A 60948-nucleotide genomic window follows, 5' to 3' on the forward strand; every position below is an offset into this window, starting at 1 on the left:
AAAGCTGTAATGTTAGCAGATAGTAAGAAATGATCCTTGTAAAAAAATATCTGATGTCGGGTAGGACCATGCAGCAAGTTATTAGAATTGTTTTGTAAGGGTGCACCTTTTTTGTTGTTAAAAATTGCTATAAAGTCTTGCAAGGACTATAGAGTTATTCGAAGCTACAATATACCCTGTGTCTTGATTTGAACATAAGGGTGTTATGTAGCACCATTGTGTGTGTGTGTGTGTGTGTGTGTGTGTGTGTGTGTGTGTGTGTGTGTGAAAAGGAGTTACTGAGTTATGTTTGGAGATAACTGGTTGCAGACCAGATGGGGTGTGTAACAGTATCTGTTGCGTTAGTAGTGTCCAAGGATGTGATCTATTAAAGTATTTCCAATGAGCAGTGTTTATGTTTACCTTAGATTTCCAGTTCAATGACGATAGTTTTCTTGGTGACAGTTATGGGCCATGTAAGTCCCATACATGGCCCATAGTAAGCATACTAATGGAATTAGGGATGTTAGGCCCAGGAAACGTCACAGTGATTGAATGATTTCTTTCGAAAATGATGAGCTGGTTGTGTGCAGAATGTAAGGTTGATTTTGTGTGCACTGACACTGTGAACAGATGTGAATCCTGACTTTTCAGCACTTAGTCTGTGGACCACCAACGGGTCCAAATGGACCCTTATAGGTCTGCAACTATGAGTGTACAAATGGCAATATTTGTAAGCTTTGGGACCCCAAGCTACACTGTACAATACTACAATTATCAGTGTTAAATTAATTGAATGACCTTATAGGCATATAAGGCCTGTATATAGGCATAATGGCTTATCGGTTATTTTCTGTATTTTTGAGTGATACCTTTGTGTGACAGACTATAAAGTAAGGCTTAAGTGGTTGATCAGACGATTTAGTTGAAATAAAAATCACGTCAATCACTTTTCAGTTGTTCGATTAATCGATAATCGCTAAGAAAATGAAAATAATATATAGTTGCAGTCTTGCAGACATAAAAACATTGTATGATTAAATTAGTAGTCTTAGGTTTAATTACGTTGTGGACAATTGCAAGCACAAGCAGACTGACAAACAGTTTTCTCTCAAGACACTGCCCCCGCTGTCACCTTAGATCTCCATAAGGGTGATCATATATGATATGGAGCCGACCTGTTCTGACATTACATATGTTGATCTGACCTCATCGCACCCTGTACTCTCAAGACACGCTCCATATAATTATGGCCAGTGCACGCCCTTCTCACCCTCAGGCGTCTGGTTATGTATGTACTGTTTTTATTTCTTTGTACTATGGAGCACCCCAACTTAAGTTTTTCACATAGTGCATGTACTTTTACATCCTTGTGACAATAAACATCTTAAAATCTTAACTTTACAGCTCTTGCTGACGTTAGATATCAAATGACTCACCTGCACACCTACTCCTGTCTGTAAATTACCCAAAGAGGATTGTGACCTTTAAAGTGTATATACCTCGTTCTTCTGGCCCAGATCTCTGGTCCAACACGACAGTAATGAGGAAGAGTGTCACAAACTCTCCATCTGTCAGACTGACCTACTAACAGGTGATTTGGGTGATAGGTGAGGGCACACCAAATCCGTTGACGTATCTAAAACGTATTGGACCCCCTTTAAAACAGGGAGTGTAATGCAGTGACATCATGGCGTGTTCTGCGGTATAACATCTTCTCATGGTAGTCTACTACTCGTTATAACTTTGTCTTTAGTGCCAGCCAGGAAGGCTTATATCGCACGTGCGTTACAGAGGCAAGATTAACACTATTGGAAAGTGTCAAAGCTTCGTGAGGTAAGTTTGATCATTATTTTTATATATAAATTATATTTATATATAAATATAACAGAAGGCTGTGTTGAAAAGGGAGAATGGGTTTGCACATTTTGAACAAAAATAAGCACAATCAGTAGCCTAATAACAATAAAAGTTGTGCAAAACTTCTGTTACTTGCTATTCATCCCATATATAAATGTAATATAAACATAGGAGCCTACTTATAATGCACTATAATTAGAACTCATAAAGACAAATAATGCTTTATAACAATAATCACTCACAACATATTATAAAGCCTATAGTGATGGAGTCTCCTGTCGATCCGATGGATGAGTAGACAAGCAGTTATTTCCTTTTAGCATGGCTCCTAATGTGGGAGCTAGCACTATCCCTGGGGGACAGTCTTCCACACTGTTACAATGCATTCTAGTGTGGTTATAATTGAAACCAAAGCGTTGGGCATTTTACTTAATAAGGATCAGGATGACATGACAATGACATGTGATGGAATGATCACTCCGTGTGCATGCATTACCATGTGCAGACAGTAGGTGCTGCTGTTGTTCTTTAAATGAAAAGCAAGCTAAAACAATGGTGGGGAAAACTTGCATGGCGTGGGTGGGTGTAAACTAAATGCTTATGCATATGTTTTCAAACATCAGCTGCTTCTTTCTGCAATAAATAACAAATACTGATACCAGATATTATGTTCACATTCACATACATTATAGGCCTACACAATCACATAACACCGTGAGGTGCACATTCTGTGTTTATTCGTGCGGTAGTCCAAATAAACTGTTAATCGAAATAGCCAAAACCATACCGGCAGGTGGTAGGCTATGCTCCTTCAAAACGGGGTTGGGGATGGGATGGATGGGGGTTGGTTACGCTGGCGGACAGGCGGAGAGGAGGAGGCGGGGGTGGTGGTGGCAGCGCAATTTAGTCTGTCGTCGTCTCATTGAGAACATTTGAGATTTCATTTTATGGGGGGCTGTTGGCTGCTCGCCATTCTGTGATGGAGAGCTCCCTCTGTGGGCTGTTCCCTTTTGCACCGTATGCTCTGGGGACTGGGCACTGGGGAGTAGCAAAGCCGGCTCTGGGGAGAAGGAGGCTGGAAGGGAGGGGGCGGGGGAAACGAATAAGTGAGAAAGGGATTTTTTTGTTTAAAAAAAAGAAATTTGAGAACGGGAGTGTGCGCCGCATTATGCACACACCCCATGATCCATGTCACAGTTTTATATAGGATCAGGATCACATATAGTAGGACAAGCCCCCCCCCCTCCTCCTAATTCTTTGCCGAGTGCTGACAAAGTCATAGGCCTATACTCACTCACAACCTGCCTGACATCTGTGTTGTTGATAATTAACTAATGACTAGGCTAGGCTCCAATGGTGACCATAAAGATCAGGCATTTACATGGAATTGGATAAGCAAAGTAGGCCTGCCGCCTATTCATATAAAAAAGGTAAAAATCATGAAAAATAAATCGTTTGATATAGTGGCTAGTAGCATCATAAAGATAACGAGATTATTATGAGATTAAATGATTTTACATATAGGCTATAGGCCTATAGCTAATATATATAATCGTCATGAGAACATAAATGTAAAGTTTAAACAAATGAAAGAGCAAATAAGAACAATGGTCCTCCAGGTTCGGAAGAGAGAAAACACATATTGCTAAATTACATCACCACGAGACTGGGCTCAGTGGGCTGAGACCAGCTGAGACATGTAGAGAGAGGCGAGGGGAAGGAGAACGGAACAGCGAGGGGAGGGGCTGTAGGTGTGGCTGTCTATGAATTAGGTCGAGCTGTGTAACGCTAACGCACCCATTCGCACACTAAATACATTTCCATAGCTGGGCCTGGGCATAGTCCATGACAAACAGCTGTGCTCCCTTCCAAACTACCCCAGGGACCCTTGTTAGCGTTTAGCAGCCAGCACCAAGGACAGCTCCCCTCCGGCAGCAAGCGCCGAACACCGGCAGCCATTTGGAAATTGCGTCCGCGAGATTCGTCGTGAGAGGTTTCGGGTGGGCTGATCTGGAGACTGGGATCCTTAATGCGTAACTGTGTTTGTGATCTTAATGGTTGTTCTTTTTTTAAATTAGTTTATTGTTAGTATTATTTGATGCGCGTCAGCCGAACAGATGCAGGCACTGGGCCAAACTGGGAGTGTGTTGCTGACTCAGCCTCGACTGCTGCATTAATTTATCTGCACTGCAGTGCTCCACCACCCAACCCCTCTTCTCTCTCCCCACCTCACTGAAACCCCTCGCACAGCCGGTCCGAACTATAAGTAAAGGCAGGGAGAAGGCAGATAGAACGTAGGCCGCCTATAATGGACCAGTCTTGTTTGAATGAACGGATAGAAGAAAAACATTCCATATGAAAACCCTGAGGGAGGGAGGAGGGTGAGAAGAGGTGTGTGTGTGTGTGTGTGTGTGTGTGCGCGCGCGCGTGTGCGTGCGCGTGCGTTGGGGGGATGACAAAAGTATGGGAAGGGAGGAGCCTCAGATATACAATTCAGTCCCAGAATATATATCTTCTCTGTGTGTGTGTGTGTGTGTGTGTGTGTGTGTGTGTGTGTGTGTGTGTGTGTGTGTGTGTGTGTGAGCTCTATCCATCATTTCCATACAATGTCATCACCTCTAAAAAAAGGTTTTTTTCTCCCCTCCTTTCCCCCGTTTCTTCTAGCCTAATATGGGATAGGGGAGAAAACGCTCGCACACACACACACACACACACACACACACACACACACACACACACACACACACACAGATCAATATCCAGTCAGTATGACTACTGTAGCTCAGCCCTATTCACATGACACTGGGGTTATGAGGTGATGATTCTGATGTCATATGATCATACCCCTGGGGGTTGTTTCAAATGAGGCACGAAAAAAGTCACAACATCGCAGTACAGAAGGACTGCATAGCACAATGGGATTACGGTATATGCCTTCTGCCTGTGGGGCAATGTTAACATGGGGCATTTAACAAATTCAATATGTCCATTAAGTTTGAAAGGCTTCCCTTTTTTCAATGAAACCCTTTGGTCAGCTCCATCTTACACGCGCCACTTGCATCTATCTATTCTACACACAATACACGACAAAATGAGCAAACAAACAAAATGTGACAAATTGGAACATTTCTGCTGTTATTATGTAAAAGCGAGGCAGAAAAACGAAATCCACAAGCACTGATATCCGTCGTAAATTAAGACCAACAATGGTCCTATCTAAATATGGTCAGAATTTCATAAAGGATCCAACACGCAAGTTGTAACTGGAAGGCTGCTTTATTGGTAATAAAAAGGTTCGTGCTCGAAATGAAGACAATCTTTCATAAGTTCTTACTAAGAGTCAAAGTGGTTGTGCAGCACACCATTATATTGTATTGTATATCCTCTTTTATCACGGTGTCAAATGATAACAATTGTTTGAAAAGCACTTTTAAAACTTTCAGCAAAAATAAAACAAAAGTGGCAATAATAAACCATGCTAAAGAAAAAAAAAAGTCCTATTATCTAACATTTATAGAAAAATAAATTCCAGATGGAAAGAACAGAAATATAGAAGGCAAGCTGCTTTTTCACAAGCCAAGTGGGTGACACATATAGCACAAAGAACAGGACATTTTGCTTTGATTTTTTTTTCTTAACATCACTACACTGTTGAATATCAAGATGAAGTGGGGTGTCTGAATAATCCTCCGGCAGTATATTTGATCTCCTGTCATTTTGACATCCCTGATTAATGCTGTGCTCCATATTATCACCACATACCATCCCCTCACCCTCCACCATTTTTGTGTTTTTTTACCTTTTTTTTTGTGTGTGGCAACATCGTCCGAATTCACAGAAAAAGCAGAAAAAGGCACATGCCATTGAGTGGAACGACACTAGAAACAAAACAATTCAACAAAAATAAATGTGACGATGAGAAGCAAGAACTACTGTGTGAATGTTATGTTGAACCGTTTCACTGTGTGTGTGCGTGCGTGCGTGTGGGGGTGCCCGCGCGTGTGAACTGTGTATACTCAGTGGCAGGTAAGAGATATGACAGTGAGAAATGTGCTGGTAACTTTATCCTTTCATCATGATCAGGCTACAATCCATGGCGAGCAGTTCCAGGAACATTGCACTTGAGCCGTTTCCCAAAACAGAAAGGAGTGCTGGACCAACCAGTGTTAGACATCCACAGAACTTGTTGCACATAAATCAAATGTGACAAACAGTGTTCCTCTGTTTAATGTATATACATATAGACAAATATGTATACATGTATATATCTTTTGTGTTATATAATATCTATATTTCATTCAATTTCCGTCAACAAAGTGAAAAGTGTCTCAAAAAATCCAAAAGGTAACAAATGTGACAAAGGGCATAGCTTGAAGCCATTCTATATTATTGATATTATTTTTTTATTTTGATTATTAGTAGTAACCTTTTAAAACTCCATATTTACAAAAAACACAACAAAGCATGCCGGTAAAATAAAAGAATATAATACAGTATTTATAATTTCTCTCAAAAAGTTCATTCTTTTTCAGCGATTGTGCCATTTACATCATAGACTGCACTGTACATAATTGTTTTTATTTATTTTTCTCATTTTTCCAAGTGTGGAATGTGTCATTCTAAAATATTACATCCAAGATGAGCATGAGTAAATTAGATGGCAGTTATTTGCTCCTCCTGTGGTTCTCGTTTGGGAATGTATTTGGTTTCAGTGTGCGGCAGCCCAACTGATTCGGAGACCTCATAATTGTAAACAGAACTCGGGTATTGTTACAGACAGGGGATGCTCGTACAGGCAGTGTTTAACACACCAAATGGCATTAGTGGTGTGATTCTCAATGGCAGGTGTACGTGTATCCAGCCACACGTTTGTAAATAGGACCATCACTCAGGTGTAGAAAAAAATGGCAGTAATACCTAGCGAGGCCTTTGTGTCTTGGTCTATCACTTGACGAAGCCTCTTTGTTCATGTAAAATACCCACAAAAAATATTACACAATGTAGCTGCATTGATGTGAAGAGGCCTCACCGATACTCTTGTCTTTGACAAGTGTGGTGTTTCTACCTCCATCTTAGGCAGACTTCTGAAGCGGGTGGACAGCGTTTAAAAAAATCCTGCTGCTCATGTGAAAAGATGTTGCCAGCCTGGGTCCGACACCAGGGTTACTTTTAACAGTGTTTACAGTAAATAGGTCCCACAAAAGCACAATGATACACTGACAAACATGGGACTTTCTGCACTCTAAAGCCTAATTTATATTTTGTTGCACGGTGCAGTGCTCGGAAATTAACACATTTTCAAGCTACTATCGTGATGCGTTGCATTGTTAGCATGAAAATTATATTCGGCAATACCGTTGTGCGACAAAGTATAAATTGGGCTTAACTAAGACCAAAGCACTATTCTCTCCCACTGCTCTTGTCTCTCTCCCTGGTCTTTCAATCTAAAAACCCTTGAGGGAGTGGCTTTTCTCTACTGGTCCACATACAATACTGTATTATCCATCCATCCATCCATTCACCTCCCTGAAGCATCAAAGAATATCCATTTTGTTCAGCAATCTAAATCACAGGCTCCTCATGGCTATCCGCCAACCATCATACATTATACAGTAGCCTACATACATGCTGGGCGTGACAGAGCATGTCCTTGTGATAGTCCCTGCAAAGTTTGGTGTTTCAGGTGGTCAACGCCACACTGTCACGCAGCTCATAGCCTCGCCTGAGAATGACTGCATCACAAGGACATCATAGAAGACATCATCGTCTGGAAAAAAGACATGACTGAAACGCTCAATGGGGACAATTGAATTGACAGAGGACAAAAGAGGAACCGTTTTGTTTTAAAAGCATCTTCCGATAAGTGGACTTTAATCAGCAGTTTCAGTACTCTAAATTATTAAAAACTTCCCTCACCCATCACACTCACTGCTGTCTGCTCACTGTCCAATAATAATGAAAGCATCAGAACAACATCAGATCAACATTTAAGCACAATACAGACTCACTGCTAGAACGGGGACCACAGGGAAGGGGAACGGCTGTTGTATACATGTGCGTTAAAGAGATGCAAGTCCCAGATTTAAATAGCTCTCTAAATCTGTGCATCCCCAGTGCGGGGATGTTCCAATACACCTTTTTATACACTTTGTATTCAGAGCAGCAAAAACACACACTTTCAATATGCTCCAACAGAGCAAGCCCTCTCAGTGCTTACATCCTCCATTCGCCTACAATATAGGCTGCCAGTATCATTCCCCAAATATGCTATATACTACATATATACTGTATGTATCATAACCCTAACCCTAACCCCATTTTCCATATTCATCCTTTTCCATGTATAGTTCTCTTAATTTCTCCCAGCCAGATGCAGCCTCAAACTTATATGGTCAAGCCACTGCAGTGGTTTGAGAATTAGTGTCTTGTGGACTATGATTACTCATGCATGGTTCCTGATCAAAACATGCCTTCATGCAAGTCATTTCTATGCACTGAACGAGCACAATAATTATTATTTATCTGGAACTCGGTCTGAACGGTCTGAAAGCCCAAATCAGAACAATGAGTAATGACTTCTACCCAGTCAGTGTGAAAGTCCATGTAGAAAATGTCAGTATAACAAAGAGGAGATGAAGGGACGAGTGACATGGGCTAAATGTAATCTTTTTTTGCTGCTTAAATAACATAAAGAACTATACTCGGCACAAACAAACAAAAAATAAACTCTTGTCGACTGTTCTGGGCTCCCCCTCCTCCCTCTCTTTCTCTCTCTCTCTCTCTCTCTCTCTCTCTCTCTCTCTCTCTCTCTCTCTCTCTCTCTCTCTCTCTCTCTCTCTCTCTCTCTCTCTCTCTCTCTCTCTCTCTCTCTCCACGTTTCCATTCTGGCTAACCTTGCTTGGTTGACTATTGTGTTTTCTCCTTGATAAGCACAGTAAACTCAAACGTTACAGAGCCTCCATCAGACTGCTAAAACAGTTCTAGTGACATCTGTCAAGCCACGATCCCATCCCGTAGAGGTGGGCCGTTGATTCAAGGGTCCACACTTGGTGGTGGCAGAGATTTAGCATTTTTCCAATTGTCTAGCAGAGATTTCTGTCCCTTGGCAGTTGGTCCCCAAAAATGTGTGTGTCATTGGCCAGCACACGTTTAAGTCATTTGTTTCTTGTGGTTGTTCACGATGGTCACGATGCAGTTAACTTCCATGGTAAACTGATTGTGTTTGATTTGGTTGTCTTTGACGACATAAGAAACCATGTTTCCTCAGACGTGTGTGAGTCTGTAAACATTTTATTTCGTGTTTTTTTTTTTTTTTTGAGAAATGTGGAATTTGTTTTTACATTTATTGGGGCTTGGGCTCAGTTTTCTCACTATTGTCTTTATTGGAATTAAGTCACTGAACCCACTAACACTTGGATTCCCGCTCATCTTTTTGGTTTCTATCCTTCTCTTTCCTCGCCGCCTTCTCCTCGTTCTCCTCTTGTTTCTCTTTGTCAGGTTTGGTAACACTGTCATAAGAAGGGAGAGAGGCTGTGGACGGTGTGCTCTCTTTCTTCTCCTGGTTGGTCCTGCCATTTTCAAGCTTATTGTTGGAGAAGGGGAACCGTCTGAATATGATTCCACGTCGGATAAGGTGGATGCGGTAGGCGGACTGGATGATCCTGGCAGAGACGTCCTCCTGTTTGCGGCGCAGCGTCGTGGTTATAGGCTCATAAGATACTTTAGACGGGTTGGCTTGCACAAAACGCTCTTCCATCTGCGCCCGCAACATGTCCAGCTCGCCGCTGTCACCCAGCACACGCTTGGTGAAGGCAAACAAGATGTCCAGGCAGTGAATGCGATCGCCGCTCACCATGGGCATGTCCATGGCGATCAGTTCAATGGTGTTGGGTTTGGGCACGCGCAATGGGTGCTCTAGAGTGTCTGCAAAATCACCCAACTTGGCAAAGGTGATGAACTGGGAGGCAGTAGGGTCGAACTTCTCCCAGATCTCGTAGAAGGTCTCGAAGTCGTCCTCACTTAGCGGATCTGTGCTCTCCTCTGTGGCAACACTGAAGTTCTCTAAGATAATGGCGATGTACATGTTGACCACAATGAGGAAAGAGATGATGATGTACATGACGAAGAAGAAGATGCCCACTGACGGGTTGCCACAATCACCTTTTACGTTGGTGCCAGGGTTCTCCAGTTTGGGGTCACAGTCTGGGTCGTAGTTGAGGATGGGCAGCAGCAGGCCGTCCCAGCCAGCCGATGTGGTGATCATGAACAGGCAAATCATACTGTTGCCAAAGGTCTCAAAGTTGTACATGTCGTCGATGCCCGCTTCATGTTTAACATAGCCAAAGTTAGACATGCCAAAGATGGAGAAGATAAACATGACAAGGAAGAGTAGGAGGCCAATGTTAAAAAGGGCTGGCAGTGACATCATCAGGGCAAAGAGTAAAGTTCGGATACCCTTGGCTCCTTTAATTAGGCGCAGGATACGGCCGATTCGAGCCAACCTGATCACCCTGAACAGGGTTGGTGACACAAAGTACTTCTCAATAATATCAGCCAGGAACATACCTGAGGGAGAAGAGAAGAGAAGAGTAAAGAAAGTTAGAAATGTATGCTTTTGAACAGTGTGAACATAATCTACAATACATTATGTAAAAGAGGAACATCAGTCAAACTCCCCCAACTAATCCAAAACCTCCTCCTGCCTCACTCACCAACGATGGACAGGATGACCACAACCACATCAAAGACGTTCCATCCGTTGGTAAAGTAGTAGTGCCGTAGTGCACAGAGCTTCAACAAAAACTCCATGGTGAAGACCACGATGAAGATGAAGTTGACCCAGTATAGGACATTCTCCGTCTCATCCGACTGGTCGTCTGTCTCCACCATCATGGTAACCATATTAAGGCAGATCAGGATCATGATGGAGATGTCAAACACCTGCTGTGTCACAAAGTCAAACACCATGCCCTGGATGGGGTTCTGGGGGAGGGGAAGACAAAACGGTATGTCACACAACTCATCATTCCATAACATTTGATAGTTTCAAACAAAAAACACCATCTATTGAATGAACCAATTTCAATTTCGATAGTACCTGTGGCCGAGGAATAGGCTTTTGGGGCTTTTTGGAACCCAGTTTCTTCATGGCGTTGTAGTACTTCTTCTGTTCTTCCGTCATGAAGATATCCTGACCCCCAAAGTATAGGGACACACAAACATTTGGTTACAACCATATTTTGACATGGTCAAATTGCCACTACTGTATATCGAACTTGAGGACACCATTCAAAGTGATAGGGCGACAGAAAAGAACATGGCGACCGAGAAGTGACGACATATTCTATTCGGTTCCTTGAGCAATATAGAAGCATGCAGTAAAGAGTCAGAAAGGAGCCATATCTTTTTCTTCTGTTGGTTAAAGTTGTCAATGATCACACCAATGAAGAGGTTGAGGGTGAAAAAGGACCCGAAAATGATGAAGATGACGAAGTAGATGTACATGTAGATGTTATCTTCATAGATGGGCTGGTCCCCCACCTGGAAGACAACATGGTGTTAGAAGTGTGATTTATACATTTAATCAGTAAAGACTAAATTAAGACTTATCACACATTGTCACTTAAATTTGTATTAATGTTTTGAACAAAATCCAAAGAAAACAATAACAAAAGAAAGAAAAACACATACAGTACAAACAAACATATCACACCTTACTTTTAATGAATGTACAGTAGGCAAGCACCTGAAATATATTGAAATATAAGTATTCTGATCATTATTGAAGGACATGTACCTTTCTGGAATCCACTGCAGCATACATAATGTCCATCCAGCCTTTGAATGTGGCCTTTGAAAACAGAGAGACGACTAAGTGCACCTTTCTAAGTTACACTCAACATACCAAAGTTAATATATTTGACTAAATTACAGTTATTTTAGGTAATATGTTTTAAATTGTAAAATAAAACTCAAACTCAGAATGGCACTGATGTGTTACCTGTGGAGGAGCGTGTGCATGAAAACAAACTCAGAAATGAGGTGAAGAGAAACGCAATCATAGAAAGTACATAGAAAGGCTGTAAAACTTAAACCGTGAAAGCAAATGGACGGAAAATCAAGAATAATGCATTTGTGACGCACAACATGTTTTGGGTGATGCACAACAAGCTAATAACTGAGAACGTTATGTAAAAAAAAAGAGAGAGAGAGAGAGAGAGAGAGAGGATTGAGGGACACTCTCACCACTTGCAGCAAAGCCAGGTAGCCGGCGCCCACATTGTCAAAGTTGATCTTGACATTCCTCCACCTGACCTCCGTAAAGTTTTGAGCTATGAGTTCGAGACACTGGGACTTGTTGTTCACCACGTCCGCTTTAAAGTACTCCTCGGACGTGTCGTTGAAACAAAAGTAGTACTTGCCCGCAAACATGTTGACCCCCATGATACTGAAAATCAGCCAAAAGATGAGGCACACCAGCAACACATTCATAATTGAAGGGATGGCACCCACCAAGGCGTTGACTACCACCTAGACCAAGGAAGACAGGATATGACACGTGTGAAAACCAGTAAACAAATGCAGTGCAGCTCCCCATCCCCCCAGCAGCTCCCCATCAACAAACACTGCATACTGCTATGGCATTACACTTAGTACAAACACATGGTAATCCCATGTAGTTTTGCTCATGCCATTTCCGCGATGGTGAAATTCACCAGTATGATTGTTTGCTACAGCCATATTGAGTAGAAAAAACAAGTACTGCACACCACTGGGCCGAAGGCCGTGCATATACAAACACAAGTGTTCATTTAAAGGTGCGTTAAGTTATTTTTGTTCAAATAAGTGTTAAATAGCTCTATATTCATGTAATGGACCCGTACATTTATAACCTTTCAGAGTTAAATGAACACTGTGTACTGAAGTGTGTTACTTAGATTAGGAGGTGGAAGAGCCGTATCAGTCCCATTCCAATTAGAGCAGCACTGATGTGACTCTGAGACGCTCTTTGATCTGACAATGCATGCGCATAGGATGGCTTGAGGGATGCTCAAACACACGTTCACTCCTTCCCAGACGCATATGTGCTCGCGCGCACACACACACACACACACACACACACACACACACCATTATCCTGTAAGGTACAGTATATATACGGCACAACTTACAATGTCATGAAGTCATTCAAATTTGAGTGTTTGCCATAGCAGAATGCAGTGTTCACTCAAGCCACCCCACTTCCCTCACAATCAAAATCCTCCCAGTCTTACAGCCCCTTATATAAACTAACCTAAATCAAACATTGAGCAGTCCATCGCACACCCCCCCCCCCCCCCCCCCCCCCCCCCCGCTAGCCCTCCCATCAAACCTCCCATAAACTCAAAATAGCAACAGTAATAAGCTGAGCACATATTGGACGGCTCACTAAGGCTGACCAGCAGCTCTCAGGCATACAGCTGGGCATGCATGTCTTTTGCACACTCATTTGTGGAGCCATATTCCCTCCTCATTACAGACAGATGGACAGACAGGGCGGAGTGCTACAGCAGGGATTCTCTCAGCGTGTCAAAGGCGTTTCGCCAAAAAAAGAAAGTATAACAAAAATAAAATACTGGTACTGTACATGTAAAATGCTTCTAATGAAGTAGAGTGATTACACTCCAAATGGGCACCACACTAGTAAACAGTATTGTTATCACACGGCAGCATCGCACAAAGTGAATAGCATACCTACAAGCTCTCAACACGTCGCATTCACGATGTGCTGTGAGCTTGTAGGTCTGCTATTTCTGTGCCTGACGCCATCGTGCAACGAAGTATGAATGGGGCTTCTAGCTGAACCTCCCACTTCACTGTCAGAAAATCCTCTGCACATGCTGAGAGAATGGCTGCTTGCTCTAGCTGAGGTAACTGAATTGAATTGCTCATAGTGTTTGAAAAAAAGAATTGGGCCATGATTTGTAGAATGCATTCTCAGAAAGAGGGAAAATGGCTTCCAAAAGTGCATGTGCATCGGCAATTAGATCGTACATGCGTGTTACATGGCATTGTTGTGCAATCTCAGGAACTGCTCAAATCAATAAATTAATACATAGAGAATGTATGGATAGAGAGACATAAAGAGATACTGGCTGAAAATATATTTGCTTGTGTGTCTGGAAAAGTGAATCTTACGTTATGTTTATGGGTTCAGTATCTGATACATATCTCAGGTATTAGTGTTATTGTAGCTCTTGTATTGTAACTGTATGTAGTGTACAGTATTGGTTTAGATAGGATAATGGAGCTCAGAATAGATATCCAAAGGCCATATAAATACTAATCTCTTGAATGGCAATGGTGGTTTTAAAGAAAAAGCATTTCTCATTTTTTTTCATCTCAGTTTGGGTGCAAATAAAAACAAGCTGGTTTAAAACAGGCACAAGGATGCTAGATAGTGTCTTTTTTTTTTTTACAATGCATTATTCAAAATGTAGGAAAGAAGCAGCATAAGAGGAAGAGAGAGCAAAGAACATTGTCAGAGGGGTGCCTGATGACTCAGCCAATTAGTGCACAGACCATGTGCTGTGACAGCGAGGACCGGAGTTTGAATCCGACTCCCAGTCTTGTCTCGCATTGTCTCTCCTCTCTCTGCTCTTAGATTTACTGTCTCTCTAAACTCTCCTGTCTACTATAAGCAATCAAAATGCCCCCGAAAAATAACATCGTCAGAACAGGCCGCGATCATTGCATGTTAAGCAGTGCAATGTGTTCAACTGAAGCTGCACAGCTCGCCGGTAGAGTTGCATCGGCTTCTGCATTCCACTGTGCAAGACAAGGGATGCAAAGGGTTCTCACCATTCTATCTCTCCAGAATCTCTTTCATGTGGTGTCATCTCTCCATTCAGGTAGTTCCCTATGCATTTATTTATTGCTTTGACCTCAAATTCCACTTTCAGTTCACACAAAATGACAAATCATTCGATGGACATATAGTTGTAACATTGTAGTAAGAAATTAATACGGGAGAATTCAATTAATGCTTCTATCACTTGAATTACTGGGCCACCCTCAGCTCTCATACCATATACACCCAATGAACACCGTCATTCATAGGGCCATACCATATACACCCAATGAACACCGTCATTCAGAGGGTCACTATCACATTCTGTTAAAACAAATGTTCCGTGATTTACCAACCCCAAAAATGACAGTGCGTGCGTGCGTCCGTCCGTGCGTGCATGCGTGCATGCTTTTTAACTCTTAGATAAAAAGAATGAGTGAAATAAAGGGTGCATGCAAACCAAATCATCATTCATTCAAATATTACTAACTATAGAATGTTGGTGACACATTCATGAGAACATCCATAAAGCCTATCCAGGGCCTAAAAAGCTGATGTCTGCTCAAATGCAACGGCATCACATTTTAGCTGCTGGATATCTACTATAGGATGAATACGATTTGACTGTGAATGGATGAACAATTGACCCTCTGGGTAACAGGCGTTTGGCACCTGTCACCCGTTACATGCTGGTCTGTCATTTTTGGGACATGTATATAGGGAGACATTCTAACTGCCTATTAAAGACAGAAAGTGTTCTCCGAACACTGCAGTTGCTAGTCAACATATGGAACAATGCCTACCCAGACCCAATGCACTAAGACAGAGCTCCACTGTGCCCAATGTTGCCTCCCAGTTTCACTTGGAATAGAAGGCAACAGAAAGCTGTATGCTCCGTGTGGTGCCATGACATGAGAGCAATAATGGCTTGTTGTGTGAAATGGCAGACTAGAATATTTCCTAAGCTTCTGCCTTAAGGCTATGAAAGAAAATGGAAAAGATATTCTAAATGACATATCTGGACTGTGTTCAAATAGGGACAGATTCCAACGCCACAGTACTTTTGTGTCAGATAAAATTGACATTGGCTGACTGGGCATAGCTCTAGCTAGAATGGGGCCGTTAGTGGATCATCCAGTGAACCAAAGTGCTCACTCTGGCAGAAGCTTAACAAATATTTTCATCCCAAACCCACAACAGCATACAGTACGTATGTGGATTCTGTCTCAGTCCCTGATGCAAATCCTGGACAAAGCAGGACAGAGTGTGTGGGTGGTGACACTCCAGTGGTCCGGCCCAGCGGAACTGGGTCGAGACGGAGTGAGCAGTGGAGGAGGAGTATGAGGGGGGGTGGGGTGGGGTGGGGTTGTACAATATGTTGCACATAAGGGTCTGAAGAGGAGGTGAGGGGGGACGGTCAGAGGTGACGGGAAGCTTAAACTAGAAGACAAAGCAACCAGTCCAAGGAGAGCGAAAGTGAGAGAGAAAGGAGAGAGAGAGAGAGAGAGAGAGAGAGAGAGAGAGAGAAAGAAAGGAGAGACAACAACCAGGTGCAACCTATCACTACCACCAGTCACAGAGAGGGCCAATCAGAGGTCTGCATATTAAAACTAGATGGTTAAAATGAAAGAAATTTCTGCAAACCACAGAATCTATAAAATGCAGATTCCTTCTAAAAGCTTTGGTGTGACTGGTGGGGGGGCAGAGGTATCGGCATGCTCCTGTTACTTGGTTCCTACTGGTTGTTCTCTGTGTGCCAAATGCATTGAGGGATGCTGTGAGCTGAGGAGGGGAGTGGAGTTAGGGGGGGCATGTGGAGGTAAAGTGGGAGAGGGGGGGGGAGGGGGTTCAATTTAAAAGCAGTGGTTGAGAATCAGGCCAAATGAGCAGCCAATTTTTGGTTCAAATGCTCATGTGAAATGGCATGTGTGACTTGGTTAGCATTGACCAATTTTGCATTTACCATACTTACAGCCACGAAACAAATAAATCCAGAAGATGATGTAAGTTTGACTTTTAAGTGATCTGTTATGTGATGAGGCAGCTTTGTGAAATATCCTATATTTCGTGGTTTGATTTTGGTCATGAAACAAATCAATTCATACTTAGATGTTCGATTTCAATTGAAACATATCACATAGGTTGTTGAGAGGAATTAGAACTGTTATTAACTCAAATCTCTCAGCTGCATCATGACTTGTTCTTTATTTCTAACAAAAGGAATGGAACAGGATTGTGCATAGATCTGAATTGTAGTTTTTTTCCCCACCTTTTTGTTTTTGTTTCATAAATCCCCCAATATATGATTTTGGAATTTCTGTTCTCTCAGATTGGTTATTTTGTTCTTTTTCCTGGTTCAGTTCTAGCATGCTTTATAAACTGTTGAATGGGCATGCGGAAGGATCAGCTGCTTAGCTTTGGATCTTACCCTCATCCCTTCAAAACGCGACAAGGCCCTGAGGGGTCTCAAGGCCCTTAGTGTCCTGAGTGATTTAATGGGCCCTAGATCGGAGTAGCCCAGCGCATTAGCTACAAGGCTGACTATAGACACCTACACAAAAACAGAGAAGCAAAAGAGGTTCCAAACTGTTAGAAGTGAGAAAGTTCACTAGGGAGAGAGAGATGGCCCTGGCATTGGCGGAGAGTTGCTTAACATACACACATAAATCTATGCATGTATATACATGCATAACATTGAATTTATACATGTGTATACACTGAGAGAGAAGGTCAAATGTTTAGTATAGGTTTTATGTGCGTAGTGTTTTAGTAGCAATAGGCCAGAGGGATTGTTTGTCTGTTATTTTAGGGCAGCTGATGAGATGTGAAAAGTCCTTTGCACCTGCGAAGAAACATGTGGTTTAGAGAGAGAGAAGGAAAGAGAGGAGAGAGAGACATAAGACTCAAACAGAGGATAAAATTGGCACAAAATGTCCTTCAAGATTTAGTACAGATACACGCAAAGGGACTGGGTGGTTTGCAGGGTGAAGAAGGTAAAGAAGAAGGGGAGGGAGAGGGGAAAGAGGTTATCCTGTAGAAGTTAATAAAAAACCCAACAGACTTGAGAGCCTTACCCTTGCCCCTCTAACACTGTCTCTCCATGTCGCTCTTGGGCTGAGGCATAAAATCCCATACAATTTAAGACAGACAAACTAATGGAACCTAAGAGAAAGAATACAGGTAAAAATGTACAAGTGTGTCATTGTCTTTTACACATAATTTAGAATCAAATAGGAAAGCCACAGTCACATGTACCACACAATACATACATAGGATGGATATTAAGGGCAGATCAGCTATTGTTATTAGCACCGGACGAACTGCACTGGAAGGACAGAAATACACAGCGAGTACAGTAGAGTTACACACAGTACAGTCAATGGTTAACAATAACACCACACAATAACACTACACAACCTTAAAGGAACAGGTGCAAACCCCTTCCCACTTTCTTTCACCAAGGTGGTGGGCGGCAAGGACCTCCAAATATGGTCCAGGGACCCCAGAGGGCTTTGAGGGGGTACCGGGGGGGGGGGGGGGGGGGAGCAGCAAAATGAGGATCAGTTTAAACACAGAAATAGCTGATATACAAGCTCACAACACGTAGCATTGCACTGTGAGATTGTAGATCTGCTATCTGTGTTGACAAATCCTTTATGCGGGTCCCTCACTGGCACAAAAAAAGGTTTCAACGATCAAATCAAGTCATTTCAGGATTGTTGATGTTGAAAGCTGCATTTACCTGAATTGACCAACATCTCTAATGAAATGTCAAGGTGCAGAACAATTATTGGATAAAGCAATATGAATTCAGGGTAAATGGCATCAGCTCTTGTCATGATGGTAAATGGCATCAGCTCTTGTCATGATGATCACCTTGAGAAATCTAAATGTAGACTTTTAAAGATGGCCTACTAGTATAGGAGTGAGTAGGCTCACAACAATTACAAGTTTCAGATCAATTATATGAGCTCACAATTTTGATGATAAGTGCAACATGACAGAAACCCGAATCTGATGCCCCTGGCCTAGACAGACCTTTCTTATTTTTTCTGCAACTTCTGTTTACTGACTGGAGACGGCAGGGCAGAGGCAGGGGGAGCACCAGTTCCTTAAGAAGAAGGTAAATATCAACAGTGCACACATGTGAAAGCACCTCCAACTAGCCACCGACACCAACCGCTCAAAACTCACTGGAGGAAGTACACAACATCGAAGACTTACCGGAGTCACGTGGGAGGATTCTAACAGGCAAAATCTTCATTTTGACTGATGCCATCTTCAACATTTAAAATAACACAGCAGCTTTCACTTATTTAATGATGGAGCCAGCAGATCTGACCATAGGTAATGACAGCAGCAAAGGTGTTTCCTTTGAATTTGGGCTAATAACTGCTTACTGTAACTCTCAACGTTGTTGTTTTTTACTCTATATATTTAATCACTTATTGGGACATTTTCCATTGGGAAAACAATAAGAAGCTGTCATGAACAAATTGGCAGCAAGCTGGACTATACTTAACCTTCCAGGGAGAAAGTAAAATAAAGATTTTGCCTTTAAATAACTACAGTACAAGTAGTCTGGGGGGTCTGGGGTAGTTTTCACCTTTAGCCTGACCCTCCCCATAGGGGTGGCTGTGGTAGTGGTCTCAGTGTCTCAGCATCCGCCTCACAGAGCTCTGCAAGGCAAGGCCAGTGACATCTGGGGCTGTGATCCCAGGACGATGACGGCACAAACCAAACAGAAACTGAATGGAACTGAAAACCAAAAGGGAAAAGAAAAGAAAAAAACACACACAAAAAAAATAATGACAGAAATCTAGTGAAAATGAAAGATGGAGGATGGTTGCCATCAGCCTCACTCCACTCTCACATGGCTGTGGTGATCGACGTGCCAGTAAGCGAGTATAGAATTACTTAACCGTTTTCTTTATGTTGATATTTAATCAGATAACTAATAATAAAGAGTAACTACAGTAATATAAACATATTACATGAATATTATTTTGATGGGTCAAAGCCTGATTCATTACTATAATAATAGCAAGAATTGCGTTCAACTTATTTCATTCGGTTTCATTACTATTGCTAGTACAGTAGTACACACTAATGCGTTTTTCTGCCAAATGTTAATAATTTATACGAAAAACATGTTTAATTCAACACTTTCTATTTAGTCTGTGTTTATAAAACACTAAGGAAGACCAATTGACCAATTCAGAACCGAGTGCCAGTTTCAATGTGCTCCAGAGAAGCATGCAGGAGTATGACCACTATAGAAAAATGACTGCATGGGTTCATGAAATCTCAACCCACCGTTTCCTTCACTATACTGCGTTATGCTTTCTACCAAACAATACTCCAGCTGACCAGCTCTAGGACATTGTAACAGTAACAGAGCTCAGCAGCAGTAAGAAACTTACACTACAAGGCGTGGCCTTGTAGTGTTTCATAAACACAGGCTTCGTAGAAAAAAACATTGCTATGAATGGGATATCAGATAGAAACGAAACTAAGTAATGAACAACATAAGAATAAAGATGTCTAAAACAGAAATTCAAAAGAGCATGGGCATGTTCACAAGCAAAACAAACATGGCACATACAGTACACAACCACGCTGAGCGGGCAGAAAACACAGGCGGGTGTAATAATGATGGTGTCTGTCCCCCCTTCTGAGCCCATGAACATGGTGTCACCCCACAGCACAACACAGCATCACACAACCCAGACTCATAGAGCAGAGCACAACGGCTTCTTTCAAAGGGGGGGGCGGGGGCGCTGGTTGTGGACCAAACTTACCGCCAGGCACCTGTCCCTCCACCATCATCATTACTGTCTGAACATCTCAGCACAACATCACTACATTCCTGAGGTTACACTTTCAACAAAGGGCTGAAACCAGGGTTGGGGGGAGGAGGAGGGGGAATACTGTATTGACAGCTTGGGAAAACGCTGTCATACGACTCATACGGCACTTGTCCCAAGTGTTTGGTTTCACAACACAGACTTACAGTACTGTGCCTTAAACGTGGGGTGGGGGGGGGGGGGTCAAGGGGTGAAAGGGATCGCATTCTTCTCAATTAAATTGGGTCATGGTCAAACAATCAATAATCTTAACCCTAACGCATGTCTATACGTTAGGGTTAAGCTAAACTCTCAAGACAGATTTTCCACTTTTTCAATGAAAATTTGTCAGCAGGATCGCTTGTTGAGGGCAGGTCTTTGTGCAACCCTATCAGTGTTGTTCAGGGCGGGTCTTTGTGCAACCCTATCAACCCTATCAGTGTTTCTGAATGACGCTTTAGCTGTCCTAAAGCGTCATTTAGCTTCCTGCTCTCCTAGCAGGAAGGCCCTTGAGCAGGAACTTGGAAGCAAGCAAATTAGCATAAATGGGCACGGCCAACCCTGATTCAGGGCAGGCATTGAATTGAGCTAGCCCCAGAGTTAAAATTTAAATAAAATAAAGGAAAAAAAATTGAATGGGTTCCTAGATTGTATATAGTATACCGGCAAAACTGAAAACAGTTTAGCATTGACTCATTCTAGTTTTCAAAGGCATGTTGTAAATGTGAGAGAGATTAGATCTGGTCACAGTTACGAGCACATTATCCTTAACACATAATAAGAGCACGGTTATCATATTCAATGATTATAATAATAATGCAATACACACCAGTCAAAGCATGACATTCTTGCAATCTACATAAATGTATGAATGTTAATATCCATGCAGTGAGAAGTATTTGCATTATCCATTCGGTGCAATGTGGTTAAGATTACTTTGCCATATCACTTTGGCAGGATCTCATAGTGTTATCAATACATAACCTTCTAGATCAGTGGGGGTCCATTCACAGGTATTGGCTTGAGGTGTTGGATACTGCAGAGAGGTGGTAAGTTCATGGGGAAGGCCAGAACACGGGGACATTTTTCTTCTTTCCAATCCCCTGCTCATGAACTATTTATTTAAAATTTTATCCCACGATTTTGCAACCCATTTTTTTCCACCAAGTGTCAATTATCAAATGTAATCCCAGGCGCTACACTTCCTCTTGCCAACCTGGGGGGGGGGGGGGGCAGCGGACTGACCTCATGCTTCCTTCTATGCATGAGGAGTCCAAGCTGCATCTTTTCACCTGACAGGGGAGAGTTTCCCCAGCCGTACATTTCAATAAACACATTTCGTTGTCCATATGCAGTATATGGTAATCTCTCTGAAAGTCACATCAAATGAAAGATAGTCTTGTTGATAATGATATAACAATGTAATGTTATCCCTTTTAGCAGTTTGAACCATATTATAGGTACGTTCATAAGTCATAACTGCTGAAATACAGATGGAATAATATCCCCCGATCTGGCCTTCCAAACTTATTTGACACAAGGAGAAGAGCATTACAAAAAGGGAGAGAGGACAAAGGCACATATCAAACATTAGGTCAGAGACACAGCAAGAGGACATATTTAGACATCAACACATCTTTGACACCATCCAGTCCCACTGGACTGAGTATGACTTGAATATGTGTGTAATAAATCAATAAACATAGTTAATGGTTATTGATTAGCTGATTCTAATTTGTGCTGGCATCCATGCCTGCCTGAGTAGAAGGTTTTCCAAATTGGAATCAACTGTCCTATGTAAACCATTAGGAACTGGTTCCTATTGGCACACAATATGAAAACAGACTACACAATTCCCTGCTTGTGGCACACCAGACACTCCGTGTCCATATTCACAAAAAGAGTATTGTCCTTCATATTCAAGCACCTCAGACTGATAAGAAATCAAGTAGAAAGGGGTGGGGGGGCAAGGTTTTCTTTGCTTGATGGGTCTGCAAAGGTGACATGGATATGTGCACAGAGCAAACAGACAGGCTAGTGGTGGAGTCTTGTAGAATCCAGTTTATAAAATAATTAAGCAAGGTCCAGCATTTTGTTGCTTGCTGTGCACAGTATGTCCTGTCACCTTTTGCAAGCCTTGAAGCAGTTGTTCATTTTTCTAACCTGTGTGACCACTCAAGTCTAACCACACCCAATGGACAACAGTAGGTTATGGATGTATGGAACTGCATAGAACATGCAAATTGTTACATAAATAATATAATATTCTTTATAATTGAATAAATGCTAAGAATAATTGACACAAAAGGTTTGTGTACGGTATTCATAGTATCACATATTGTACCAGGGTGTGGTTAAATAGAGCACGCCTAAACTACCCCACACACGCACGCACGCGCACACACACACACACACACACACACACACACACACACACACACACACACACACACACACACACACACACACACGCACACACACGCGCGCGCGCACATACATACACTAGAGGACACAGGAGTAGGACTTACATCCACGATGAAGAAGTCGAGCCAGCACCAGGCGTTGGTGAAGTACTTGACAAAACCGTAGGCCACCCATTTCAGCAACATCTCCAGAATGAAGATGTAGGTGAACACACTGTCTGCATACTGCAGAATGACACGGATGGTCTTCCTCTGCTCAATGTACACATCCTCGAAGGCCTATGATGGGGAGACGGGAAGGAAGCTTATGTCAGCTCGAACAAGGAGAGAGAAAGAAATACGACAAGCTGCTCACTAACCATGATTTATTGCATTATAAAACACCACCCCGTACTTAGAATATTTCAAATATCTCCCCCATGTTAACGTGGCTACAGAATGTGCAGGTCCAGGTTCTTGTTTTAGAAGGATTTGACATGCTTGAGAACATAGCCCTCCTGGCACCAGAAATAGATTCCCCTTATGATAGATGGTACGGTCCATTAATCACAAGGTGCTGCACGGATTATACTGGCCCCCCCTGCCCAGAGCCATCTAATAGAAGAGTTACGATATTGAGGGGGCAGAAACCGAATGCTCGAGCGCTGTTCATGCAGCCTGGAGAGGGACAAGCTGGAGTTTGAAATACATTGTTTTCAACGAGGGCGGCGCAAATAAGAGCAATTTTAGGCATGTGTGCAACATGCCAACTGTTTAAAAGTATTGTACAGTAACAACTAAACTTAAGTCTCTGTAATGTTTATGTTTTACGATTACTACAAAACAATCTAAAATAAAGGGATTTAAGATCATTAAAGCTGGGCTGTTGCCTGGGTCCAATGCATTTCTGCCTACTTACAGTACAGGTCCCTATTTGTTGTCCCCATTCTCAATAGACGTCTATGTAAGAGAGCCGCCATTGGACTGGCCCCATGAAGTGAACAGAGTTTGCGTAACTCTGTCTTACTCTATGGCTCTGTCCCTGCCTGCCTGCTTGTGGTTGCTTAGAGCAGTGGTTCTCAAAGTGGGGTCCGGGGACCCCCAGGGGTCCTTGAGGGGATTCCAGGGGGTTCCCGGCAAAATTAAGGACAGTTTAACCATTTGAGCACTATTTAAAAAGATGGTGTTCAAATGAAATGGCATAATGCACAAAATAGGCTTTAGGGACCGTGCAGCCCAACTGACAACATTTCAGACCAGCTTCTATCATTTTCTACAAAATTACAGACACATAAGTACAGTACATATGTATTAGGGGTGTGCTGAAATATCGATATTGCGATATATAGCGATACGTCCTCCTGCAATAAATAATCGATATCTATCGATATAGAATTTTTGTTATTATTATTTTTCTTTTTATAAAATAATGTTGTTCATAATGAAGTGATGAACAACATGTTTAGAAAAGGAGGAAATGACAGCTAAAATAAAGCAAATCCCACTCTCACATTCCACAGCAACCAGAAGTACTGAATTACTGGATGGTGATTTGTCCAAACAGCTTTGTGGGAATACAAAATGCAGAATGCATTTCCCCAGCAGTGGACAAGTCCACTGACACCAGTGATAATAGTCAGTTGGTGGTGTTTGTGAGTTATTATGATGACACCAGTGGCAGTGATAATGGTCAGTTGGTAGTGTTTGTGAGGTATTATGATGAGGGTATGAGTCAAAGGGGGAGTTTATTGAGTATTAATTTAGTGTTTCAGAGGTGCAACCACTCCTATAGACAGCTATGTGTGTGTCCCTCCCTGTGTCCGAGCACGAAAATAGCGTTTTTTCAGTTCCAAGTATTTTGTAGTTGCAGATATCGTGATATATCATTGATGAAATTTCATACAATATATCGATATATCGCAATATATCGAATATCGTGATATCATCGTTATCGAGGGCATAATATCGCGATATATATCGTATCGTGAGGTACCCATATCGTCCCACTCCCACCCCTAATATGTATATGTGTTCCAAAATCTGACATAAGATTATCACTAGACACTATTCTAGACAATACAGTGAAGTGAGACAGGAAGTGGAGATGACAGGCGCGGGATTCTAATCCACAATGTAGCCATGAGGCCTGTGAAAACATTACAATGGTTATTAAGAGATTTATCAATACTAATCATAAAAGTAGTAATAATGCATTCTGTATTTAACAGTAATCTAAATCTTTTACCACTGAAACTACCGGTATATGTTTCTAACAGAGCTGGTATAGACCAATGCCGCCTCCACCTCCTCTCCTCCACCATCTCTCCTTTTTAAGTCTCCCTATAATCTCTCTCATCTGCTATTTGTCTCATTAATGAAAGCACAAGAGAGCAGACTTCATTAAAATAAGTTTCTATACAGTATGGGAGGGGAATATTATATTAGTTTAGTATGTATTATGTATAGTACATATATACTGTACACTGATTATACACTGCTTATATGCATACTGCTACTGCTACTCTTGAGTCTTACTTTGACCTCTGATTTCTAAATTATTTTCTATATTTGTCTCTTGTACTCATTTCAATTTTTGCTGCTGAGGCTTGCTGTTGACTTTCCATTGGAGGATTAGGTACATGTCCTCACAGTGGAGCAACAGGACTTGGGTAAAAAGATTGGTGAAGTCACCTTTCAGCGTTTCAACAGAGCAGTAACGAAGGCCTTCTTAGTTCTTACCAGGGCACCGCTACTGAGAAGAATCATGAAGATGATGCATGTCTCAAACCAGTTGTGCTCCACGATCAGGTAGCTGGTCTTCCTCAGCCACCACCAGTACTTCCCCCAGCCGAATGTAATGGGAACGTCACAGCACTTGTACTTGGCCACGCAACCTGAAAACGCACAGAAAGACATTCAATGTGTTTCCATGATTAGGTACTGTACCGATTAAAAACTGTACTGTAAAAGCCAAAGCTACTCAAATTTAACTGGCACATTTTTGTTTGTGAATATATATTTTTCTAAAGATTTGTTTTAGGCTTTTCTGCCTTTATTGATAGTTTCAAGTGAAGATTGACAGGAAAGAGGGAGAGAAAGAAGGGGAGACACGCTGCAGCAAAGGTCATCAATAGGGGTAGGAGTAAATACGTTTTTACTTCTTCCTAATCCTTTTTGAACTTCAGGTGCGTGCAAGATCAATGATCACATTGTTGTCATTATATTTTTCTTATTTCATTCAAAAAAGAAATATACATGCATTGTGGTTATATATATTGTTTGTTTTTTTAAATTATTATCTTATTTTACTGTTTTACCCTAAGGTTTCAAAATAAAGATAATCAAATCAAAATAAAAAAATCATGAACGGGACTCGAACACGCTGTCAGGCCAGAGCCTATATGAGGCATGCGCCTGGACCACTAGGCCACCAGGCACCCCTTTGTCTGTGATTATTGTGTTACTGGGAGATGTACAGTATACCATAGAAACAAGAATGACAACTATGGACATATCCTATATTGTGTATTCCTAATGTACTGCATCTTAATACAAAATACCAGTAATTCCCATAGCATGTACTGTACTCTGTACCACAAATACAGTATAAATTGCCCGTCACCCGGCAACCATTATGACTTCCTGCTGGGCCCTTGGGGAAAACAGTATAGCGATATGGAGTGTGGGAGGCGATAGGATCAGTGGTCTCACCATCTGTCCAACAGGCTTCTGGGTCCAAGTACTCCTCCACCGTCTCCACAACCACCTCTTCAGCAACATCTGGCTTGATGTCTATGGTGCTGCCCTCTGACGAGCTGGTTTCATCCATCTGGAGAGACACATATATGCACAACACATACGGATCGAGATCAAATGGCAGACCGTCTGCTCTGAGAGAGTCTTAAATGCATTTAGTAAAACACACTGGTCAGCGGATATGAGTATGGAATGGAATGGAATGGAAACAAGCTGCTCTGAGAGAGTCTTAAATGCATTTAGTAAAAGACACTGGTCAGCGGATACGAGTATGGAATGGACTGGAAACAAGCCACAAGGCTTTCTTGGATTCATCCTTTTAGCAGACCGTGTATTGTATTTCACTTCCTAATGCTTGTCTATGCAAACTGTTAATAAAGTATACAATAAATCAATCAATACCAGTAAGACGCCTGAGGGCGAGAAGCGACCTCGCCCTAAAGGGCGCACTGGCCATATATGGAGCATGTCTTGAGTGTACAGTGTTTGATGAGGTAAGATCAACATAATGGAATGTCAGAACAGGTCAGCTCCATATATGGAGATCTAGGGGAGATCTAAGGTTTTCACCAGCTGCTGGGCGTGGCTAACCAGACTCTGGGAAACTGACGTGAAATGCACGATTCCATAGTTAACTGCGACTTTGGTCGCAAACATCGTCTATTGAATAATGGGCGAGGGTTCATTTTTGTGCCACAACCATGGTATTACTGGTCAGGGACAAGCAACACCGGACTTGGACGGTAATACAACAACAATAAAACATGGACTTAATCCTGTATTAATGCCTATGCATTTGCAACGATACCTCGATTTAGGCTACATACAAAATTCAAAGAGCTAGGCTGTGCTAATGTCCTGTAAAAAACTAGGGTTTGTTTCATCCCAGTGCATACAAAGCACATTATATTTTTCTATTTCCTTCCATTCATTATCCATCGTGCAATCCAACACAGTGTTCATTTAAATTATATAAAGCAACAATGGGCCCAATTCCACGCCTTCACACTGACCTCTTTACTCATTTCGCACTCCGACTCGCTGCTGAAGTCTTCTGTGTTGAGGTTCTCAAAGTCAGACTCCCCCACGGCTATGGGCACGCACACAGTCAGATTGGGGTTGTGGATGAAGGACATGTGGTCTTCATCGATCATGTAGCGGCCCGCGCTGCTGCCAATGCCAGTGCCGTTCTTGATATAGTCCAGGTCTCTGTTGATGTCCAGGCCAGAGTGATTGGGGATGCACATGAGCTTCTTGTCGTACATGTCGTCCAGGGGCTTCTGCTCGTCCCCTGGCTTCTTACCCACAGTGGCCATGGTAGCCTTGAACCAAGCGATGCCCTTCTTGATGCGCATGACCGAGATCTGAAGGTTATTGGGCTCGCCATCGTCATCTGTTGCTGCCAGGTTGTCAGCACTGAATGAGCTCAGCAGCAAGGCAAGGAATAGGTTCAACACCTTTTAGGGGGAAGATGGCACAAAAAGCAGAGAAAACAAATAAGTGCAGCCTGACGAAACCACGATCTGTGATTGTTTGTACCATGGAATCCTTTTTCTGCCCATAGCTTTTGAAAGGATTCAGTTTTCCCACTTTGTCCATTATGAATAGTTCCCTCACCACTCGTTCAGTACCAGTCATTTCAAGTCCAATCTGAAACTTTCAGTTCTTAGCAATGTTAGGTTCATTTCTAAACTCCCATTAGTCTCCAAATGTTTAAAAATAGTTCTGTATAAACAGCTTAGTGACTACTTGAACACCAATCAGGTTTTTGGATATGCCACAGCAGAGAAACAACCCTACTGAAATTACACTAATGGTCATCATTTAGCAGCTGATGGGGGACATTTTAATCCTACTTGATCTTAGTGCTACATTTGACACAGTTAATCATCAGTCAGTCCAGACTGAATACTCACCACCAGGTTACCGATGACCATGACCATCATGAAGACTGTGAGACACATGCCTTGGCCTGCCACCTCCATGCAGTCCCACATGGTTTCTATCCACTCTCCACACAGCACACGGAACACAATCAGGAACGCGTGGAAGAAGTCGTTCATGTGCCAGCGGGGAAGCTCGCAGTCTAAGGCGATCTTGCACACGCAGTCCTTGTAGCTCTTGCCGAAGAGCTGCATGCCCACCACGGCGAAGATGAAGACGATGATGGCCAGCACCAGGGTCAAGTTCCCCAAGGCTCCGACAGAGTTGCCGATAATCTTGATCAGCATGTTGAGGGTGGGCCATGACTTGGCCAGCTTGAACACTCTCAGCTGAGGTTCAGGTGACAGTGAGAGAGCGGAGCAGGGTATAAAGTGGATAGGAGGGAAATGATTCAGTAAAGGATTCTATTCAAATCAAGATACTGTATATCTTAACATGAAGATATTTCTTTAAAAAAAGATTATGCACCTTGCGAGAAGAAATATGTTTAGAAATATATATACACAGTTTATTTAAAAGATTAGATTAGTGGCAAAATGAAGAAAAAGGAGGGCCAATCATTTAGCAAGGCTCAGTATCAGCTATAATAGGTAGCCGCTCAATTTGTAGGAGGCGTTGTTTGCTTTATCTATGATTTATGTCATAAAACAACAGTATAACAATGTTCTGCCGTGCCGTGCACTTTGTAAATTGTAACTGGCTGTTTTCCAATTGTCTGCCTTTGCACAAGGCATTCTTGTACTTCTGTTAATGTGGACCTAAATAAACATTTCAAATGTGTTTTCTCCCCATTCTGACTACTGGACTCTCTCACTCTTTCCGTTTAACAAGGTTGTGGGAACCAGAGGGAGTGTTTACCAATCGGAACGAGCGCAGCACCGACAGGCCCTCTACGTCAGCCAGAGCCAGCTCCACTAAACTCAGCGTCACAATGAACCCGTCAAAACAGTTCCAGCCTTCCTGGAAGTAGTAGTACGGATCCATGGCAACCAGCTTGGCAAACATCTCCACTGCAAAGATCCCAGTGAACACCTGGATGGGAGTGAAAAAACAACAAACTATTAGAGCGAAATAGCACTGGATTAATAACTTCCTTCACGGGGGAAGTTGAAAGTTCGATTAAAGCAGGCTGCATGGTATCCCAACTGTGCATTAGAGATGTTTAAGAATAATCCATCTACTTTTATACTTCACATATTTCCGAGACCCATTTAGGAGTACTACAGGAATGATGCAGGGAGACATAAAAAAGTGAAGACAACTTGTAAGGTATTATGGTTGAAATGGATTACATGTATTGTAGAAAGCCATAACAGAGACAGGCTTCTTAATTAGCTTAATGTGTGTGTAATGCGTGCGTGTGTGCGTGCGTGCGTGTGTGTGCACAGCCGCACACGTGTGTGTCCTGCACGTGTGCAGTAGTCCCGACTCCCAAGGATAGTATGGACCATCTGTTGTGTCATGATATCTGTTACGCTTTGCTGAAGGTCATTCATAATCACTGTCTGAGCTTACATACATGTGTGTCTGTATACTGCCCTACACAGCCTCAGTGCAGTAACTACGGCAAGAATTAAACTGTGTTTCGACTGGCATATAGATTATGTGATGCAGTGCACTAATTGTTTCTCTAATTTTGCAACAGGGTCACATTTACTACACGTGTCCAACTAGACAAGGAAGAAGGCAATTTGCATACGTAATCTAGGGGCTATTGCCAGAGACACTGGACAGAAAGTGGAAGATCTGGCCAAAGCAAGTGTGACGTGCACTAATTGTTCATGTATGTATATATATATATATATATATATATATATATATATATAGGTAATGCTTTATCCTCCATCCTCCAAAACATGATGATTTGACTTTGAGGCAAATAAATAACTCGGCTTTGTAGGGCAGTGTATATCGACTGTGTATGTGTGTGTGTGTGTGTGTGTGTGTGTGTGTGTGTGTGTGTGCGCGTGCGCGTGACTGTGTGTGTGACTTTGTGTGAGACTGTGTGTGTGTGTGTGTGTGTGTGTGTGTGTGTGTGTGTGACTGTGTGTCTGCGTGCGTGTGTGGATCCCCATTCTAAGATGATGACTCATCGCATGAAGGTGACCTCGAAATGTCCAGGAAATAAATGATGCACAGCTTGTGGCAACACCCACACGTTTCAAGGGAGAGCACCTTATCTAAAATGTTTTTCTGTACAGATTACTCCAATATTCCTCCAGCTGCCTGTGACTTCTCGTCTTATTTACATTTGCAAACCATTGGCTCCAACAGGGAGCCGATTCTGAATTTGATTCTTATTTACCACACTAATCCAGGCCTTGCCGTTAGCTTTAGCATCTAGACACCCATTTAGGCACATATTTAGGTTGACTCTGTTTGAGTGACAATGCTAATTTGGATAATATGGCCAGGTCGAGTAGTGGCCCATGCCGGCACCATTTTAGAGTAGCTCATCGATCAGGCTCCATGAAATATTAATACAGGCCTCCCACCATGCAGTCAGCCAACCAATCAGCACAGAGACAGCTCCTCTCCACCAGAGGACACCCAGAGAGAGAGAGAGAGAGAGAGAGAGAGAGAGAGAGGACAAGAGAGAGGACACCAGAGGACACACTGAGAGAGAGAAAGAGAGAGAGAGATATAGGGAGAGGAGGAGAGGAGAGAAGAGGAGAGGAAAAAGTAGAGAGAGGGATAAAGAAAGAAAACAGATTTGATGGAGAGAGAGAGAGAAATATGTGTATGCTATGTATGCGCACAGCCGCGCACACATGGCCGCATGTGTGTGTACTGTATGTGATGGGGTTGATGTTGGTATACTAGACATGACAAACGGTTTGTGTGCGTGCGCTTGTGCACGCGTGCGTGCGTGTGTATGGGAGGCTGTTGGAGGACGGATGGAAGAACAAACAGCTGTAGGGGGAGGAAGGGGAGGTCTGGGAATGTTTTCATTTACCTTTGAATGTACAATGAAAGAACTGCCAATTACACCATGATGCCCCAAAAACATCACGTCTCAACAGCGGAGGAGATGTTCTAATAATATAATAATCTCTCATATCTCAATGTCTCATTGTCAACCCACTCTCAATAGATCATTTTTCTTGTGACCACCGCGCTCTGACTTATGGTGAGTTACCCGTTGAAATAGATCAACATGTATGTGACAGCCTTCATCAGTGTGATGAACGCTGTCACAATGATGAAGGCTGGATAGTCGAAACGTCTGTCATTCTAGTGTATTGTGTTGCGTGCGTGTGTGTGTGTGTGTGTGTGTGTGTGTGTGTGTGTGTGTGTGAGAAAGTACCAGCAAGAATGAAAGGGATGGTGTACGAGACTGTAGTGAGACCAGCTATGTTGTATGGTTTAGAGACAGTCTCACACTGAGGAAAAGACAGGAAGCAGAGCTGGAGGTAGACTAAAATGTTGAGGTTCTCTCTGGGAGTAGTGAGGAGGGATAGGATCAGGAAGGAGTACATCAGAGGGACAGTGCATGTCAGATGTTTCGGAGATAAAGCCAGAGAGGCCAGACTGAGATGGTTTAGACATGTACTGTAGGCAGAGGAGGGATAGTGAGTATATCGATAGAAGGCTGTTGAGGTTGGAACTGCCAGGCAGGACGGCTAGAGAAAGAACAACGAAGATTTATGGATGTAGTGAAAGAGGACATGAATTAGTTGGTGTGAGAGGAGGCAGAGGACAGGGGTGAGATGGAAGCAGATGATTTTCTGTGTCGACCCCTGAAGGGAAAAGCTGAAAGGAAAATAAGTTTAATACACCCCAGCTGTATGATAGTTTGGAAGCAAATGGACCCATAAGGGTCCATTTGGTTCCAAGTTAAAATTAAACATTGATTTTACAATATAAATTGAGGGTCTCAGAGATAGAAATGCCATTAAATGGGGTAAATTAAATGCATTAGACTAATGCCTGTCAATCTGAGGGTCCTTGAAATTAAACGGGTTGAGAATCATTGCTAGAGCCGTAAAAATAATCTCTTATGGGGGTCCCTGGCATACCTTTTCAAATGGGTTGTCCGCGGGCTAATTAGTGTCAATTTGGGGGTCCTTGACAAGCAAAAGTGTGGGAACCACTGCACTACATACGACTGTACTGCATACACAAAACCACTCACCAGGTTTCCCACCGACAACACCCCGTTAAATTCATCCGTCATGGGGTAGTGCTCCATGGCCATGAAGAGAGTGTTGAGGACGATGCAGATGGTGATGGCGAGGTCCACGAAGGGGTCCATGACTATGAGGTTTACTATCTCCTTGGTCTTCAGCCACATAGGACAGCACTCCCAGATGAGGAATGTGTTAGAAAATTTATACCAGCACGGCGGACACTTGCGCTGAGACTCCTCCAGCTCTGAAGACATATAGCGGCACCACCACAACATCAACAAAGCAAAAAAACAAAAACAAAACGCACAGGCGAGGCTTTAGGCATTCATCGTACCGCATGCAAATGGTATATCAAAAATGAATAGAGAAATAAAACTGTATGCATTCATTGTATGTATCCGGTATTGTTGGATATGCAAAGCAAGTAAGCAGGAAATAAGGCTACAGCTCAATCTAAATCAACCAATGAGTGGAGACCTAGTCAAGCATGATTTATACTTGGTCGTATACAACGGTGCCGCGCGCCGAAAGTAGCAGAGCTACAAGCTTTCTTTCTTTATATATTATATACATATTTTTTTGTTTAAACTTTGGGCGAGCGACACCATTGTATGACGGGGTAAAAATGCAGCTTTAGATTAAGATGAGACAGCAGGTTAAATAGCAGGGTAAAGTGGCAGTACCCTCCACTAGTGTGTTGGTAATGACGCTCATGACACTGTTGGCCCGCTCTTTCCGCCCAAAGGAGGTATTGAGCTGGTCCACTGACACCATCAGGGAGCCCGACATTTTCTTCTTCACCTCAACCTCTGTAGTCGGCTGTCGGAGGAAGAGGAAGAATCAAGCACCCATTGGAGAGGACATGAACACCATCCCACAGCACCACCGCTGGCCGGCGGAGGGAAGTGCACAACAGCATTGCGCAGAGTAGAGGATTTTCTTTTTTTGTTTTGTTTTTAGTTGTTTCTTTTTAGGTGGGTGGGTGGACAGGGCAGGGTATGTTTGATTTGATACTTGTCTATGTCAATGCTGGCTTCATGGAATAATAATTGTGTGCTGTATAATCATGCAGGACTCAGCCAAAGTGGGAGCAGTGGTGTAGGGCTACTTGACCTAATTGTGTTCAAATGTAATTAGCTCATCCCATTTAACTAATAAATGGGTATTGAGATAATGTGGGAGGAAACCCATTTCTGCATGAATGCATTGTCAGTCCTCTCATGCAATAATGGAGTCTTTATTAACCTTGCAATATAGCCATTAGGTCACCACTACTTTATCAAAATGTAAGCCAATTTGGCTGTCTTGCATCTTTTTTCCCAATTTAAACTACCCTCCCCATTTGAAACCATATAACATATATTGCAACTGGCAAGTCTGTCCAAGAGATTTGTATGGGGCAAAGTATTTCAGGTCCATTCCATTGGCATGCATGTGCATGCACCAAGTCAAAGAGAAGGAGAGGCATTTATAGACATCATAGCCATTATTGTAATTCACTACTACATGCTTGCATATATATATTTTTATGTTCTAGCATCTAATTCTACCAAGCTAACTAGCATGACGACACAACTAGTTAACCAAGGTTGAGTTAGGGAAGAGTTCGGGAAACAGAGACGGATAGAGACAGACAAGGACAGCAGCCCTAAGTTGTGAAGCTCTGTCATACAGTATTTTCAGGGACTTTAGTTACTGTATGTATAGTGTATGTATCGGGGAAGCACAGGAGGATGTGCATGACTCTACACGGCTAGTTTAGCCTGTTTCTTCCTCCTGTGAGTGTGATTCTAGATCATTCTACCCACACAGGCTAACAGAGGTCCTGACCGACTGGAGGAGGAACAGGCTGGAGGATGATATTACATCACTGTACGCAGTTTATAAAACAGTAAGTAGAGGTGTCAAGTCTATCAGTATGCAAAACAAGACTCTGCCTAGTGCCTATAAAAAGGGAATCATTAAAGAACCAGAACCTATTATAGGTTTTATATAATACGTATAATACGTTAATTATTGTTGTTTGAAGTCGACACGATGCAACGTCTTCTACAAAAACTCACGTCAGTCTTAGCAATGAAAGCCTGAAAGAGATTAACTGTAGAATTCTCTGTAATCTGTGCTGATCATTTTGATATTTTAATATCTCTCTTTTGTTTGTTGTAGCATGAATGAAGGCACCTACATAAACAGATTATCATGATGTCACCTGATACTGTGTCTGGAGTAGAATAGACCATGTGGAAAGAGCAGAAAAATAACCATGTATGTACCTTGGTGTAACTATTACACAGGAGTAATTAATTCATATACTATAACCTTTTCACTGTAGCATATTCTCTACAGAAAGTATTCGTTTCTCCGTCCTTTGCCTAGTGCTAGAGGGCAGCATACACTAAGGGGGTCAGGGGTGGGTGGGGCAAGGGGAGGGGAGGCACGAGCGCTTAGCCAAGAGATACATACGATATGGACTTGCAAAGATGACAGAATTAGAAGACATGCCTAGACGGGGAGATCTAACTAATGACTCAATCCTTACACTGTCGTCAGAAGCTGCCTTATCTATTTTCACCTCAGGCAGTAGGCGTCCCCCGGGCCCGGGGCCGATCAGCGACACCACGCCATTGCAGTCCACCGTGCTGTTCCTCTTGCCGATTAAGCCTGTGTAGCTGTTACGACGGTACGGGCTGAACAGGGAGCCCCGGCGCTCATCGCATTCCTCCACAGTGCTGTGCTCGTCGTCGGCAAACTCGTTCTCCGAGTCCTTGCCGCGGCCCTTGAAACTGAATATGCTGCTCTTGCTGTTGTGGCGGGACAGGTACGGTGAACCGGGGATGCTCAGGAGGGACTGCAGAAAGTGGAGAGGAGAGGTGAGGAGACGATATGGAAATAGGGAGGAAAGATGACAGGAGAAAAGAGATGATGACTAAGATTGATGTGCCCTGGGGAGTTCATGAGTTAGCATTGATTACGCTGTAATTTCCACGCTCTTTGTCATCATTTCCAGAGGTCAGGATCAAGGGCAACAGCTGTGGGATATGGAAAGGTTTTACCCCAAGGGAGTGGTTCACGTGACTTTATAATATGAATGCATAATTAGGTCAGTGATATCCTACACCAGCAAGGTCGCAATCACAGGAGCGAGGCTACATCACGGAAAGGAATACAGGTCACGGAAACATCAATCTAGACCACTGGCTCCCAAACACTGGGTTCGGGCCCATTTGTGTTCATTTAAAAATATATAAGAATTTTATGAATTTTAAAACAAACAAACAAATCTAAGAAATGTAATAAATAACAAAGAATTATATTAATTAAGAAGTAGTGAAAAATATCTGACCTACAAGCTAGCAGTGTATGAAGCGATGCGTTGTGTGCTAGTAGATCGTCTATTTTTACTAGTTTGGGTCCCAGGCAAACGTCTAATCTCTCGTTTGGGTCTCGACCTGAAAGGTTTGTGAACCACTGACCACCACTGGTATTCATCCTGACACCATTACACAACCACGTAGAACATGCTAACTATACCATTACACAACCACGTAGAACATGCTAACTATACCATTACACAACCACGTAGAACATACTAACTCAACTGAATTGTCCGACATATTTTGAACCACAAAGCGGTGACTGTGCACTTGATGAGTCAGACTGTGACATAATGTTCTGTTGCCCTAAAATATTGTCTGAAAAGAAACGGTGAAAGCAATGATGATTTCACTTTGCAGGACCATTTTTGAGTGGTGCAACCAATCCCTTACATAGCTGTGTGTGTGTGTGTGTGTGTGTGTAGCTGGCTGGGTGCATCTGAGCACGAAAACAGCATTGTTGTTTTTCACCACCTGTGCGCAACCTAACACACACACAAACACACACGCACATATTAACTGTATATATGGATATTTCGGGTGTGCCAGTACAGTACAGTACAGTACAGTACAGTACAGTACAGTACAGTACAGTACAGTACAGTACAGTAACAGACAACAAACCAAACCATCCGTCATGGTTTGGTTTGTTGTCTGAGTGTTATGTAACCTTGTGTGAGCCTCGCTCTCTTGTAGTACTCTTTGGAACGGCATGATTTGAGTGCCAGCACAGCCAGAGTTAGCAGTGATTATCAAAGCTGTAGGACTTCTCCCGCTGAAACATTCATATATAACATTAATCAATGTGAATAATTCAGAGCCTGCTGTATCTTTGAGCAGAACACACCCTGTAGTGTGTGAGCTTATGCAACGCTGTTCTGTTGCAACATACATCTGAAATGCTCACTCATTTGATCGAATTCACTGTCTAATATGCAACCTTCATTGATATCTGTGTTCTAATCTACACAGTATATACATGTAAGTCTATTCCCATTTTATATTTTGGTCTCAATAGATGTGGCACATAATGGCGTGGTTAATTCCTATGGTCCGTTTAGCAACCTAAATATTTCAACTTTCAAAGTAAATTAAAGAAAACCCTGAAAAATCATGCAAATTTCCATTCACCCACCCTCACACTCCATTACATTCTGCCCAAAGACGACCTCTCTCTCTCACTCTCTCTCTCTCTCTCTCTCTCTCTCTCCCAACCTGATTTATAATGGAAGACTTTCGACCCAGGCGGTTGTCGGGGAAACGGAAGCGGCTCCTCTTGCTGCCGCCATCGTCCGACTCAGACTTCACAAACTTCTCGCTGTCGCCTTTCTCCTTGTCCTGCTCCTTCTGCCTCCACTTCTTCTTGCGGTTGCGTCGCTCCTTGGCGCTCTTGGAGCTCAGCTTGGACATCTCCGAGGAGCTGCAGGACAGGTGGCCGTCACCACCCTCATCCTCCACCGCATCCTCTGACTGTGTGCCCGCAGAGGTCGCCATGGCAGCCGTCTGCCGCGGAACACAAGAGTCACAACGATGGCGCCACTATGACTCAGTAAAACAATGGTTGAGAATGAGATGATGTATGATGATAAGAGCGCCCCTCACTTCACACGGGTGTGATTTTTATAATAGTGCTCAGTGTGAACAGCCCTTAAGTATGGAAGTAGCCTATACTAAACCTATTTCTATTTACATGGGTAAGTACTAAACCTATTTGTATTTAAATGGATAACTAAACCTATGTATACTTACTTGAATACATACAGTAAGTAAAACAATTTCTACTTACATGGGTGATGGAGGATTATAAGTAACCATGCAGGTAAATAACCAAGCCTATTTCTACGTGCAGATCTGTGCCGAGCTTCCACCTTTACTATGTGATCAAAATGAAAGATACGCTTGTCTCCTGAACAACAGGCGAAATGGCAGAAAGTCAAACCTGGGCGTCTTCCTGTTGTCTCTTCAGCTGCTCCAGCATGATCTGGAACTCTGCCAGCTTCTGCGCCGCCTCCTCCATGGTGGCCTGGTTCTGCTCCTCGTAGGCCATGGCCACCACGGCCAGGATCAGGTTGACCAGGTAGAAGGAGCCCACGAAGATCACCAGCACAAAGAAGATCATGTAGGTCTTCCCGGCCGCCCTCAGCGTCTGTGGGGAGGAGGTGGTATAGAGCAGCGGTTCTCAATGTTTTTGGCTGGGGACCCCCGGAAATGTCTCGTGACCCCCTCCCCGCCCCCCCTTCCCCACCACCAATACAAATTGGTTTCAGTATTCATTTATGATATATTTTCTCTATTATTAAGGTTATTTTTGCAGTCAGATATAATCATTAAGAAAAGTTTATGCATGCTGCTGCAAACTCTTCATTTCCATTTTCCAGCCATTCAGCTGCAAAACAATAAATAGGGAAATAATTTAAGGAACCCCCAAAATAATTTGGCGACCCCCCCGAGGGGTCGCGAGTCGCGACCCACGGGAGCAAGGGTGGGTAACTTTGACGATGGAAAGGGCCACTATAGTTCCTCATTCACTCCAGAGGGCCACATTGCATATTACTGTCGTAGCAATGTCGTTGCGATTTCCACAATTCAAAGAAATGCCAGTAATGTCTGCCCTGGTCGCTGCCCTGTGCACTTTCTTATTACGAAACCTAAAAGGAAAACGGAATTGCAATTTCTATTTTCTAATTCATAATGTTCATAATGCCAAAAACTAAATTGTTAATCGCAAATTATTTGTGTGACGGCCCGGGCATAGCGGTCACCTAGGCTGCTAAACCCGATCCCGACGACCTTTGCTGCGTGTCCCCCCCCCCCCCCCCCATATCTCTCCCCGTTTCCTGTCAAACTACTATGACTATCAGGGCAAAAATCACATGTCACATTGGTGACATGTGAGCCGTGACCTCTGACCCTATCGCATTGTCAGTATTGACCTTTCAGTCAGTTCCTCCCTCTTAATGATGAGTCATATTATGACTCGTCAGAATGTCCGCCAGCCCAGAACCACTTTTGGATGGCTAAATGAACAGGCAATGCATTGTGGGTAGAATGACTAGGTTGTACTGAAGACAGAAATAGCGAGCGAGCCGGTTTAATTCCCGCTTCTGAATGGTTGGTTCCAATGGGAGAATGAACGTGAACACAGCTTCTGAACCAATGGGAGAATGTGAACACAGCTTCTGAACCAATGGGAGAATGAACGTGAACACAGCTTCTGAACCAATGGGAGAACGTGAACACAGCTTCTGAACCAATGGGAGAATGAACGTGAACTTCTGAACCATTTTTAGCTCCATGGTAATGGATGTGGTGAAGATGTTCATACTAAAATGGCTTTTTTTATGCGAGACAAATCAGGGGGAAAATCGAATTTGTTATCCATTTCCCAGCAATACACTCTCGTGAGGTTTGGGAACATATCTGAAGTGTCTCTCTGTCCATCTGCAGTCTGACGGACGAGGGTCGGACACAACGCCTCTCAGCCATTATAAAATAAATATACCCGGTAACCTGAGACCTCTTGTGGCTTATTGCTTTATTAACGTGAAGTGAATGGACAAAGTAAAATTGTGTTCCATTTTTAACCATTTCTTGCAAAAATATCATTTTTGGGGGCATAAATCCCCCTGAATTACTTACATTAAACAGGATCACTAAGATGACTAAGCATGATTAAGAAATTGCTGGGAGGGTCCTATATTGGGGATTGAGGCAACCACACTCTAATTTTCTAGTTTATATTACTCCTCCAGATTCTGTCCAAATATCCCACAAATCGTTACACAGTATTTCTACAGTCATGTGCTCAAGACAGATCGGTCCGATATTTCATATTCTATCCTAATTGGCTAACATTGGCTTTCAAAGTTTGCAGGATTGGCCCGTTTTGAACAAAAAGCCTCAAATGATCACTTGAACCTCTCAGCATCCACATTCTGGGGGAATTAACAGCTTGTAGGTTGGCCATTTTGGGGGTGAAGAGATTTGGTGTAGACAGAAAAAGCGGTTAAAGTACAGTCCAGTTCTCCAAGACTAAAGGGTGTTAACTAAGTGGTTACAAATGTTCCCTTCTCCACAGCTATGACTTGGAAGAGGGACTGTTGTCTGCAGGGAGTAGAGCCAGGAAAAAAATGACTTCCTAGGATACAGCAGGGCAATTCCCTTGTCCACAATCAATTATGAATGCAGTTTACATGCAGCGCAGGGAAACGCAATGGAACACACCATGACACTCCACTACTAGCATAGGGAACAGAAACTGTCATGATGAGTCAAATATATTTCCCGCCCCACATGTAGCCAAATATCATGCATCTAAATAAAAACACAAAGAAATTTGCCCTCAGCATCTGTGATTATTCGCCTACATGCCATGGCATAAAGTGCTACATCAAAACTCCAGATTTCTATGGACGTAGGCAGCTAAGATACTGGGAAGAGGGGGGTCAACTATGAAAAATAATATCTAATTTGCTCGTGCTCTGCCATACACAATTTCAGCCAATTTCATACAAAATGATATTAGTACCCATGAAAAAAGGTTTACAGCGAACCTAAACATGCTGGCTGCATTCGTCACTCCAAACATACATAATAGCATTACAGAGCCTCTGTATGCACCAGAAATAGCAGTAGGAGCTGGGATGCACCCATCAGCTCTCATCTCCCTCACTGGTTGGTGGCCATACTGTAATCCTGGCCCGTTAATATTTAATACTTCCTTCCCACTGTTCTGGCTCCATGTATGCTGAATTCTGAGTGTCTCTCCACCCCATTACAAGAGTATAGCTTGCTTTCTGCTGAGACAGACATGGCAGCCACGGTCCGGCCACAGGATGCAGATGTGGCCTTAAATTCAATAAGTGGTATTGCGTTAGGGGTTATCTTTTGACAGGAAGTCAAAGTCTTATCTATATAGGGATACCCATGTTTGTACAGGCTCTCTACTACATAATGCTCTACTGTAGTTAGTGCATGTGTCCTGCCTATAATGGACAATAATGATTATTTTTTAAGGGTGAGTGGGCACCCCCCCACTCCTCTTACTGTTCCCCTTTCATTTAGAGAAGTGGAATGATTGTAAGAGTGAGATAGTGAAGAGGGGGGGGTTACTGTACATGACAGCTACGGCCTCTCTGCCTTTGACAGGAATAAGGGTATAACCATTTAACACACTTAAAGTAATGGATCACATGTAATGTAATGTGGGGGGGGGGGGGGGGGGGGGGGCTAGGGGGAAAATGACAGATGCCAGACTTGTGAATGCAGAAGTCTTACCAGCATGTAGAGGTTTTCCCAGAAGTCCTGTGTCATGAGCCGAAAGAGAGCCAAGAAGGCCCAGCCAAAGCTGTCGAAGCTGGTGTAGCCGTAGTTCGGATTCCGCCCAGCTTTCATACATGTGTAGCCCTCCGGACAGCGCCTAACAGGGGGTGGGGGGGGTTTAGTTTCATACATGTGTAGCCCAGGGGGTGATGAGTCATCGCAGGTTTGCATATGCTAGTCTGGCGTCAGGCAGACTGCTGACGGTAGCTCTTGGTGGCATCAGTGGCAGAAGAAGAGGGGGAGGGCAAAGGCTACTCACCCAGAGTCAGAGCTGTTCCCACAGAGCAGAGCATCCAGTTGGCCAGGCAAGACATAGAAATTGGCTGAGGAGAGCACAGACACAGAGCCAATATGAGTCATTTGTCCTTTGGCATCTACAGTGGTTCATTCATTTTCCTGCGACGTCTATTCAATATGTTCAATTTCAAAACTCAACTTCCGTCTGCCCATGCATTTAATTTAATAATAATAATAATAATTTCAGGTTTTGTCCAAGAATGTATCATATAAGACATTTTATTTCTAGATTCAGTATATGGGATTGTAGTGAAGTTATGTCTGACGATTCTCAACAACAGAACGCATTGAAATGAAGCAAGATGAAATTACATAAAACTGATTTTGTTGTATCTGTCAATATGTGAGTTTACAACACGTCATGTGGCTGTACAGCATCTACTCACTATCGTTATTGATGTACTCTTTCCAGTCAAACCCCTTGCTCCCATTGGCCAGGTAGTTCACGGTGGAGTTGATTGGCCAGATCACACACTTCTGCCGCAGGTTGCCCATGAAGAGCTGGAGGCCGATAAGCGCAAAGACACTCAGGCAGAACACCGTCAGAATCATCACGTCCGATAGCTTCTTCACAGACTGGATCAAGGCGCCCACAATGGTCTTCAGACCTAGACGTAAGCCACGCACACAAATCCAGGACATGATGCGGACGCTGCTAATGCCGGCCGTGCCTACCTACCTATCTAATGTCCATCTAATGTCTCCCTAATTCAGTTGGAGGTACGGTAATGCAATGCTATTGCATGTACACTACAGTAGTAATGCTGAAGACACTAATCCTTTCTGGGGAAGTTTAGATTAGATTTAGGAAATAAGGGTCAGGGTAATAATAGGTCTCTCTGAAATGCTAGGCTGAATACCTGCATAAAAACTATCTAGACTCTACTTCTAAAGCAATAAATAATGCAGAAACATTTTAATATTTGCAAAAATAAAATGGTATTATGATTATATATTAAGTAAAGGTGCAGAACACATGTGTGTGTTTACCTGCCCCGGTAGTGGGGGAGGCTCACAGGATTGCTGTACTGAATATATGCAACTACATACACGGTACTGTATAGGTAGGTACTAGGTATAGTCATATATTTTGGACAAAATCGACAAGACTAGACATACATAACATAATTTCTACAAACAAAACAAACAGTTAGTACTTGAGAGCATTCCCTTTCTTTTCTTTTTCAGAGCCATTATCTTCGCAGCATCCAAACTTGGCAGAGTATCCAATTACACGAACAGGCTTTTATACTGGAGAGTCACTACACACAGAGTCTCCTCTCAGCTAAAGAGGGGACGAGACTTCCAGAGAGCTGCACTGCCAATGATGGATGAAGAAAGACTCTGAAGAAGAGTGAGAGGAAATCCCATAGGAAAGAGAGCAGAGCGGCACGACAAGGGCAAAGGGGCCATGAGAGAGGGACGGTCAGAGGCACAGGCAGGGGACGGGGGCTAGAAACGGCATGCAAGTCATTTAAACTCCAAGGCTGAAAAGGAACAATTCAATGCCAGTGCCAATTGCACTTTCTTGAACTGCCTTGTTTGTGTGTGTATATATTTATACAGTACCTATACATATGGGTATCCTTTGGGAAAAGCACTGACTCCCCTTACCCGAACCATGTATCCTATCCCATCCGCATCTTTTGCAAGAGACAAAATCGATTTACCTTCCAGACAGGCCTCCTCTGGCAGCATTCACTTGGGTCCAGCAAAAAACTCAAACAACATGGAACCAGGTTGGCCATCAGCCCCTGGCTGTTTGGTCTCTACAGATAGGCTTCATAAAGTGTACAAATACATATTCTTAAAAAGTGTGGTCAAAATTTTGGCTTGTATAAATATTTGTATATTCCCAGTAAAAAAGGAACCTAATAAAGATAACTTCTTCTTTTTTTAACTCCAGAGATTTACTCGACCCATGTATCAGGTCAATTGTCAATTTTGGACAAGCTAACATAATTAAGTCAATTGTCAATTTTGGATAAGCTAACAGCATTAGCTGAAATATTACATTACAATAATATGCCCAATTGCTCTGGAGATACTATTCTCAATTCAGGCCTTACATTTCCAAAGTGCATAAATTGTCATCTGGGTAAAAGTTGAATATCAATCTACAACTATTGATTTAAAAAGATGAATAGATTTTCTAAATAACACCATTCCCCCATTATCCTTAATCTTCTGCCTGGCCCAACATACAGCCTGGTGACTTACGTTATGAGATGTAGTATACTTCACTAGATATTGTTATGCTTTATTTTTAATCTGTTAGTTTAATGTAATAAGACTGACTATACTATTACTCATATTACTATTGAGCTGTAAAATGCTGATGCAGGATTTTCAAGATAAATAAATAACTTCAACCATATTATCGGTACTTTAGTTGACTGGTGTTCCCCAGGGCTCTATACTAGGCCCCCTTCCTGATTTCGCTCTACAATCAAATAGCCAATCTACAAGCTCACAACATGTCCCAATTTGAAGATCTGCTATTTTTGCCACAAGGTGCACCCAATTACCACTAATGAAGTGCATGTGATGATTAGTCACTGCTGACCCTGCCTTTCTTTACTTTGAATATAATGATGTTGGTTCCATTCATCAGCATTACACATGCCTGACATGAAGTCAATGTCCTTGACTGAACCTTTATCTATTAAATCCTTTCTGAACAAGTGAAGACTAAAGATGTCCCGATTCCTTAAGGAATACATATCTACTCAACCAATGCTCCTGTCACAAAGATTTTATTCAGGTGTACAAGAGCCTTTTGAATGAGCCAATACAATTGTTGTTTTGATCAACATCTTCTGTCAGGTGATAGACAGATGTATGCAGGTCATTCAATCAATCCATCAGTATCCCTAAAAACGTCTACAATGCTGTTTCTTGTTCCACGTGATATCATTCAAGTAAGTTGTAAAAAAGTTGTAAAAAAATAAAAAGGCAAATCAAACTTCCAATGCCATTTGTCAGCCAAGCTCTTAGTAGTCTTATATTATAAAGCAAGTGACTCAAAAGCATCATGCAGCATAAGAGAAATGTTCACAAACTAGGCTTGGCAGTCTTCATACATAAATAAATAATGGGTATATTCTGTGGGATCTCTCTAAGAGCTATGCCATTTCTCATCTGAACATCGACACAAGATTTCTCTTAAGTTTGAGGAGGAAGATTATTCTCCAATTAAATTGGTATAACCACAAAGATATATATTATTTGTATTTTAAAATTAAACACTTTAAGTGAGTTTATCACGTTTCCAATCCAAATATATCTTAATGATCCTCTTGTAACTGATAAGTACTCTTGTACTATAAGGATCTTGCTTTATAAATGTGTTGTTGGTGGTAATGTTCACAAATAATGTAAAAATAATTAAATACAATTCAATATTTGGCTGAATGCCATGGTACCTTTAGGGTAGTGTTAAAAATAATACTTTATATTCTATCAAATTTACTAGGACATGGATTGGACATAGTCTATTCCAAAAGCTAGTAAGCTAGTGAACAGAGCCATTTTCTGAGGAAAACCACAGCTGCCTTTGGAAAGAAGCCTCAGAATGAGAGTGCTACAGGGGCAAAAGAGAGTGCAGACACTTTGGTGGAGGCCCTAGAATAGACTGCAAAGCCTATCAAAAATGTATTAGTACCATTTTTGATAATTTTCAGAGGGGAAAATAAATAAAAAATGGGTTGCCTCCAATTAGTATTTTTAATTGTTTTGGTCACTGTCAATAAAACATAATCGTAATCATAATAGTGAGTAGAAAAAGAAAAGGGTGAGAGGGTCAGCCTTAGTGTTTAAACTGAGTCTCACCTGGAATGACAGAGATAGTTTTCAATGCTCGGAGAACTCTGAACGTTCTCAGCGCAGATACATTGCCCAGGTCCACAAACTCTGTTACATATCTGGAATAGGGGAAGGATCACACACAGAACAGACACCAATGACAAAAACACACACGCAAGAGCACAACACCACCGAACCAGAAGGAACGACGCCACTCACAGAGCCTGTCCACGAAGGAGGAGGAAGGAGGAGGGGGCGGACGTGAGGAAATAAAGGAAAGATAGAAGACACGCACACCTAACACCAACCCCGCCCTCGACCCCACCCCAATCCTGTCTTACCTGGAATTACAGAAATAGTTTTCAATGCCCTCAACACCCTGAACGTGCGCAGAGCTGAGACATTGCCTAGGTTTACAAACTCTGTTATATACCTGCAGGATCAAACCACAGTTACAACAGCTCATTATTTACATGCACACAGATGGTGAAAGCCTATAAAGGAGCCAGGATGGAAACTAATGGTGGGTGAGATACATCATGTCAGCAGTGGGCAGGACGACACGGTGCCTCAAACTGGACAGAAGGAAGGTAAATTACAGAGGACGAGAAAGATTAAAATTATAAATCAGATGGATGGACGTGAGTTGTCTGCAGAGAGGCTGCTGAGTGTCTGATGGAAGTGTTCCATCCAACAGTGAAGTCAGTGGAAACTCAGATTGACAGAGGAAATGGATGTGATATCAAAGAAAGAAAGAAAGAAAGAAAATACATCATTGAATATATTTTCAATCTGATTATTTGTCATCATATTTGTAAAGACAAAATTTGAGATTAAAATAGCATAGAGAACATTACATAGTCAAGAAAAAGAGACATTTTTAAAAGTACTTACGCCATAGAAATGACCATGAAGTCCAGCCAGTTCCATGGGTCTCTAAGGAATGTAAAACCGTCTATACAGAATCCTCGTGCACAGATCTTTACAAGAGACTCAAACGTATAAATTCCAGTGAATGTGTACCTGGAAGACAAAAATGTTTTACAGAATTAGTAGGGCAAACTGGCTGGATCAAGGCTTAGTGATTTTCTAAATGTGTCTCATGCTCTCATTAGCTGGATAAATACCAAAACAGAGTAGAGAGGGTAAAGACATGTGATGGGTAATGCAAGTCGCTTGCCAAAAAATGACTCATGATTTCACGGTCATATGGTTAATTCAGGGCTCAGCACACTACAGGATATTCGGGGGGATTTGGGGGGAATGCCCGACCCGTTCTACTGGGAGGGGTGTTCCCCGTTTTTAGCCTGATCTGAATCAATTAACTGTAAAGTGTAAAGATTATCCTATAAAGTAAACGGTTCACAGATCTAAGCTTAAACCCCCTGATTTGCTCACAGAAGATCGGGGCCACCTCAACAAATTATTAAACATGTTTTATATTTATCTGGATGATTACATCACTGTCTGAGCCATTACCATCAAGGATAATTGAGAATGCATACTTCTATAGCGCATGCATACATGTTTAGTGTATTTTTAGTGCATGTGCACAGTACATGTTTAGTGCATGCGTGAGTGCGTGTGTACTTACTCTACTTGTTTGGACCACTCGGGAGGATCACTAAAAGTCATGAATATGCAGTTGGTCAAAATAGTAGTCATGATGATCACACTGAAAAGAGTGGGTTAGTAGTCAAGGAAAATGTCAAAATAGAGGAAAAACAACACACAACACAACACTCTGACACACCACTTAAGGCTAAAGTGGCAAAACAGCTGCTATGAACCAATAATGTGATTTCTACGGTAACAAGAACACTCGGCGGATTTACCCTTTTTGCCGACTTCTCAAGACAGGTCGGCAAACCGTGGAGAATATTCGGCAGACTCTTAAGAAGATTCGCCGCGCGACGACTCTTCTTCAGATTCTGCCGAATATTCTCCACGTTTCGGGGCACTTTCAGCAGCTGCAAGTTTCTGAATGTTAGCTACTGCTAGCTACTGTGCTAACGATGCTAAAGCAACACAACCAATTTTTTTTATTAATCCCGTGATCGGGACGGGACGGGGGGGAGCTGGGTGGACCGCAGTGTTTGTTTACAATAAAGTTTCAATAGTTGTCACTGTACAATACTTTAAAACAGTTGTCATGTTGCACACAATCAATTTGGTCATAGCAGCCGCTGAGCCGCCTGTAGCCTCTCCTCTCCAAGCAGCAGCCCACAGTGCCTGCACCGTGAGACCGCAGTGAGAACGCTATAGCATTGCAAGAAGCTAAGGCTTAGCTGCTAAGCTAACACAACACCAGCCATGGTGGTGGTGATGTTAGCTTAGCGTAGCGTAGCTTGCTGCTGCTTGGCTGTTCAACTTCACTTCATCTCTGCACAGCGCAGCAATAGCTTTGCTTTGCGTTAGTCAAAACTAAAAGCGAGTGACAGTGAGACGAGCATGTCGACCGTAGCAATGAATGGAGACCTATTTGGAATGATTAAATCCATTATTGGCCTGGAGAAAGTTACAGCCGCTCCGCCTCCTCCTCCCTGGCACGGTACAATTAGCCATGTGCTATATGACGTTTTGTTTACCCTGCGACAGGGACTGAGAGACACTTGTGAAAGCTGAATGCTTTTGCATGCTTTTATTGATCTGCTGTCTGATCAGCGTGCATGATCATCATGCAGTAGCTAGATGCGCGCTCCAGTGCCGAGATTTCTTCCCGTTTCAGCGACTCTTCGTCACTTTCCGTCCGAGTTCTCAGACAGAACTCGGACCGGAAAGTGACGAAGAGTCGGCGAAAGGGGAAGAAATCTCGGCAAAGATGAAGAAGAGTCGGCGACCCGAGTTCTCCAGTATTCATTTCTACAGGCAGATTAATGCTAAATTGCTAACTAATTCTAAAGCTTGAGCAGCACTTTTAGAAAACCTCCAAGCAGCACATAACAGCTGGTGGATAAGAGTACATGCTTGCCACACAGGTTGCCACAAAAGCCATTATTTTACCCATGAAATATTCAAATGATATACGGTGGAAGTTTAGTACATGGTTCATTCTCAACACGAACACAAAAAGAACTGTGCTCATTCTCAACACGAACACAAAAAGAACTGTGAGCTCATTCTCAACACAGACAGAAGTGCATGTGCTTCCATACACTTTCACACCGGCGTCAAGGTGTTGAGGTTATAACAAGCCGGATCTAAAAATGTACTTACTGATAAGCTCATAGAAACGTCACATTTGTGAGCAAACATCATCGTTGTGATACAACTAAGCCTAAATCAAGCGTGATTAGTCAGTAATAGCACATGGCATTTAGCCATGATGACTGAAACCTCAACTCAACCTTATGCACTGCATCATCAAACACACACACACGCTCGCGCAACCCAAATTAGTTTTGAACAATTGATACATGTATGCATAATTTATATGCAGTAGGTATACACTATACAGCCTACTGTAGTAGGAATTGGCTTGCAGATTGTCGGTCAAAATGTGTTTAACAGAGTCTGTAGCAAAGCCGTTGGATGAGGCCTATATAGTATCATATGGGGATTGGTTTCAGTGTCATTTTCAACATCCAGTAAATCAGTGGTCCAACTTGACCTACTTTCTTGGAGGAGGATTGCTTAGATTAGCCACAGCCAGTGCTATGATTTGTGCCTTTCTTTCCATTTCTTTAATTGAAGCTTCTCTCTACAGAAGAGCGATATGACACTGGCCTCCGGCTAGACTGGCCGCATGCTCTGAACGCCTGTGTGAGAATGAGGGCATAGTATTTAACCAATGAACACTGATTGTTAAGGCTGGTTGGCCATTGATAATGAGTGATTGTGTCTGTACTTATATTATGATAAATACAATCGAGCATTGATTTAACCCCGTATTTAAGAGTTACTTTAGGTTTAGGACAGTAGGCTGTGGGTTCGAATCAATTGTACATCCGGCTTTGTCATGCGAATACAATTGGCCCATGATTGGCAGAGGGAAGCCGGGGGAGGGTGATATTGGTCATTGCTCGTACTCCTACAGGCTGGGGCGGCAGTGTGTGGGGAGGAATTAACGAGGACTAAATTGGGGAGAAAAAGGGGTTAACAATTTACTACTCTTGCTACCTGGTTACTGTAGCTTGATTAACTGTACACAACCTGTCCAGTATAGCAGTCTAATGCTTCATTTATGAAGAAATTACAAGCTCACAAAGCTTGTAAATCTTCTGTGTTTGGTGCACAGAAGACAATGTATAAATCAATCTAAACACTGAACATCATTTAGTAGCAGTAAGACAGAGGTAACGTCATCATGAATAATAGACATGGACAGGAAACACTTTTGTCTCCAACTGTTGAGACACCAATTGAAAGGATATGAATGTATCAAAATTTTAATAGCTATTCGCCTAAAGATGTTAAAAGGACTTATGAAGTACAAGGCAGGGTTGGCACTAAAGCGGAAGATTGTCTTCCCTCTATTTAGCACTATAAATGTCTGTGGAGAGAAGGAAAAAGAGGGAGGACAGAGGGGGAGAGAGGGAGGAAAGTGTGACAGAGAGAAATAACTGTTATAATATACGTGTGCACTGATATACATGTTTATAATAATATAACAAATCATATAACAGTATAGTGTCTAAAACAGGTGTAAAACAAGTACACTGCACATATTGTTTATAAGAAGACAATAGGAAGCTGTTGCAGATTAATTAATTAATTTAAACAATGCAATCATTTTGCACAGTACCATTAGTAATCATTAAGTACAGCACCAATAAATGGTGCATATATATAGCGCTTTTATCCAAGGTGCTTTACAGAGATTGTGCATTACATTCACCCATTCACGCACACATTCACACACCGATGCCGGAGGAAACCATGCAAGGCACCAACCTGCACATCGGAAGTAATTAGGGATTCAGAGTCTTGCTCAAGGACACTTCGACACTAACTCTGCATGGGGGAGCCTGTGTTTGAACTGGGAAACTTGCGGTTCCCATCCGTAATAATGTACCATAAGATCTTTCTCCACATCTATCCACATGTGCAAACAAAACAAACTCATAATTCATATATACTGTATGCATATTGAGTTTCTGTAAGAACAAAGTACTGGAAACATATCTTCCCATTTTAATACAGTAAAAATGGCTGATGGATTGTTTTGCAACATCAACTAGTTGTTGTTTTCCCCTGTCAAATAATTACAATGTTTGTTTCTCAACCGGAAATGTTGGGCATAACATGTACAAGAGCCTGCTTGCTTGACTGGCTGTCATGGCAGTGGTGGTATTTGAGAGGAGCGAGCAAGTAAGAGAGAAAGAAAGAAATAAAGACCAAGTGGGGGCTGGCAACCTCTTTCAGTGGATAACCTCATAATTGTTTGAATAAAACATGGAGATTTACATGAAACTTTAATGAGTCTTTATGAGTCTGTGCATTTGCAGAAAGTGATGTGTATAGCCTTGTGCTTTTAACAAGGCATCCTCCCCCCCTGCATTAAGCCCTACCCCTACAGCCTACAGAGCTGCTAGCCTCATGCTAAGGACTGAAAACAGCGGTGTCAGAGCCAGAGGTGAGAGAGAAGAAGACGAAGACAAATTAGAGGAAGAAGAACGAGATATGGGGGAGTGGAGGAGGGGGAGAGTGCCCTAGCCTCAAGGGGAGGCCTTGTAGCTGGATCCTTACTGAGGTAAAGTAACATACACTGCCATAATACATATAGTCAACATGATGTCACATGCTGCACTATGACTATATGTACAGCACTATATTACACTATATGCATTCAAACAAGGCTAATCCTACTAGAATCGAGGTTTCTCGTTAACACAACATACTTTGTCTCCCACTGAAAATATCCGACCTTCAAGCTCACAACCTGTAGTGAGGTATAGATCTGCTATTCATGGGGCGAGACACCGGCGCGCAACTACTGCGAGTACAAATCGGGCGTAAACATAATGATTTGAGACTATTCAAACCACCGAGTGGAACTGGGGAGACTTTCAGGCCAGAGGCCGAGACATGTTCGACACTAATTTGACTGGAATCCACAGACAGTGCAGCTAAAAGTTACGCATGTCAAGTACAGTAAGTCATGAATCATGATTAGATCATCTCTCTCTCTCACATACTCTCCCAGTCGCCATCTCAATCGCCATCAGACACAGAACAGCAACCTGGGCACAAAGCATTGAGGGTTTCTAAACGCTGTCAACATTATCTCACTCAGCAGTATGGCCAGCTATAGGCCTAGTGATGCACTTGGAAATGCTCCAGTTGCCATTTGAAGAAGCCAAGAATACCAGCATGACATTTCAGTTGAATAGAGCCGTTGTGCACACATACACATATGCCGTGTGCATATGTTTAACCAGCACACACAACAACCATGCATGCATGTGCATACACTACACTCGGGCATACAGTACAGTATGTGTGCATGTAAATGAACAGAATTAAAAGTCTCCAGGATTTACTGTAGTCTACAGTAAATGGAAAATAGGAGCATTTACACGACTCTTCTACTCTTTCAGACACACACACACACACACACACACACACACACACACACACACACACACACACACACACACACAACTGGTATGTAGGAAGGAGTCCTTTCTTTAACGCATGACTAAACTGCTGCAAAGCTACTGAAATTTTCATAATCCAGAGGAGGAGAGGAGATGAGAGGAGAGGGACAGAGTGAGTGAGTGAGTGGAGCAGGCAGGCAGTAGACTGGAGAGATGCAGGGCAGGGAGAAGCTAGGGGGGATGGGTGGGAGGCAGAGGGAACAGGGCCTCGGCACAGAGGCTCCAGTCATCCGGCAGCATCTTTCTGCATCTGTGTGGACCACAGCGGCCCATCCGTAAAGACCTGCTTTGAACCCCCCGTCCGTTGCCTTCTTCACCCATCACGGAATATGATGTGGCACGGCCACAGCGACAGCCACTGCCTCAGCCCCGTTCGCCACCGCTCCAGCCATTTCACCAGTCATGTGGTTTGACTGTTGTCTGTCACAGCAGAGTGAACACTTTACAAAGAATTGCATTCTTGACAGAAATCCATCATCTGCTTTAGGATGAAATGGTGGTGTCGGTGTATGTATGCGCTTGAATTCTTTCTCTGCTGCTGCCTGTGGCTGTTTTTTTTTTGTCCTTCAAATGCTGTAGCATGGCTGACTAGAGCATCTTAAAGCGCACTGTGTTTTTGTGTGATGTTTCTGTAAAACGATGCACGGTGCAACAGTGGAGTGTAACCTTTAAGGACCTACACAGTAAAGACACATTTCAGTAACATCTTTGACTGACTGTAGGGGTAGAGCAATGATGATCATGCATCCTTGCACACGTCTTCCAATTTGCCCTGTCCTCACCTCATCTCCCCCTCCCTTTTCCCTCAATCTACCTCTCTCTCTCTCTCTCATTCTCCCCCCGCCCCTCTCCCTCTCTCTCTCTCACCCTCTCCCCCTCTTCTGTCCCTGAGAACGACCTGTTTCACTAGTACTAGCTAGTACAACATTGTGCTATACCGATATACGCCTACAGCTAAGCCAGGCCTATCCTAATGCAAATCATCCAAGACTGCATGTCCCAGCCCTATAACACTGCTCAGGGTGGGTAAGTGGAGAGTATCCATCCTTTCATCCACATCTGCCCCTCTCTCCTCCTTGCATGGAACACACCATTGTATCACATAACTTTGTTGAATAACAGCAAAAGCAGCTAATGAAATAATTTAAATCCCTTTAGGTTTTTCTTAAGCCTGTCAGGGCTTTATTTTACGATGAGGACCACCTCACAATATCCCTTACAAGACCACAGTCAAATCCTCAGTGGTGATTTATCCATTTGTAACACAGACAGTGTACAAAATACAAATGGAAGCTATTTGCGCACGTTGAGCTAAAATAACACTCCAGATTTTTACAGTGTGGCTGCTAGCTCTCCGTGACAAAGACATACAAGACACCTTCCTTCCCACCAAGGTCAATACCTGGTCTGACGTAAGGGCTGAACAGAACGCCAGCAGCATCCACGCACTCCCACTGGCAATTCAATGAGACTAGCTTGAGGTGCTCCTCATAATGTGATTAGGACAGCGGTGCTGTCGGTGGCAGAAAGGCAGACTTGGAGCCTTCACATTAAAACCGTCAGTGTTTACCTCAGAGACAGAGTGCGTACAAATGTACAAATTGCACAAGCTCTCGATGCATCGTGATAAATCTTGTAGATCTGCTATTTTCGCAGAATGTTCGCCTATGTTTTGCCAGAATAGGAATACTAGGGTTCATGTGGTTAATGATCTGTGCATTGTTTGGACTCTCAGTGTACATACATTAACACTGTAGGCTACTCTATGTGCAAGAGAAGGACAAACACAACAACATGGAAGGTTGCGTGGCTCCAGAAGGAGAGACAGTGAAATCCGCTAGCGACTACCGACTGTAGAAGCTTCCATGAGAACAAAGTAGGAACGTGAGTGGAAATGCAAGAGCGAACTGTGCATTAGTGAGTGACAGCATATCAACAGTCCAGCCCTGGCTCCACATTTCAGACAGCAACAGAACCTTGTTTCCTTCTTGTGCACTGCTGAACTAGTGGTGTTGCATAACTGACAGCATGTGCTGTGTGAGTGAGGGAGGTAGTCTGAGACACACAGATGGAAACAGACACCCACACACCCACACACCCACCCACACACACACACACACACACACACACACACACACACACACACACACACACACACACACACACACACACAGTGACAGATTTGTCATATTGAGAAGCCATATTCTGTGCAATACACATCCAAAGAACAGTTGCGTTTCTCCACAGCACTCTAGATTCTCAGCCATTTTTCTAAAATACAATATATTATGTAAACACTAGCCTATAGTGAACTCTGATTACCGGTAAGACTAATTAATTAAATAGACTTGAGCAGTAAGGTATTAACCACTCGGGGAGCATATAACTGTATGGGAGCAGCGCTTAGGGACATCGGCTGTGCACTGAATGCATGCGTGTTCATTCACTGGGCGCGTAAATGCAAAAAGTGTCATTCTTGATTGTGTTACACACCCATGAATCATGGGGCCTTTTGATTTGGTGTAGCACCAGAGCCCTCAGAGGGGTTGATTCGTCACTGTTATGTTGGGGAACTATTGCTCAGATCAGCCAAAAGTTTCACAGTGAGTATATGAATACTGCAACTTTCCTACACTGCAACAGAACCATATTCCTACTCAGAAAATTAGAGAACATAATATATATACAGCAGGTTGCTCCCTCATTCACAACCTAAATCCTGTATAACCACATATAATATCTATAGGCTTATTAGGCTATACTTTGTTGAACAGGGTCTGGGTCAGTACTTGGCACCGTCCCTTTTTCTCTATACATGACATCTCTTGAGATGCGATGAGATCTACAGGCTCACGGTGTCCGCAAATTGTGGTGCATCGTGAGCTTGTAGATCTGCCATTTTTGCTGAATGTTCGCCTATGATGATATGCACAGAATGCATTGTTTCATAGGTAAGACCAAGTCAAAACCTTGAACCTACATTCATCTACTGCAGGGGTTTTCAAGGGACGGACCACCAGCCACCACCCTGACTAAGGATCAACCTGGGGACCATTCTTGTGTTGGGGAGGGGGGATATGGGCGTATTGTGGGGGGCAGAAGCTTGAAATGAAATATTGACTGTTAAGGGCTTCATTTAATTTGTTAATTTGAGGTGAATTAAATCAAGCCCATATAGGGAGTCAGGGACCAGTCGAAATTTAGGAAAAGGTGGGCCTGGAGGAAAATGGGAGACGGTGATGCTTTTCTAATTTTAGTCAGAGGGAGGGTGAGCTAATTTCACTTCGAGTCCGAGGGTAATCCAATTTTGATAATAAATAGTCCGGGCTTTACATGTTTTACTACAGCTTTTCTGAATTCAGTCGAACTTTGGTTAACGATACCCCTCTGTTGCTTTCACTTGGTACTTCCCAACAACATCCTCGCTGTTGGGCAGTTTCTCAGATGAAGGCTGGCTATGCGAGGCTACAGTTTCTCATTGTTCCTGCTATGTGTCAATCCTTGTGATTGGTCTATCCAGACACTGGGCGTGTGCAGTTTTCTTTTCACACCTGAGACACAGCTGTCTCCTCTGTGTGTCCTGTCTCTTCTGTGACGTGTCTCTTCACGTGGTTTGATGACACAACCTTGTTGCATGGCTGTCTTCTGCCCTCCCCCCTCCATGCAACAAGGTTGTGTCATCAAACCACGTGACTCCCATTGGAAATGCATTGTGAGCTGTGCGACACACAGAAGAGACAGGACAGTGAGGACACACAAAGGAGACAGTTGTGTCTCAGGTGTGAACGGCCCCTTACAGAGACAGACAAGTCCGCCGTCTGTCTGTAGTCCCTCCTAATCCTATCCACATCACTGGCCACTCTCTTCATACAGACCAAGGTATGTCTACACATCTAGGGGCCACAATCTGCATTCAAAGATGTTCCTACAAGCTTTGTCATTGGTCGGGGAAAAAAAACCCGGTTGAAATGACTCGGTCAATGACCAATCAGGAAGTAGACAGGCAAATCAACCAATGACAAAGCTTCAAGGAAAATCTTTGAATGTGTCACAGACTACATTTTTTGGGAGCGTTTTACCCATTGCTGGCTCTCTGAATTCAGTTTAGCCATGACGTGAGCACCCCCTCCAGAGATACTACCGGGTCCTACTTTTGTGTCGCTTGTGTGTCCCCATAGAGTTATACTGTGATGCTCCGTCGGACTAAATCTGAGACGAAAACAACCAACAACAAAGCTGCTGCTCTCCCAAATCTGGCTGTGACAGGCCGTCTGCCCCGCACGGAATACGATCGCCATTTTATTTCATTGTGTCAACTAAATCCTTGCAAACTAGATTCAACATACTCAAGCCTGCACACATTCTAAATATGCCCCCGAAATATTGTACTGAGCAAATGGACTGTTACCACCTTCAATAATAATGATAATAATAGTCTTTATTGTCTACACATTATATATTTTCTTTGTCATGGACACTTGTACAAAACATTAATAATTCTACTGGAGTTGGAAGCATTAAGACCCATTTTAACCCTCAGTGGCTTCCTTTCTGAAAAATAACGTCATTGTAGAAAGATTCACGTGTTTAGATATTCTATTTACAATGAGAAGCGGACGGGAGCTGGTGCCACTTGGACCCGGACGTAACGTAGCACTACAAAATGACGTCGGACTTAAATACTGAATACCGAAAAAAAATAAAAAAAAGTAAGTCATTAAAATGTTGACATATTATCAACAGCTTTAACAGTCATTATTTAGCTGACATATGCTAGTGGTCCAGACCCTAAAAAAGATTGAGAACCACTGATCTATTCCTTTCCCATGGTTGCCCTTATTCTGTTCTCTTAACCTTCCATATTAAACCCATGTCTGAGTCATTGCAACTTATGTATGAGCGAGCAGACACATGCGATTGATTATATGGACACATTTCCTGAAAATGGTGACTCAACCAGTCAATCCGGTGGTTACACTTTCCCTTGAGATTCTAACTCCCTTTTCTGGAAGTTCTTGACGTCCGACTTCCCAGTAAATTACAACATTGACGGGTCATCATACATCACCAGGTCATTAAGTGGTGCAGTGTTTCTCGGCTATTGGTCGATACAAAATAAATCTTACATTTTCTAAATGCATTACTAAATGCAGTAATGTGTCAATAGAGCACCGAAGTCTGACGTCAATATCGGTAGAGGGCGCAAATCCACAAGTTTGTGTACTTTTTATTTGTATTGTAATCCCCATAGGGGGATTTTAGATCACCTCATATAAGAACTGTGTTTGAAAAATAAACATGTCACCCCGGCCGTTTCACTCATATATGAAGAATCAACTGACTGCTAATGTTACTGCTACTTAATTAGTTACATTTTCGCTAGAAACAGACTGTATCATTATGAGTGACTAACTGTTGCAAACGATACAGAGACACCTCCCCGACAATAATGCAGACAGCTTGTTTATTTTTGGACCACAACGCTTATAGTAGACGATATTAAGATGAGTCCATGTTATTCTCCATAGAGAAATGACTTCCGCGAACCAGGGGAATCGAAGGGGTGAGTGAGTTACGTCAGGACTTCGGTGCTCTATTATCTAATGTAATCCTGGGCGCTACACTTCCTCTGCCAACCTGAGGAGGGCAGCGGACTGACCTCATGCTTCCTTCTATGCATGAGGAGTCCAAGCTGCTTCTTTTCACCTGACAGGGGGGAGTTTCCCCAGCTGGGCGTAGCGCGTGGAAGGAACACATTATTCCGACCAGTTCCTTTCCCCTCCATCAGGCTGACCAGGGGGAGGTAGTTTAGAGACCAGGATTACTGCATGTTTTTTGTGAGGGTACCTACCCTAGTATAGGGGTAGACACGGGGAGAACATGCAAACTCCACACAGAAAGGCCCTTTCGCCAACCCCGCCTCGGGTATGGGCACTGATGACGCGGAGGAGGGAAAACGCGCCCAGCGCCCACAGCGTCCCCAGTGGGAATCGAACCCAGGACACCCAGGACACCTCACACCTTCTAGCTGTGAGGTGACAGCACTACTGACTGTGCCACCGTGGCCCCTCAGGGATGACTTTCAAGGTCATCCACCCCAGAGCCAAAGCAGCACAGCATCACACTCCATCACAGTCAACCTCCTCTCAGATGTGACACAAACCTCAGTGAGCCATGGCTCCTTTAGACAGCCAGAGTCATCTCAGCCCGCCCGGTGCAGCTGGTTTTCATTTTGGAACAATTAGTTAAGTCTGTCGTGTGGAACAACAGTGTTTCAACAGTTACCGCCTCCGACCTTTTCCCCAAAGCCCTGGAAGCCATCAGAGGCATAGAACCACCACCTCAACAACTAAAGCCTCTCTCTCGCTCTCTCTCTCTCTCTCTTTCTCCTTCAAGCTGTTAAACGTAATTATGTTCTGTAACCCAATCATGAAATCAAAGAGAGTAAAACACACTCACTCACTCACTCACTTTGATAAGCTTTGTTTTGTGAGGAGGCAAGTTTTTCGAAATTCATCATAGCACAGAGAATCCAATATCCCCAATATGTGTTAGGGCCAGATTGACAAATACACAAATATGCTGGTTGTCTTGCAGCTATGCCTAATTTTTCTTGGAACCAATTGCAAAATATCAAGGAATAACGTCTGTCAGACAGTACAGAAGATGACAGTACGCTAGCCTTTTGATCTATATAATGGAGGTCCAAATCTCAAAAACCACCACAACACTGCTTCTTCTATAAGAAGAAGCATGGGGGGTCAGATCAACAAATGGAATGAATTCTGTTCTGGCCATATGGAGCATGTCTTGATGTACAGGGTTTGATGAGGTCAGATCAACATGGAATGTCAGAACAGGTCAGCTCCATATAGGGAGATCTAAGGGTGGCATCATATTGAGTGTACAGGGTTTGATGAGGTCTGGCCATATATGGAGCGTGTCTTGACTGTACAGGGTTTGATGAAGTCTGGCCATATATGGAACGTGTCTTGACTGTACAGGGTTTGATGAGGTCAGATCAACATATGGAATGTCAGAACAGGTCAGCTCCATATATGGAAATCTAAGGGTGGCAGCCGAGGCAGTAAAAAGGTTGACTTAAAAGCACTTTCTGTCTTTCTGTCATAGGTAATAGGGAACAATGGAGCAGCAGTGTTACGAGTAGAGTTAGGCAGAAATGTTGGACAAACAATGACTTGTGACAATTATTATGCTATATGAGGCTAACAGTATGTATTTGTGTTTCTTTTTACAAGGCTGGTCTAATCAGGTTGGTAGTGGCAACCCATTTTTCTGATTGGCTGCCTCGTCTCTAGGCAACCAGACACTTTTTGACTCTAGCCAACCTCTCAGCATTGCAACCAGCAAGTTGCAACAACAACAACCCACTAGTTATTTCACCCATAATTCTGCAGATATAATAACGCAGCTGGTAATTATGACTATGTCATCAATCAGATCCTTCTTGGTTGATATACACAATCAAATTAGCCTTTTTAACAATTTTAACATACTCTTCTTTGTGCGCATTGTGCGCAACTGCGCATCATAATCTGCTTAATGTGCACATATATACTTAGAACTGGAATTCTGGCTGAGGTTGCAGACCAACACACACCATCTAAGCGTAATTCATTTTCATAAGACGTGTCATTGGCTAAAAGAATAACACATTTATAAGCGTTTTCCACTTCTGTTGTTTCCGTCGAGCAACACCGCTGTGTAACACAGCATAAATCAGGCTTTATGGTATGTAATATACGTGAGAGGAGCAGACGCATCAAACTTGGGACATGAAGACACTGGGAACTCACTTTCTGAGTATTCTGGTAGAACGGGTCTAAGTCCTCCAGTGGCACCGCGACCATTCCCTTAGGAGTATCCCCGTAGATGAAGGGGAGGCTCTTCCCGGCCTCCAGGTCACCGCTGGGCCTGGGCTTGTTTTCGTCGTCATCGTCACGATAGCTGCTGTCCTGCTTGGGCGGCTTCTTGTTCTTTTCCTCCTCGAGACGCAGCTCAAGGTTCGCCAAAGACTCTGGGGTAAAATAGTGGAAGCTGTGAGGTCCTGGTGCGAGAAGGGGTGCGGCCATGTTTTCATCCTGCAGCTACTTGCTCTTTAGTGTTCTACCATCCACGGTAGCCAGCTCTGTAGGGTGACCTGGGAAGAGAGAGAGCAGCAATGGTCAATCAATAATTCTCAACATTTGTTTTTATTTCAAGGACCCATCATGATTTGATACGCATGATTATGCTGCCAATTTATCACATCATTGACAGGATAGTCCTACTATACACATTACACAGCAAAGTTGTTCATTTGACATTTTAAAGTTAAATTAATACATGTACCGGCAGTAGATCTCTGTGTCAGGCCTGTCCTCCAAAAGCTGGTTTATTGAGCATTTGAATGTCATATTCAAGTCATGTTATTCATCTCAAACATATTTTACATTTCTAAATATAACTTGCATTTGTGCATACATGTGTGAATCCATTGAACATTATACGAATAGACTAAATGAAGTGCCTTTAGATCAAATTTACGATATTTAATAATTTCCCATAATCCAACCCTGACTAGGGTTGGGATCCTTTGATTTTAGTATTCCGGTTCCCTCTTAACGGTCCAATTCCTTAACGGTTCCCTTTAATGATTCCTATGTATTCCTATACCTCACCGGTTCTTAAAGTGAGGTCCCTCTAGGTTACTTGAGGGGTTTCCAAATGGTTTGCAACTCTGAGAGTATACAAATGGAACCAAATGGACCCTCACAGGTCCATTTGTACACTCTCAGAGCAAAGG

At 42.8% G+C, this 60948-nt stretch overlaps 1 protein-coding gene across 3 annotated transcripts; it reads right to left on the minus strand.

The window, feature by feature from the left end:
- Positions 1–8904: 8904 nt before the first annotated feature.
- Positions 8905–60235, minus strand: scn8aa (sodium channel, voltage gated, type VIII, alpha subunit a; the record flags this gene model as incomplete). Of its 3 annotated transcripts, none has more annotated exons than XM_080764634.1 (26): positions 8905–10404; positions 10551–10821; positions 10937–11041; positions 11242–11379; positions 11636–11689; positions 12085–12369; positions 17097–17219; positions 23043–23216; positions 25656–25810; positions 26628–26745; positions 27680–28129; positions 28589–28945; positions 29475–29648; positions 32752–32990; positions 33430–33565; positions 35319–35594; positions 37336–37623; positions 38060–38266; positions 41398–41539; positions 41702–41765; positions 42126–42347; positions 45571–45662; positions 46438–46566; positions 47138–47218; positions 49902–50035; positions 59960–60235. In XM_080764634.1, the coding sequence occupies 26 exons, from the start codon at positions 60233–60235 to the stop codon at positions 9245–9247; spliced, it is 5850 nt and encodes a 1949-aa protein (XP_080620760.1). In that variant the 3' UTR covers positions 8905–9244. The 3 variants fall into 3 exon arrangements, with proteins under 3 accessions (XP_080620760.1, XP_080620759.1, XP_080620761.1); XM_080764633.1 differs by having other exon boundaries at positions 35286–35594; XM_080764635.1 differs by lacking the exon at positions 17097–17219.
- Positions 60236–60948: the final 713 nt, after the last annotated feature.

This window comes from Protomyctophum bolini (assembly GCF_963924005.1).
Source record: "Protomyctophum bolini genome assembly, chromosome: 5".
In the NCBI taxonomy this organism is placed as follows: Eukaryota; Metazoa; Chordata; class Actinopteri; order Myctophiformes; family Myctophidae; genus Protomyctophum; species Protomyctophum bolini.